Raw genomic sequence first — 72,089 nt, 5'->3', positions numbered from 1 at the left:
CAGCCTAAAACTTACTACGGTCCTATTTAAATGATGAATCAGGCAGCGCATAATAACTGGTGATCCTGGTCTTTAACCAAAAGGTTAAGTTGCTATATATACAGATCTTTGATCTTTATTAATGGCAACCTCTATTGGATTAAACTTAATTTTGCAGAATCTTAACCATAAGAAAACTCCTACATAAATGTTTTAAGCAAGTAATGCATCTCATGCTCACTAATAAAATAAGGCCCACATAACCGTTTAAGTAGGTAATAGCTTTTGACACTAATACTATTTATGCATGATTCTTTAGTTCCAGGAAAAGATGATACATACTTCAATCCTAATGCCAAATGCATGGTCTTCATAGTACCCTGGTTCATTGCTAACAACCATGCCTTTCAGCAACGGTGTCATGTTTCCAAAACGGAAGCTGATACTTTGAGGGCCTTCGTGAACATTCAGTGCAGCTCCTACACCATGACCAGTACCTAAAGTTTGATACAGCAGTTCACAAACTTAGCCTATCATCTCAAATCAAATCAAGAATTCCAGAAAACTCTGATAACAAGCACGCAGTAGGGAATCACTAATACCATGACGATAATCAAGACCAATCTTCCACAATGATGATCTTGCAAAGGCATCCAATACAAAACCAGGGTAGTTTTCAGGAAAGATGGCCTGATCAAGTGCTATATGACCCTGCCAAAAGCATATATCACTATTAGTATATTTCCTCATACGATGATTCCTTTTCTCTGAAATATAGTTAAGCACCAAGGATTGCTTAAATGAGAACAAACATAGAAGACCTTACAAACCAACATCTAACATTAAGCCAAACGTAAATGACAGCGTCAATACTAACAGCACTCAACAGAAACAACAGAATGCTATTTAAAAGATACAATGTCTATGTTTCCATGGGGCATGGCTATGATAACATGTCTAAGTTCCTTTTTGGCCCTTCTAAAACTATACCTATTTGAACAGATTCAAAATCTTAGTAGGTGTATACATCTATTAGATGCATTTCTCTTCATAATGTAACTCAAACAAAGATTATGAAGTTAAGTTCATTAGTAAGACCTGATATTTTACTAAGCCAGGATAAACAAACAATCACCAAAAGTGGGATTTTAAAGGGGCACGATGTTCCTACAGAAAGGCAAAAATTCATCACTGGTCATCACTAAGATAAAGCATCAACCATCTGTTTGATGCTTAACAACATGGGCTTCTTATATTCTTTTCATAATTTTGGATGCCTAAAGCAATAGACCTTGAAAACTGAAAGAACCAAAAAATTCTTAAAACATAAAGAAAGATATGAAGAGCAAAAGATCTAGGCATGAAATTATATTCCCCACAGTTGCTTAAGGTTTGAATTGCCCCACATAACTCGAGGAAAAGCAGAATTGCTCCAATATCCTGAATATGACTCTAGATAGTGATGAGTTGGGATAATAAACTGCAAGCACTCCTATACATTGTAGGATTTATGCATAAAATAGATAACCACTAACCAACTTGACATAACGGCTGAAAATGTGGAAAGAACCCAAGGTTCAGGAGGGTCTATCACAGAATTTCTTCGAAGAAATAGAACAGTTCAGTAAAATTTAAATAAAACAAGAGTCCAGACTTTAAATGAGCTTGCTGTTTCTAGATTCCTCATTACCTGCATCACTATTTTCCCAACAATTGTCTCCATAGCAGGGAATGTTAATTTCTGTCACTATCGTCTAAAGAATATTGCTAGTTCCATTTCAAATTTTAACCTCAAACATTAACTTTAATCTTGACTACAAGTGTTGGGCCCTGGGAGTAGTAGGAACTATTAGAAAATCTGGTTTAAGTTAATACAGATATAGATAAGCACTTAAAGCTACTTGTGCACTAAGTCAGAAGATTATAGCTGCGCGATAGATAATGGATGTATATTATTTTGGAGTTCAAGGATACTATTGCAGTTAACAACACTTCAACTCAACATTGATATTTAATTCCTTCATCTAATAAAATATATTGTTGGTAGAAGTTATGAAGAATTACTACAATAGAATGTTTTTCACATCTAATCATTAGTCTCTGAAATTAAGCTCGAATTGACAAATAAGTACCATTCCCAGATAACTCCAAACAGCAACTTGCTTCAATATTTCACAAATATGGCATACTAGGCTTTCAATATATAAATCCATCAGACTTCTCTAAATAAAATGATTCTTACTTCAGCTTTGTCAACAGAGAAATTTGCAAATTTTTTTTTAAAGAAAACACACTTATACCGTATCTGTGTACATGCGTAAAATCCACCAACAGTTTCTCATTCATCGACCCTCTATTCTCAAGTGCTCAAAACTTACTATCATTAAAGAGGCTACACATCTAATTTCTCTTAAAATGTCAAAAGTTAAATGGTATATTTCATGCATAACTGCACATAGTTAGGAAGAGAACCATGGATCAGCATCAATTAGGAAATTACTTCTTTTACAGAGATGGGAGATCGAGTTAAACAAATAACTAATGAACAACACCTGAAGAACTCGGGTAAAACATTCTTTTTCCCGTGAAGAAGGTTGACCAAAATGTACTGTCCGGGTAATGTCGGTCGTCCCATCAATATATTGTGCTCCACTGTCCAGTAGGAAGAGTTTTTCAGCATCTATAATGCTACAACTGTTAGGCTCTGGTTTGTAATGTATGATAGCACCATTAGCACCCGAACCTATGAAGAACATTTAGACATAGTGTCATTAAGTAAAATGATAAATTGGTACATTATTCAGCGCAATGATTAAACATGGGACATCGAGAGCTCCTTCTGATTGATTATTGAGTAGATAACTGCGGATAAAAGTCCAACTCTGGCCAATTCGAAAAACCCTTTTCGCATGTATATTTCAACTAATAACTGCAGACTTAAGTGAGGAAACTATTCATACAAAAATCTCTCTAAGACTACTAGTGGGTACATGCTTCACTTATATTCAGGAATCAAATTTCAGATGTACAAAGAATATTCATTGCTTTGTAACAGGAGGGACAATTTTGTTTGCTGCACCTTCACCATTGCACGCAAGGATGTGATTTAGAGCATTATCCTGATCTAGACAAACAAAAGAAAAAAGAAACAACCATATAAGGCCGAAAACTTCAAAAACTTGCCCCAATTTCAAAGATAATGGCGGTTAACGTCTCATTGTCCCTTAAACTACAAGAGAGGGAAACAGTCCCCTTTAGTGGCCATTAATCTAGGACCCTAGCAATCAGTTCAGCAGGTACACTCCAGCACCAATTTCTTGGTTCGGGTACTATATTACATATGTTTAGTCACAAGTTGTTTGATGGCAAAATGGAACCATTTCTTAACTCCATCCATATATTGAAGCATGTTCATCCCTCCTTGTTTCCCTTCTTTCCTGTTTCTTATCCTACCTTTTAATAGCTCCTGTGTCTAACAGCCCCAGAATGCCTTTTTAGGAGACTACTTTTAATATTTATAGGAGGGATTATCCCAAGAAAACATGTCCATCACTTCACACTTAACACCAGATTACACATGAAACTGAATGGTGAAGCATGAAACCACTGACCAGTTCTTGCCAAACTCATGTTTTCAATCCCAATTCATACTTTAATAATCAATTCTGAAGCATCCAATATCTTTGTGTCAAGTATCCCAATTTTGACCTCTGGAGATTCAACTACTTATTGTTCAAAGGATAGTACAGAATAGCAAACCATTAGATGATTAACCACCAAGATCTGGCTAAGCTCTGATTTGTTCCTCTAACCAACTCAGTGATAAATCTGGGTCTCTCGTGTAAAAAGTTGAACAAGTAGTATGAACTTGATGAATTGAGTGGTACTGACCAATCATGAAACTCATGAATAACTTGAACTGGGAAATAATTGTGAAGAATGATATAAGATGTCAATGACATAATCTTTACAGTATAGCATTTCCATGCATAACCTCTATCATAAAAGGGGCTCCAGAGGCATGCGAAGACAGGATGAAGTGAAAATAACAGTGGGTACACACAGATGCACGTCTTGACGAAGTGAAGATGTAAAACAATTGCAAAATCTATCTTGAACCCTTAAGCAAACTTTATTTGCTCTAAACCAACAACTTCTCAACTTGCAAGAAACACAAAGCTTCACATTTTTTTGGGGGGGAAAAAGTGGGTGCGACTCCGGAAGACATCTATATTTCAAACGACCACATTCACAAGACAATTCACTGCAAGAAAATTCTACCCTACTAAAACTGAAAACTGGGTAAAGAGTAGGCAAAAAACCTTAACCAATTTGGATAACAATCTAAGACACTCTGAAGGAGGGCATACACAATTCTTTTTGCTTCATGTTCAATGATGTTTAACTGAAACTAAATACAAAACTCAGAAATGAAGAACAAGTAGTTGCAACCTAGTGGTAGTGTTCCATCATTTCTACTAAAATAGAGCAGCATTCAGGCATTTTGTCTAAGATTTTTTAAATATCAACGACTAGTAAGTTCCTTGCAAAAGTATATACAAAGAAGAGAAGTTCCCACCAAAGTTTTAGGAACCAGATGTACAAACAAATATATAGGTAACTACAGATCACAGATCCAAATCCTATAGTGCACATTTCATTGAGTAACTTGCAGGGAGGATTCATCCTAGGAAATAGGCAAATAGTTTGGGTTGCCTTCATCATAAGTTCCTCAATGACTCTTCAGAATCAGAATCTCCCATATAAAGGTAGATTTAGAGAAGCTCAGCCCTATAGATGTTGAAACTTCTGAATGAGGTAAGTATCTGATTAAAGCAAAGTGCACCGAGAATGAAAAGACAATATGCTCAAAGGTTGATAGGATAAGGAGATTTACCACTTATAGTATCGAAACTTGTGCCAATGAAACCATCTTGCCTAGAGCGGAACTCAAGAAGTTTGTCAGAAACATCTACTTCTGTCAAAATGACACCATTGCTGATTTCCTCCTCCAGCCATGCCCAGAATTGTGCTAGAGCTGCTGCATCCCTGCAAAAGAATAGTCATACTTAAATTCAGCCAAAATATTGATCTATCGACTGTATTAATCAATACAAAAATTGCATGCAATGCTTGTGAAAATAAGTTGAAGAGAGACATAGTTCCAGTTGACAAAGCCACCTGGTTGCCAATACCTTCCATGGGAAGGTTAAAGTAGGTAACAAAAATTTATCAGACAAGGCGCATTTAATCTATGTGGAAAGCAAAGAGATACTAAGGAGTATTGTTGGAAGCTACATGGTAGACCAACTAGAGGTCATGGAAAAAAGTCAACAAGACCACAAGCAAACCAATCTGAGTCCATTGAAGGTTTTTCTCCATTTCCATTTAGGAGGTACAAGCCTTAAAGCGATTTTTGTCTCAACTAGAATCGCAATCAACCTCAATTGCTTCCTCTAACTTTGGCCAAGAAGGTAGTGCTTTTCTTGCCAATCTTATCTCTCATAATGATAAGATTCCAGAGAAAACAAAACAAAACTCCCTAGGCTTAGGAAAAGATAAAGTCCATACAGCTGATGGATCTTTAGCCTCCAATCTAGAGAAGGTTCTGTTAATGCACCCCTACCATTAATCTATCACCATCCTTTCATGTTCCTACTTTACCAATTAACATTGTATCTGTTACTGCAATCACCAAAGCCGTTAATCGCGAAGTTGAATTTTTGTCATTCTTATTATGTATTTCAAGATCTGGATGCCGGAAAAACAATAGACAACGGAAGACTACAAGATGGCTTGCATCTCCAAGACGAAGGCTTCAGCAGCCATTCCTATTATAACTTGAGCTATGTTAGGATAATTGGCAGCCAACAAATGATCCATTGGCATACATGACTAGAGACACCCATCCTTTTCAGTTTTACAGAGAGTAGATTATATCTCAATTCGTTTAGACAGCGTAATTTAGATTTATTAGTTTATTCTGCATGTGAATTTGCCAAGCACCAAGCATTCATCCTTCAGCTAATAACAAGAGCCCTATTCCTTTTATGACTATTCATTCCAATGTGCGGGGTCCTACTCAGACTATTTCATTGTTTGGTTATAGATGGTTCATAACCTTTATTGATTATGTACAAGGCTAACTCGGGTCTACTTGATGAAAACGCAAAAAATGAAGTTTTTTCTTCTTTTCAACTATTTCACATAATGATTTGTACACAACTTGATGTCAATGTTAAATATTTAAGAACCAATAATGGTATAAAGTACATAGATGGTGTTTTTGTGCATACTTAGATTCTAATGTAATATTGCACCAAACAAGTTCTGTCAACACAAGTTTAAATAGCTCGATCTACTATGAATGTTCCAAAGGTTTATCTGATATGCAATGCTTTCAAAGACATATCCTATCGATAGAATGCCACACAAACACTTAATTTTAAGAGTTCTTTAGAAGCTCCACAAGGTCATAATTAATGTACAATTCCCCTAAAATTTCTGGATGTGGGTGTTTTGTTCATAGGATGGGAGGAATGCAAACAAGCTAAAACCTAAGGCCTGAAATGTGTGATTGTTGGATACTCTGCAACTCAGAAAGGACATAAGTGATATCATCCATCGACTAAGAAGTACTTTGTTAGTATAGATGTTACATTCAGAAAATCTGACCCATACTTTCCTGCACCTCAGTCATCCCTTCAGGGGGAGAGTCAACGAAAATGTTAACACCTACCCTTATACAGAATTTTGGAAAAAGTCCTAGCAATGAAGAGCAACAACCTAAAATTTGGAGATTAGGTAAGCCAGATTTGTAAACCTCTATACATTGAGTCAAGACAAATCAGGCCATCAACCAGCTTCTACCTACTCAAGAGCCATTCTGACTCCAGTGCCTTAGATGATATCATGTGGTCTTCCCTTCATTTTCATCCCATTACTAATGATTTTAATGTTCCTATTGCTATTAGGAAAGGAATGAGGGTTTGTTTCCAATGGTTATCTTCTTCCTATAGAGCCTTTGTATCATCTATTTCCTACACAAGGTTGGCAAGAAGCATATAGGGATCCAAAATGGAAAGAGACAATGATCGATGAGACGAAGGATTGGTAAAAATGAGACATTGGAACTTGTTATTCTTCCATTGGGGAAAAAAAAAGTTGGATGCAAATGGGTTTTTGTAGTGAAACATAAAGCGCATCGTTCAATTGAAGATATAAAGCTTGATTTGATTGGAGGCCAAGGGCTTTACTCAAACCCTCCAGATCGGCTATTAAGATACTTTTGCTTCTATTACAAAAATGAGTACTATGAAAACGATATTGTCATATACAGCTAACCTTGAACAGGATCTACAACAATTTGATGTCAAAAGTGCCTTTGTGCATGGATACTTGCAAAAAGAAGTGTATGGAAATTTCTCAGGAGTTGATGATGAGAAAACGGAAGACAAGGTATGTAGATTAAAGAAAGCATTATATGGTGTTAAGCAATCACCCAGTGCATGGTCCACTGGATTCACAAAAGCCATGATTTCATTGGATATTATGAAAGCAATATTGATGCCTGTTCATAAACATACATAGGTAAGATCCATCACTCATTGTCTATGTTACTGATATAGTTGTGACGGGACGATAAGAGGAGATTACCCAACTCAAGAAACTTTCAACACAAGAGTTTGAGATCAAGGATTTGAGTAAGTTGCAATATTTTCTTGAAATAGAGGTTGCAAGATCAGATATGGGAATCTTTGTCTCAAAAAAGGAGTAAATTTTGGATCTCTCTGAAGATTCTGGTATGCTGGGATGCAAATTTACTGACTCACCTTGAAGCTAAAATCACGAACTTCAAGCAGGGGTTGGCAAGTTAGTAAGGTTGGTACATCAATATATATGCATGATCCCCGAGATTCCCCTCTAGAAGTTGCTCTTCGTATTCTTAGATACTTAAAATCTGCACTTAAAAAGGTATTACTCTTCTCGAAGCACGGTCACCTAAAAATAGAGGCTTATACATATGCAAATTAGGCTAGATCTATTGACGATAAGAGGTCAACATCAAGTTGCTGCACATTTCTTGGCAACAAATTAGTTACTTGGAGAAGTAAAAAACATATTGTGGTAGCAAGATAAAGTGCAGAGGCAGAACATAGAGCTATGGCACAAACCATTAGTGAATTAGTATGGCTGCAGAAATTAATGGCAGAATTAAGATTGTTGGAAGAGAAACATTTATCCTTGTTTGTTGATAACAAGGCTGCCATTAGACAATCCAGTTAAACATGATCAGACAAAGCATATAGTGATTGACAGGCATTTCATAAAAGAGAAAATATTACATATTCCTCATATACTTCAAAAAAACAACTAGTTGATGCGTTCACAAACATGATTAGACAAAGCATATGGTGATTGACAGGGCTGGAAGAGAAACATTTATCCTTGTTTGTTGATAATAACAAGGCTGCCATTAGACGATCGACTTAAACATGATCAGACAAAGCATATAGTGATTGACTGGCATTTCATGAAAGAGAAAATAATAGAGAGAATATTATATATTTCTCATATACTTCAAACAAACAACTAGTTGATGCGTTCACAAAGGGACTCAACAATAGAACATGTCATAATCTAGTTTGCAAGTTGGGCTTGTGTAATATCTATGAACCAACTTGAAGGGCCCACATTTAGTAGGAGATTATTTGGAGCAACTAATGATATTTTGTTAGACGATTTTTAGGAGTAATTGAAGATTGTGTATTTGGGGCTGATTATTAGGACCTAATTTCATTCCTTTCATATTTCCTTTATAGAGTTACGAATGTATATATAAACAGAGTGGTTATAAAGTACAATATACAAAAAAGAGAAAAAGAATGAATACTTTCTTGTTTGCTACGAACAATATTGTGATAATGAATTTGAGGTGATTCACAGGTAAGATTCCACCAATTAGAGGTGATCCACTTAGAATCATAACACTTAAACCCATTATAGGTGACTCCATCAATTAGAGGTGATCCCCTTAGAACCATCACAGGTGATGTCACTTAGAACCATCACAATTTGAGGTGATTCCATCAATTAGAGGTGATCCAATTAGAGTGGACTCCATCACAGATTATTTCATTTAGAAACTTTACAGTGGTTCAAAGTATGTCTGTTGTAGTTTAGTTTATAAATAAGCTCAAGATCTTACTACTATTCTAACACTTGAAACCATAACACAGCATGGTTAGGGTAAGTAGGATCTGGCAGCACCATTTTAAGAGAACACATTAAAAGAAGGACAAAATAAGTATTTCAAAGAAGTATTCCATGCTTTTGTTTAACTAATTGTTGAGAATCATGAATTGATTCTCCAAATAACTGTAAAATCACAAGAGAATCACAACAAAATCTTAGTGATTCTTGTGATATCTATATAATTTGATTTTGGAGATATTTCCTTATTTTTATGTTATACATATATGTAGTTCACCTATATAAATAGGTGGAGGTTATATCATCAAACTAATAGAGAATAGTATGATTTAGCCCTTTGGCATTTTTATCGTGGACGTAGGTCATATGACCAAACCACATAAATGTTGGTCTCTTGTTTCTGTCTTCACTTACCTAGAAATCTGACACTAATAAAGGAAATATGCATAAAGACAGTCCCATCCAAACGCATTGCAGGAAGCTCCAGTTCAGAAGACATTTGCAATGTCTGCAGTGCAACAGAATAAAAAAACATAATGCTACAATTTATACATAAATATTTGCATATTTGCCTCCAAAAGATAATAACAAGCACTAAAAGTAGAGAGCATGATCCACATTTTTTCCCCCTTACAACAGTCCAGTTTATGCACTAAAAACATGTCACAAGAGAACGTGTAAATTGCACAGAAAAACTGCTGATTAATAGTTACTCAAATAAGGCACATGTAAAAACTAAGGATATTTGCAGTTGCACTTACCTTAGATGACAATTACGCATTCCTTCTAATTCAGCTTCATTCTTCACAGCTTTAGCCAAAGAAACAGGCGAGCTCCTATACACCGCAGTGGGTCCACAAGATTGGCCATCTGGACTGTTTGGTACAGTCTTCTTGTTACTATTAACAACTCCAGCAGTGCTAATGTACTTATCACAGGCAGATTTAAAAGTATTTACAATAGCAGCACTAACAGATGATGTGTCCAACCAAAGGCACGCCCCTTTTAGAGCCAAACTGCAACAAAAAGTATGGTCAAGGACAACTTGTTACTGGGAGATCTAATGTACAAGTTTTAGAAAATCAATTCTGTACATTATATGTGACAAACTGTTCATTGAAACAGCCTTTCCTTGACGGTTTCTTATACGTTAAATGGGAATTATATTAGGATTGCTACAGCACCTGTAACGTAGTGGTACGGGCCAGCTAAAGACAATTTGAAACTTTCTGGTCTAAACTTGTTGAAACTCAGTGGAACAGAACAGCAAAAGGCCAACTAAACCCAAAAAAGTGATATAATGCTTTCTTGAGCAAGAATTCACTTTAGGCAGAAGACTCTCAGTCCAATCGTTTTTTGCTTTGATGCAAAATCATTGTGGTGATTCTATGCCGCACATTTTTCTTTTCCCATTTATAGTTTCAGTAAACCTTATAGAGCATTAGTGTAACAGTTTTCAGCTGACAAAAGTAAAAAGAGCAACCTAGTGAAGCAGAATTCATTGGAACACAAGCAAAAAGGCTGTGAACTCAAACTTACCTTTCAATTTCAGAAAGAATAGACTCATATGGTCTCAACTCTATTCCAGCATTCTTCAAGTAATGGTTCACTTCAGGATTGAGTTTGGCATCATCTATAAATAATTTTGCTCCATCAATCTCCACAACTAAATAGGCATACATGACAGGTGAATGTGGTACGTCGCTACCTCTCTATTACAAAAATTTGCGTGTTAGTAATGAACCATAACAAGATTTAAATTTAAATAAACTCTTGGACTTGTCTCTGGTTTCTTCACAAATAAAGAAACCCACAAGGCACGGTCAAGATATATCTAGCATCATATGAAAGAAAAATCCAGAAATAATCTTCATGATCTCTATACCAGTTTGAATTGAAGGACAACATTCTAGTTGATGTATCAACTTTTGAGGTGCTTTTTTCTCTGTTACTTGTTTTTCTAGGTGAGTAGCTAGTTAACCCATTTCATAATTCTGGTACAATTTATTAAAGCACAATCAAGAAAACAGCTCAGTGTATTACCAAGTTCAAGAGCCATGCAATCTCATCCAGCATTGAGATAACAATCGCAGATGAACCAGCACTAATTAGTTCAGACCTCAACGAGGACAGCTTGGATGACACATCTACGCCAGCATATTTCACGTCATGCAATCTGATATGTCTGTTTGGAGGCTTTGGTCTGGAATCTTTCCACATCTCATCCACAAGATTAACATCATACAAGTAGACCAACTCATGATTCTTCTGAGATATGGCCTCTTTCAGTTCTTCTGCAGCATCGGAAGAAAACAGGAACTGAACGCTTCACAAAAACCAAGAGAAGGTGGTTTCTGGGATCAGAAATATGAAATTGAAGAAAATTTAAAATGAAATCAGAAATTGCATATACCCACAAATAGATATGAAGATGACAAGAAAGGAAGCATTAAAATAACTTATAAGAAGAAAAGGACCATGACAAATTCAAGAAAAAAGTCAAAAAAAAAATACAAATTGCTACCAAATATAAAACTTGTATAACAATGTGACGAAGAACCTTGTTTAGCACCAAGTTAAATATTATTTGGAAAAAAACAGCAAATCTAATATAAACCAATAGACAAACTGAAAACATGTTCCTCCGTAACCAATATTATCCTAAGGGGAAATAGTACACTGTCCAGATAACAGCTAAATGTACCAGTTCCCAGTGCAGTGCAAGCAATTCAGCTGGACTGGAAAGTAAACTCAGAGGATGAAACGGTACCTAGGTTTATAAATCAGGTTTTACGCCACAGCCTCAGAGCGACTTAAGATCAAGTAAAATTGACATTAATGATCCAAAGTTCAACCTCTACATTTAGAAAATATTTTGTCTCCTCTAACTTGGCTCACATCTTCCACAAGCCACAGGTTACATTAGATTAACTTTATTTATTCATTACTGATGACCTGCAACGGTCTTTCAGACATATTAGGAACAAAACTTGTTCTGAGAAATGTGTATATTTTAAATGTACAATCCATACCAAAAACTAATAAGAATCATCTTCATGGAGAAAAATCAAGCCATAAAGGCTGGAAGAACTGCAAATGCATGTCAATAGGCAAATTCAAAGTTTCACTAGCCTCAGAATTCTGCGACCAAAATTAGAACACCAATGAGTATTGGTCTATAGGTGGGCAGCCACTACAAAATTGGTGAAGTTATTATTGAGCTTACATATGTGGATAATTTGGAGAAAAACAATAAGAATTTTCAGAAAGCAACTTTGGTACTCTCTATTTGGAATAAGCATGCTGCATTCCACGCTAGTTGCTAACTAGGTCAAACTCAGCTCACAAATTGCTCAGCTTTATTTGGATAATTAAATAGTCTAATTTGGATCAACTAAAATGTGGACCAAGCAAGCAGGACCACCTCCAACCTGACTCCATTGACAACAGAAGAAAGAGGATTTTCCTCCTCTTTCGTGTTATCTTTATTTCCTTCTTAGTAAAATTCACTTTTCATATTGAAGAAAAAAAATCCAAATGGTAATGTCATACCAAAATGCAGTTTCACTGATCATTAGTAAGTTTATGCAACAAAACAGCAAAACTAGATCAATTGATGGAGGTGGACGGAACCCAACCCCAATCATGGAGGGTTTGAGGGTAATGGGTTGATCTAAAATGTAGTAAAGGAAAGAAAAGTTACACAGAGACACACACGGCAGACATGCATTTTGCTTTAGAACATCATTCAATTTCTTACAGAACACCACTAGAACATAAACAATTTAATGGATTTTATGCTATTTAATTCTACTGCTATAGGTTAATCTCTTTTAAGATTAATTTAAAATACAGTTTCAGTTTTCTACAAGAAATAATATACATTCAACTCATTTTGCTCTCTTTCAATTCAAAAGAATGTTTTTAACCCATCCTGAAAGCTAAAATCCAAACCATGAGAAAGTCCAATCATATTTCTGACCACATTCTCCATAGGGCCCTCTTATCTCTTCCTTCTCCGAGCTCAGGTTATGGAAGAAGGAACCGAGAAGAAGGTATCAGCAACAACTGGTTTTATTACGGGACAGCTCATGATGTTCATATCGATCTATTATGCGCCTCTGCATCTAGCATTGGGTAGACCTCATACAATAACTGTCCTAGCTCTACCATATCTTTTGTTTCATTTCTTCTGGCAAACCACACAGCTCACACAACCTAACCCCAACTCACACGAACCACACTCTAAACACCATGAAGTTGCACTGGCCTAATAATGCTTCTTCGCCATCCAAGAAATTTAATATCAGACCAGTAAACCTTTGATTTTAATTCATAAATGGCTAGTTCTCATTGGCAACTGTCAGTATATGTAGATTTATCACATGATGACCTTCATCCAATTAGTTTATTCATTTCTAGGATGCCACTGTTTCATCTGAAAAGTTAGGACATGGAAGTTGAAATAATCATATGGTGAACATAGACTCGGAACTAGAATTTACTCACAGGATCTATGCCAATTCGGCAACCAGGTGACAAGATACCATTAAGCCACTCACTTGTCGTAGGTACTCCAAAATTACCAGCCCTCATGAGAATCCAGCTAGAGCTTAACTGCTGCTCAGCCTGTCAGCAACAATAGGAAGATATCACTAAAACCAACAGCAAATTTTAGCAACAGCTTATAGGAGTGAAAGCGAGAGAGATGTCAATCTTCAACAGTTCAGACCTGGAGGAAGTATCGTCCATCTGTCCAAAGAGCTGCTTTATCTTTCGTGACAACAGCAGTGCCTGCGCTACCAGTAAAGCCTGATATGTACGCTCGCCTTGCATAACACTCCGAAGTAAACTCGCTCTGAAAATAAGCACAATAATACTAAGAAATTGCAACTGACAGCTCAACTCTTCACCAAGAACGAAAAAATAATCTGTTTAGTAGCCACCTAAAAGTGCAATTGAATCCTTTACACAAAAGATCAAGATGCTATGACTAAATACTATATGTTTAGAACAGAAGAGTGCAATTTTTTACATTCAATTTAATTAACATCAGAACTAGAATCCTTCACTCTAAATATCAAGATGGTTCGAACAGAAGTGCGACTTTGCGATCCAATAAACCAGCAAATTCAACAGCAAAGGCATTAATTGAGCACACAATCTTCCAGTCATTTCTCAATTTCTTCAGGCAGCTGAAAACCACAGAAAATTAATCTTTCCACAAGAAACAAAATAAGCAAACCTGATGAGCATCCTGAGAGGGAATGATATAGGCATCTATATTGATGTTTGGCCGGGAGAATAGCTCGCGAAGAGCCACAAGCTTTTCGTCGGGCTCGGAGCTTTTGTGCTTCTTCCGTAGCTCCGAGGAAGGCTTGGCGGTTATGGAGGCGGATATTCGGATAACCGAACGGCGCTGCAATTTGGTGTGAGAGTTGGGGAGGTAAGTGATACTACGGCGAAACGGGGAGGAAAGGGAGAGGAGACTGAAGCGGCTGCGAGCATGAAGTTGAAAGGGGCGGTGCAAAAGCATTCTTCCGGCGGAGAACGACACTGCTGTTCCCCTGAAACTTGAATTATTGCAGATTGCAGAAAGATGGAGAAAGAGGATAAGGCGTCTTCCCTTCACCTCCCTTCACTGCTTTCTTCGTCCTTTTAAGCAATCGTAACGTAACCAAGAGAAAAACGCAACAGTGGTTTTGCTTTGCCAGAAAGCTTCTACTGCCTTTGTTTGGATTAATTTTCAATTTCATTTTTCAGTAAAAATAATCAATTTTTGGATTTGCGTTTTAAGTGTTTTGTTTTTTATTTTGAAGATAGCGAGAGCACAATAGAGATAAGTAATGTATCTTGAAAATAAATGATATATTTGTATTTGTGTTTTGGGGTAATATAAAATATTTTCAAATAAGTGGTTTAGATTTGATGTTAGGATTTAAAAGACAAAAATCGTCAAATCATATACTTTTTATATATAATTTTATATATAAAATTTTATGTCTAATATTGTATTTTTTTGAGATAAAAATCACTATTTATTGTCAAATCATATCAATTTTATATTATATATATAAATGTATATATATATTATATATAGAAAGTTGAAAAACAAAAAAATACAGAAATAAGAGATAAAAAGACAAAAACAAACATTGAGTGTGTTTTATAACACAAAAAGGGATTTTTTTCACTTGCTTAAGAACATCCAATTTTGGGCCAACTCTTATAGGTAGGGGTGGCAGATTAGTCGAGCCAGCTCGCGAGCCTCGATTTTGAGCTTGAGCTCAATTATCTCTGTTCATCAACTCGCAAATCGGCTCCTGATCTTTTTCTATTTTTTTATTTTTTTTATATTTTTTTATTTATAAATTTTTTACATATTTAATTTCATATTCAATATGTTATCAATTTTATACTCAAAATTGACCATATATTATAATTATTAATTAATATCATATTTTATTTTGAATGATAATAAATTATGGTACTTTTATTTATATATTTAATTTTTATACAAAAACAAATTTAATCAACAACTTAGTAAATGATAATATTTTTTATAATTAAAATTATTATTTAATCTAACACATAAACTTTATGTTATATTTTAATATATATTTGTATTGTGTTATACTTTTTAAAATTGACAAGTAATTCACTTATGATTCTTTTTATCTATTTCTGGATTTTATATTTATATCAAGATACATATTATGCATTATGCAATCAATTTTATTACTTATAAATTTATATCAAAATTTATTAATTCCTATGAATTAATTTAAAAATAATGATAATAATAATAAAGTGATGGTCGAACAATTTTAATTATTTTTATTATTATTTTATTATATATATAATGAGATCAAAAAAGTTAATCAACAATTAGGATATCTTAAAATTCGAGCACCCAATTCATACCAAATTTAAATATACATATATATATATATATATGATATGGTCGAGATTTTTTTCCTAAAGGATGAAATCGAAATTTTTACCACGACGCAATTGCACACCAGGTGAAATGCAATTTCCGAAAAAGGGGGTGCTGTTTTCAAGAGAATCAATGAATAGTCTTGCATAAAAAATTAATATTTTATTATTTATAGGGGTGTTGAAAATTATATGGTGTGGTGAGTTATATATGTTTAAGGTGTGCCTCATACATATCAAATTACTTTTTTACCCTTATAATTTAATATTTTTTTATTAATGTATATCATACAGCCCCCACTCTCGAATAGAATATGTCTACCCAGTGTAATATTTTGTCCAAGAGTAAACACTCTTCTGAATTGAGTTAACACATGGGAGTGGATGGCAGTGCGAATGCTTGGCCAACAGTGTTAGGTGCCCGGCTCGAGCTGGGGGTGCACCCCAAGCCCAATTCGAGGCAATTCGTGGGGTGCACTCAAGCTGGCGCACTCCAACTACCAACCGATGGGGTGCACCAAGTGGTGCACTTTAGCTCGAGGTAACCGGGGGGGTGCACCAGGTGGTGCACCCCGAGTCCAGCTCGCGCACAGCCGAGCTGGTGCGACGCACCAGGTGATGCAACTAGAGCCCTCCTCAAACTTGGTTTGAGTCTTCAAGTGTTGTGAGGAGGTGCTTAATTTTGCACCCTGGGTTTTGAACCCAGGTCAAAAGGGGGGTAAGTGGAAACTCCTACCACTACACCATCAAATATTTCTTAACAATATTTGCTCTCATTCTCTATTAGTAGAGGTTATTCAGAATTTATTCATCTTTCGCACCGAACTCTTTCATTTATTTTGAGAAATTCGACGTCATCTTCAAGAGATGAGATTTCTCGTAAATAATTCTTACATTTGTTAATGGAGCCCCCCAAGATTTCGGAGAGGGTGAAGTGGCGCAATTTTTTTTTTTTTTTAAGGACGTAGCCTCTAGGGTGATTTTTTCACCATCCATTAGGTTAAACTTTTGGTAGGTAACTCGATAGTACTCCATATTGCCTCTAAGGATGTTTTTGATCAAGCCCCATAGTTAGGTTTTTACCAACTTCGGAAGGGAGGGTAAAATTTTCCAATTCCAATATTTTTAAGAGGGGACGTTGCCTCAAGAATTCGATAAGGGGACGTTGCCTCAAAGGATACTTCATGTCCCGGAGTCGGTCTTTCACCAACTTCAAAGGGATGTAAAGTTTTCGAGGCGACATTATTAACGAGGATCTCAATGAAAGTTCCATTTAGGGGGTCCCGGGGCAATAGCGACTTTTGTCTATATGACAATGACGATTTTGCCTCTAGGGTGCTCGTGAAACTTCAAGGATCTCTATGTCTAAGTTTGTTTTGTTTGTTGGGACTACAACAAGAAAACCAACTTCATTACTTAAACTCCGGAATACAAAGTGTAAGGGAAAATCAAAAGGGGAGAAGGATATATCGAGCTACAACTCGAGTTTTCTCCTATTACAAGTGACCAGCCAAAAAATAATTTTTTCCGCTACGTGAACTTTGAGTTCCTCCCTCATGGTTTGTTGATCTTTTTGAGGTCACGGGATGACTCCTGTGGTGGGATAGTTATCGTCACGAAGAGTTTGCACATTCGACCCACGGTCAAATTTGCGTCCTTGTGCATAGTGGTTGACATATTCCTTTAAGTGTCCCCGCTGGATCAATTTTTCTATGTCATTCTTCAGTTGATGGCATTCCTCCATCGTGTGTCTCCTGTCTCGATGAAAACAACAATATTTGTCGGATTTGAGTCTCTTGGGGTTATCTTTCATCTTTGTCGGGCATTGACTAATTAGCCCTTGTTGTTCCGCCACCATTAATATCTCCCCCCTGGGAGCATTCAAGGGGGTATAGTGAGCAAACCCCGCCGGAGGTACATGCTTGCGTTCCTCTTTCTTTTTCGGCTCTTTTTCCTCTTCCCGAACCTTCCTTTTGCCGCTAAGGGAAGGATCCAAAATATTTGACTCCTCAATCCGGATGTATTTCTGGGAGCACACAAGCAAATCTTCCATAGTGCTAGGGGGCTTGCCGGCTATAGACTCTTTGAATCTTCCCGATTGTAGATTATGTTGGACAGTACTGGTGAACAACTCTTGATTAACATGAGGAACCTCATGCACTGCATCTACGAACATTTGCATGAAGTCTCTTAGAGTCTCGCCTTCCCTCTGACGGACAGTAAATAGATATGCCGCCGTTTTTGGGACCTTTTTGTTGATGGAGAAGTGGTGCAGAAAATGCTGCACCAACTGCTCGAGGCTGGAAATAGTTCAAGCGGGCAGTTGGGTAAACCAGGCTAACGCGCGTTTTGAAAGTGTAGTGTGGAAAACTTTACAGTATGCGGCGTCACTCAAATCATACCAATCAATCTTGGCATAGAACTTGTCTAGGTGTTCCTGTGGGTCTCCAGTCCCGTCATACTCCGATAGATTCGACACCTTGAGACCAGCTGGGAGCGCCTCGGCCAGAATGTTGGAGGCAAATGGGCTCCATCTTAGAGGTGCCACAGCCAACGGCAAGTAGGAATCCTCGGCTCCCCGAGTTGGTGGGGAGGCGAAAGATTCTCGATTATGGAGATTCCGATCTTGAGTTTGTGCAACTTCGGGTTTGGAGATCCGACTGTTTACTTCTTCTCGCCTCTGCTCCTCCTCCTCGGGAGCCGAGGATAGTTCCCGACTTCTGCGAGGGGAAGGAGGGGGTGGGTTCACTGGTTGTTGCACCACAAATTGGGCCACGACTTGAGTAGCAGCTCGAGTAGACGCGTCTCGTATCAAGGCTAGCAAGGCCTCCTCTGTCAGCTGAATCATCGGTTCTTGGGGTGGAGCATCCGGGGGGAGTACTCCGGTTGGGGGCACGGTCGGAGATTATTGATGTGACGAGGGGACTCCCCCATTGAGGGGTGTCTGCTCATGCGTTAGGGGGGTTACCTCCTGAGGAACTGACTGTTCGCCAGGCAGGTTCTGTTCCATTCCGTTTACTTGGGCTTCACGGATTACGTCCGGATCGTGTACGTCATGGGCTGGAGACCTGGTCTGCATGCTCAACGTCCAGGTAAATTTTCCCACAGACGGCGCCAATGATGTGCTCGAGGTTTTTTTGCTAAAGGATGAAATCAGAATTTTTACCACAACGCAATTGCACACCAGGTGAAATGCAATTTCTGAAAAGGGGTGCTGTTTTCAAGAGAATCAATGAATAGTCCTGCATAAAAAATTAATATTTTGGTATTTATAGAGGTGTTGAAAATTATGTGGTGTGGTGAGTTATATATGTTTAAGGTGTGCCTCATACATATCAAATTACTTTTTTACCCTTACAATTTAATATTTTTTTTATTAATGTACATCAATATATAATACTGTGTCCATTAGATCATATCAGAAGGTGATATTTAAAATGACATGACCTGATTCAACGATACAACATCTTGAATGATTGTTCTTATGTTCCGAGTACAACATCTTGACACCCGTATATTCAATAAGTCTAAAACTTTACCAAATGTATTTTTCTTAAGCTTGATCATATCTAACGGTTTTAATCCGAATTTTGATGGCCCAATTAACTCATATTGTTCAACAATGTAAGATAATAGTTGCATCAATATAATACTAACATTTATAATTATATAAATTTATTGCACATTGTGAATATATATTAATCTCAACTATAAAATATTTTTATGTATTTCAATTGCATTATTCCAGATAGTGGATACTTTTATACAATTTTAAATTATTCAGTATGATTTTGTTGATATATTTTACTAATTATATTACTACTAAACTAATTAGTAGTTTATATTTATAATAATAAATTAAAATTTCATACTATATTTTGGTATATTTATAACATAGTATACATTATGAAATTTATTTGATTACTTATAAATTTATGTAAAAATTTTGGTAATTCTCATGATTTAATCTAATAATAATAAAAAATAAAAAAATCAGCTCGAGCCATACAACTCAAAATCAAGCTCGAGCTCAAGCTCGCCAAAAAAGGCCGAGCTCAACTAGTTTACGCTCCTACTTGCAAGTGATGACGACAAACATATTTAAACTCAGTTCGATTTTTTATTGAATAACCAAAATTTATAAAAAAGGAGAAGAATTGATAATGATATATGATTAATTAGATTTTGATTTTTGTCATTTGTTAATTGATTATTGTTAAATTAGTTATAATAATTATATATAATATTATTGTTAATTAATATTTACTTATAATAATTTTTATTACTATACTTATATATATATTATGTATATAATATTTTGGTACAGTTCCATATACCGACACAAGAAATTGAAACCATACCAAATACTGAATTTACCAAAAAAATTATTATTGAATACAGAATCAAATATTCGATTTGATATTTGGTATAAATCGAAAATTGATCAAGAGTTTCCTTGAGAAAAAGTTTGCTCTTGATCAAGAGTTTCCTACTTCATCTAGTATGCATTGATATTACCAAGCTTAAACAAGAACAATTTTCGTTCTTGCTATATTCTACACCGATAACAGGATAATACTCTATTAGTTTCGTGCCCTCATAAGCCACCCTCAACAGGAACACTCTCATTGGCTCCATGCCCTCATAAGTCGCCCCTTAACACGAAAACTCTAATTTGGCTTCAAGCCTTAATAAGCAGCCCTAAGCAAGGCAATTCTACTGGCTTTGAGGACTTATAAGCCACCTTAGCTGACGTATCTTTACTCATTCACCGGCTTCGAGCCTTGATAAATTGCCCTCAATAGGCACACTCTTACTGGCTATGAGCCCAACAAGCTACCTTTATTTGGCACACTTTACTTAGCTCCAAAGATTGTAAATAGATAGCATATGTGTGCTAAATCACCCGATGGACTATCATTATACTTGCTCACTCCGTGCCTCCTTAAGTTCTATTTTGTTACCTTGTTGGAGAGATTACTTGGATGCATTGCACACCACTCTATAGAGAAAGTCCTGAAGTAGGTCACACTTTACAAAGCGACCTAACCAAGAAGCAGCCCACCCTGCTTGCGATAGAAGAACACTAGTTACCCTTCTCTATCAGCAGCAATTGCCAACTAAAGGCAGCATAACGCATCTTGCTTCAGGATATGAAACCCTGACTGGCTGGCAAAGCATGTAACTCTGCTTCTGCTTTAATATCTTTACTTAGCTAAACTCAACTAGAATTGTATACCATATCTAGACTAATTATATAGTATGTGTACCTAAATATTTCTAATCAATGGCTTGTTGGAAATATTCATTCATTTCTTACTTAGAATCATATGCAGCAAATTTCAAAGGAAAGAAATACCCCGACAAGCTAGTAAGGCGCACTTGATCTGTTGTTACAATCAGACATAGAGTTGTGGGAAGCGGATTAGCTTGGGAAGCGCGAAAAATTAAAAATTAATGAAATCAAAGCATAACACTACAAGAAAACAGACTTTCAGAGACGGATTTTTCTGTCTTTGAAGCCTATATTTTCGTCGCTAATAGTATTAACGACGGATAAATTCCATCAGAAAATCTATTGCTGAAAGCCTAATGGCTAATTTCGTCGCTGAATCTGTCACTGTATTTTTTACAGAATATTATCCGTCTTAAAATCTGTTTCATTTAACAAACAAACTTAGACAAATCGTCTTTAAATCCATAGTTGATCTGTCTCAAAATCCATCGCAAAAGATTATCTTATGTTGTTGTCATTGAATCTGTCACTGAATCCGTCATTCTTCTGTGGCTGATTCTGTCACTAAATCCATCTTTAATTTTGTAGCTGAAGACAAAACTCCCATTTAATTCAATCCCTAATTTTTTTAAGCAAAGCTGAAATAGAATGAGACTAAATACCTGGACAAAATAAAGTATCACAATTATAACAAATGAAACAAGTATCAACCAAAACCATACAAAAACTAAGAAACCAATTGATATACTTAAAGTGGAAGTATGAGAAATACTATCATTGTTTACCCAGAAGACTTGCAATTCTTCATGTTCACAATTATACACCAAATACAATCATAAAAATGTTTGAAACATCGTATCATTCAAGAGCTTGCACTTTTTACTTAAATACAAGGATAATCACTATTTAAACTCCAATACTCTTTAATTTGCACCAAAATCAGAAATTGCCTAACGCTTTGCACCAAAATCTTGTTGCACATTGGGTCCAGATCCACCTGCAAACCGGCAATTGGTATATCCCACCTCTTAAATTAATTTGCGTACCATTTCTTCAAGCTCCACCGCCCTTCTTTGTGCATTTTCTTCCCTCCTCCTCGCATCTTCTTCTCTCCTTCTTGCATCTTCTTCCCTCTTCCGCGACTCCTCAAGAGCCTGCTCGAGCATCTTTTTACTCTCTGCTTCTCGTCTTAAAAGTTCTTCTTGCATTTTCATAGTTAACTCATTATATTTTTCATCCATTACTTCCGTTAACTCATTATATCTTTCTTCAGATTCCCTAGGTGTTGAAGTAACAGAAATTCTACTAAATCTGTTAGAAGATTGACTATGCCCAAATCCATATATCCGGCCTTTAGATGGCCCTCCGGTTACTTCACACCATGACTGCATGTTAAATAATTATGTAATTATTGGTATACTAAGATGTGCATATTTCTAGACATTGATTAAGTATAGAAGCTCATTTTGGACAAGAAAGGTTATATAAATTTGTCAAAATAGTGGGAACAAAACAAGTGTGTCAAAACTTACTGTAAATCCAGTGAAGAATTTATGGGAAACACATCATTATTCAAACAAAACCCAGGTTGCAGCTTTAAAAAAAAAAAAAACCAAACCACATTGGAAATAGAGGCATTAAAACACCAAATAATATGTTGGAATATAAAGGGTAGGGTCTTGGGGCAGAGTACCAAGTAAGGAGTTGATCCATGTGATCTTGGCGAAAGTCGTAGAGGCCAATGGAAGGATAACAGAGTGAGCGCATAGGTACTTCAGTTTTGGAAAAAAACCATTGAGTTTTATGAATAAATATTCTTCAAATTTCATGATATTTCTTTCATTTGTTGGTAGATGTGTGCTCTGTCTCTCATACCCCATTCATTAATATCTAAGTTCAGTTCATTTTGTAACCATAGAAGCAAATTTAATTCCACGAATAAAAATTAATGAACTTATAATTCCAATAACAGAAACTTCTCTCCACAACAAAAGAAAATGTACAAAAAGAAGATTGAATTGGTTTAAGCATTTAATAATAGAAAAGCAACTCCATCGTTAATAAATCATGAGCCAAAAAGATTAAAGCAGGCAAGTTTTCAATACTTGAAGAAAACATACATCAATCTCTTTCAAGCAATTTATCAAACAAGTAGCAAGCACTTAAATGTTTTCTCTAATTTCAAGTTGCCACTCAATCATCAACTTATATGATTACATACAGAAATCTTTAATATTAAGCTAATCAAGAAGGTAAAAAATAGGGGAAAATAAAACATAAAGAGGAGATTGAAAGCGATAACTAAGCAAAAGAAAAATTAACCTTTTTGTTCGAATGGCTCTTTCCTCCACCGGCCACCCACGAATAGCTGCGCAATACACCGGTGTGTTGTTGACGGCGGCACAGGGAGAAAAGAAGAAGAGCTTCAGCTTCGTACCTGACTGCAATTTGGGGAAACTTGCAATTGGGGATTTTGAGGTTTAATTTTATTTTTACCAACAATAATAATTTTTAAAAAATAATATTTATAAAAAAACCAAAATTTATTTTTAATTTTTATTTATAAAAATATGAAAAAAAGATGGAAGTAATGACGGAATCAAAGACGGAAACAAAAAAAATATATTTTTTTGAATCCATCTTTAATTCCGTCTTAGATTTTGAGAATCTAAGACAGAAATATTCCGTCTTATATTTTTTGTTTTATTATCAAATCAAAGACGGAATATTTTTTATATTTTTAATATTTTCCCAAAAATTCCTATTCGTCAAAAATTCAGTCAATATAAAGATTTATTTTATAATTTTAAGACGAAAACGTTTCCGTCGTTAAATCCGTCTTTGAAAGGTTAAATTTTTTGATGGATATATTTTCATCTTTGATTTCCGTCTCTGATAGCCTGCTCTCTTGTAGTGTAAAACCGCGATCAAAGGTGTACCCTTGACCTTTTTCGGCGTTTGGTGTAGAATAACATAATATATAGGCCAAGAATATAACCAAGAAAGTCGAGAGGATGCAAGAAATGTAAATTGAAATCTTACCCTCGTTGTTTTCTTTAATTGGCTTCTGGCGTTGGTTCCATTTCAACCGGATCTTCCTCCAAGAGGTTTCAACCTTTGAAATCATCTAAATTGTCCCTGCCAAGCACTAGGGATCTTCCTTTTCTCATGCTAGCAAGACAAAAGAAGGGAAGGAGAAAATCAAAGCACGTTATGGCCTAACCGTTTTTATTTTCTTTCATGTTAATTCTTTGACTCAAAAGAACCAAGAAGAACAAGATGGAGAGAGTATGGGAGAGAGAAAACACGAAATTTATTGAATTTGACGAGCCAAAAAACGTGTGTGTGAGATAAGAGAGTGTAAAAGTGTTTTGACCTAGTCACAACACTCTAGATAAGACCTAGCTGATTCCAACTCTCCATCCTCTCAACAACCTCAACCCTAGCCAAGATTTTCAGTCTTTTTGAAGCCAAAATTTCGTCGCCCTTTCAAAATTAGCCAACATCTCATATTGGCCTAGACAAGACCAAATTGGGTCATGGACTTGGTCTAAAAGGGACCAGGCTCTCATAGATCAAGCCTGTGTTCAATAAACCTAAATTAAATTTAATTTTAAGTCCATCACTTTAAGTTTTTTGATCCAATTACAGACCCAAGTCCACTCGCTTATTTAATTTATGAATCCAATTCATAAATTAAATCAAATCAACTAAATTAATACAATTAACTTAAAAGGACTAAAACCCAAAATTGAATAATTCAATTAATTAATCTTTGAAAAAAACCAAACCATGGATTTTTATATAAACAGTCCAATCATTTATAGCTCTCTCCAAAAAAATTAATTTAATATAATCAAATTAATCTCTATATTTTGGAATTAATTTTAAATTAATTCCATCAAGACCGGTGATTAGAGTGTGACTCTTTAGGTTCACCCTCAACTAGATTGGGGCGTGTGTGACCAACACAATAAATTTAATTAATTATTTTTTATTATCCCATAACCCGAAATAGCCAGTTACGATGGGTGACCGTCTAGCAACAATCCATGGCACTAGAGACTAGGTGAATTATGCGTGAACATTTAGGCTCTGAGTTTCATACGGGTGCAATCCTATTGTCAACCGTCTCCTAACCTTAGTTTAGAACATGAAATTGGGGGTCAGTTCCCATCCTTGACTAGACATCTATGCTTCATACTCGAGATGTGTTTACTCTACTAATCATTGTAGGAAATCCCTTCCCACTTAATCAATCGCTATAGCCATAGACTTAAAAAGTCTAAACATCTCAGAGCGCATAGGAGATCTCGCTATCACAATACTGGTAGGGGACAGATTTTTTCTTGGAATCAACCATCTTCACTACATTCTCAGACTGCACTAAGCAAAGCTTATGATGACTATATCTCACGATATAGTTACTGCTCGCCATATTCAAGATACATTTTTTCGTATGTATGCGACTGCCATGATTTCTCAAGTCCAAAGACTAATCCCCTACTACTGAAACTCGTAATACCAATCACACCGACCAAGTGCTTAATGCTTTCATATGATGATTCACGCTATTTAGTTTAGTGAGTTGACTACTTTGTCAACCAACCCACTAAAATAGCATAAACGACCTATGTCTCCTGCCGATGAAATACGGTTGTAATACTTAGTACGAGTCTCTATAGGACTCTTGATACCACGTCTCGAGGTCCTCAACTTGGAACATTTCAAACCGACCCTTAAAATTTGGTCCCAAAGTTGTCAAACCTATATGCAGTCCGACTCCACCGGTTTAACCCTTTGGTATGTGGGCATTTTGTTGTGACATAAAACACCTTTTAATCTAAGTTGTAAGCATAACAAAACATAATGTTAGTTTGATGAAGTCTTACTATATTCATCAATTCAATATAATTTGATAAAGATTGTCGAATAGAAGATAGCTAATTAAATTGGCTTTTTGGTCACCTATTATAGCAATCTCCTACTTGACCATTAAGCCAATTACCCATATCGCTCAGATATTTCTGAGTATGAGTAATCTACAATACCGGCTTGGTCTCGTGGGTCTCTCTATTTTTTTCCAGAGCTACACGGTCCAACCGTATGCTTCCTTCACCATCCCCACCTGCAGATAGTGGTTATCTAAGAATTTTCCGTGGATCTTCTGATGAAATTTTGTGCCTAAACCAAAGCTATAACACGAATTAAATTGATAAATGTTCAAAAGATCAAGTATATTTGTATATACAGAATTGTTAGTCTTACATAAATGTAAATAGCATCTTATACTATTGAATTAGATCGCGTAATCAAACCGTTAAAATTTTAATCAGACCATTGGATATTATTAAATTGACAAAATACTACATTCGATGATGATTCAGACATTTTTGTTAACAGATGCTAAGATATTGTAGTAAATACATAATCAATATGTTAAAAACGATGCAACTATCCGTCAAACCATTTGATTTTAGATCAGACCGTTAGATATGTTGACATATGGAGAGTATTATTATACGTTTCAATTTGGAATTGATTAGGATCTCAAATGTAGAGATATCGTAATCGGAATAGAACGAGCAATCTGTGGACATATTTAGGGATGGTTGCTAGAACGGGTTTAGGAACGGGTAGACTTAATCATTTTAAGAACAAATATTTTATACATTTAGGAGCATTCTTTTTTAATTTCATCTTTTGGAATGGTGAAAAATAAAAAATTGTTCCTAAATTGATTTTTCTTTCAATTTTTCTTTTGGTGCGAAATTAAATTTGTTCTAACGGTCTTAGGAACGGTCAAGATTAATTGACTGTTCTTAAGTTTTGATTTTTCCTCCTTTTTAATTTCGGATATTGTAATATATATAAGAGCGATTTTAATGTTTTCAATATCTGTACACTTAGGAATGGGTCTGTAATTATTGACCGTTCCTAAATAAATAATATTGTGTTTTGTTTTTTTAAAAAATAAGTTTGAAAAATATACTTCTATATTAGCTGGTCAACTATTTTTAAAAATACGTACACAAACACTTGATACAGAAACGCTAAATGTCAATCATAATTACTGTCTTCTTTAGTCTCGTATTCCTCGTCAAAGCTATCTTTCGTCAGAATCCTCATCAAATTCACAGTCCACCGATCGGGATGTACCTGCTCCTTGTTGATTAGCAACAGAAAGATCAACGACTAATTGAATACCATTTGGGTCATGCAAGTTATAATTATGGTTGCCGATCGCAGCTTTTGGAGTAGGTATTGCCTCATCCTCTTGAAACGCAACTTCTTCCATCGAGATTCATTTATGACTCTTGTTTTGCAGACAGTAATCCAGTCCACTTTGTCTCTCTTCATGCTAGGGTACTCCATGTAGTAGACTTGTACTGCTTGCTATGTCAGGATGAATGGTTTGTTCTTTTGGTATACTTTTTTGAAGTTTACATCAACAACGTGATAATGAGGATGTACCTTCATACCTCTCACGGAATTGACGTAGAGGGCACTTAAATAAAACGATCTGTATGTTTGGAATAAGTGGGTAATCCAACTGAATGATCTCTTCGCGAATCCCATAGAAGTTGCAGTCTGTGTCTATACATGATGAGCTTTTGACACACACCCCACAGTTCATAGTTGACTTGCCTACGCTGTGCACATCCTTGTGGAAATTGTAGCCATTTACAAAGTAGCACGAGAATGTTGTGACCTCAGCTGTAGGACCCCAATAGTGCAACCTCAAAAGCTCGTTGTCCGTGTAATTCAATTCAGATTTAACTTGTGTTGAGAATATTAGAGAAACATGCAACTTCAAATTACAATTGACATAATTAAAAAACACACAACTTACACGACTTTTGAATCAATCCTTGAATTGAGTAGCTACTAGCTCATCAATAATAGGGTCGTCTGCATGATAGTGCGCGTAAAGTTCATCTACAAAGGACCTATTCACATACATATCAATACATAGGTTAAAAGTAAAAAATAATAATGTGAGTACACTATATTAGTATCTTTACACTTACTCGTAGTATGGCGTGACTACTTCAGAGTTGGTCAATATGTACGTCTCAATTATGTGGCATTTTAATCTACTAAGCCATCTCTTCTTTGATGCACGACTACCTCGACGAGGGTAGTTGAAAATAGACCGTTGGATACGAGTTTCGTTCATATAGAGATCGTCATTTCTATGTGGCCTATTTCGTTTGCAAGAAATCTGGGACTCAAAATAGTGAGAAGTGAAGAGACTAATTTCTTCTACAAGGTAAACATCTACAATTGACGCCTCGATGTGTGCTTTGTTTTTCACCTTCATTTTCAAGTCTCAAAGAAATCTAATAACCGAACATTTATTAGAAACATAATCTACTAGAAATATTTCAAAAAACTAGAATAACTCGTGTAATAATTAACTCTCAAATGGATACATCCACCTGTACTGCACAGGCTCTCCCATGCGCACTTCATATGACAGATGAACAATTAATTGCTCCATTGAGTCGAAGAAAGCTGGCAGAAATATTTTCTCAAGGTTGCACAAGATGGTTGGGACACTAGCTTCCAATTCTTGTACCTTGTTCACATTGAGCGTCGTTAAACACAAAATCTAGAATAGAAGGCTGACCTTAGTCAATGCACTCCACATCGGCTTAAGAAGCATTTTACAGAAGGAAATCATGATCAACTTCTGTATGAATACATGACAATCATGACTCTTCATGCCTTGAAGCCTCAGCTCCTTCATGTCGACACAACGGGCCAAATTAGATACGTAGCCATCAAGAAACTTCAGATGACTAATCTATTCATATATCCTCCTCTTATGCTCTTTAGTAAGGGTATATAAGGCTTTGGGCATCACGTTTGGCCTTCTTTCGTCCACCTCAAGCTTGGGTCAATTACATATGATCTTGAGGTCCTTCCATGCATTCAGAGTATCCTTCGTGCTTCCCTTTATATCCATCACGGTATTAAATATATTGTCAAACATATTCTTCTCAATGTGCATGACATCAAGATTGTGTTGTATCAAATGCGTCGACCAGTACTCGAGCTCCCAAAAGATGCTTTTTTTTGTCCACTTATGCTCGCTATCGTACCCGTCCAGGAGAGCCAACGACACCTCAACTGCAGGACTAAACTCTTCAACCCATTCGCGGATCTTTTCTCCAGTCAATCTTAGCCGTGCAACCTTCTTTTCTACATAGTTCTTAGTGAATGCTTTCTTGTTCCTAAGGTACGGATGGTCCAAGGGGAGGAACTGTCTGTGGTAGTTAAAGTAGCACGCCTTCTCACTATTCTGCAGGTAGATGCATGTGTGTCTTCCATACATACTGGACACCCCATAACACCAAACGCCATCCCATAAGTGGGTAGGTCGTTCACAGTCCATATCAACGTGGCGTGCATTGGGAATGTCTCGTTCTTCTCAGTGTCATGCGTCAGTACACCCACATGCCACAAATTCTACAACTCCTCGACAACGACTCCAGGTAAACATCGATGAGATGTTTCAGATTGGAAGAATCGGGGTTCACCATCATCAGGAACATGTACTTAGAACTCATACACATTCTGGGTGGAGATTATATGGATTAAGTATAAGGGCCAAACGAGTACTACGATCATATTGTCCGTGGGATGCGAACCCATCTGTGCACAAACCCAGTCTAACATTATAGGATTCTACTGGAAAATTGGAATATGCTTAGTCAAAATGCCTCCACGACTCTGCATCAAATGAATAGCACATGGATCCCTGCTCCGTTTGATAGTAGGCATGCCACGTTATTTGCTCGACAGTCGTTTCCAAAGCATACAAACTTTGCAGGCGAGGGGTAATCGATAGGTACCTAACAATGGCATACGATGTCTTCTTGCGAGGAGGATTTCGCTCCCTAATCGGCTTTTACCTAGCTTCTCCATAAAACTTGTAGTAATCCAAATCAACTGGTTCCAACCAAATTTGTACCAAAATTGACATTTTTTCAGTTTTACGGGATCAAAATGGAACTCTAGTAACTTAGGGGACTAAAACAAGAATGACTTGAAGTTAGGGGACGAAAATTGTCTTTAATCCTTATTATAACATTAATTTAATTGACAAAATTACAACAAATATAATCAATTGACAAATAAAGGGTTAGTGGGATAGTGAGAGATTAAAAAAATTCAAGAGAGATTGAGAAAATTGAGAGAAAATAAGAAGAAAAGAAGAAAATACTGAGATTAAATAGAAACAGAGGAACACATTTATATAGAAAAATTTGGAACGATCTTTGGAATGGGTATAAGAACACATATCTACCCGTTAAAAACAGCTGTTAATTTAGACTTTGAGATGGCAATTGAGACAATCTTTGAAATGGTTAATCCGACCGTTGAAATATAGATGTTGACTTTCATTTGGAATGGACCCGGTAACACCTAAGAAATATTAAAGCAATCGCCAATTTGTACCGGGTTTTTGGAACAGTTTTAGAAGCACATTGCTTCTTAAATAAAACTCATAATTTGGAATAGTTTTTCACATATTTGATTAAGGGTGTACTGAAACTATTCCAAATTGTAGCCCATTTTGGGATACATTTTTGAACTGTCATTTTTGGGACATCTATTGCAACACATATAGGAACAATTAGGTTATGACCGTTCCTAATTCTAATATAGTATTCTAAACAGAGTTCCAACCATTTATCGTTACTATTTTGGAATGGTAGTTCGGACGAAGTTAGTAACTATTTATTTGGAACTCAACTTGGAACGGTTTGTCCGTTCCAGATTCATAACCCAAAAAAATGTTGAACATGACGTCATATTTCAATATTCGTTCCTGATGTGTTCCAAAATCCGTTACAAGGTGGAATGGATTTTGGAACGGTTAGCCACACCGTGCCAAATTCTGCCTTTTTTTGTAGTGTAACTATGTTTACCTCAATCTCACAATAAAAAATAGAGGGGATAATAGCAGTTGCCTTTAACCCACTTAAATTGATGAGTGGCAGCCACCCCTCCATTTCCAATTGGTCAAAGAAATAAAAAAAAAAAAAATAAGAAAAGAAAAATGGTCCAAGCCTTATAAGCTTAGACCGGTTTCTCTATCTCTCAACACACACAAATACACACATTCGCACACACAAAGAAATATAAAGTACTTTCTCTTTACACTCAATAAAGCCCAACTCGCTCAAAGTAATTCTTTTGAATTCCTTATCAAGTTCCCTTAGGGTGTATTTGGATTGATGGGTTTAGCTTTGAAGGAAGAATTTGGAGAAAAAATTTTCAATGACTCTATTTGAAAAGAATTTGAAATCCATCCATATTTATCAAAACTTAAGTTCAAAATTAAAACGGGAAGATTTAAAATCCTTAAATTTAGAATTATCCACACATACTCAAGGGGTTTGGTAGTTCTTCACAGTCTACTTGCGCCCCTTGATTTACCTAGCCTTCTGGTTTCCTAAACGTCACATTAAACGGACTTTGCAAGAAAGTGATACAAGATCTTTATAACTAAAATTTGTTTATATTTCTTACTAATGCTAGTGCACCCTGCCCCTCGCCTCACTAAACTTTATTTATATTTTTTCTATTGTTCCTCCTCCAGACCAGGTGGACACAAAAAATGATGGTTAACTGCTTTCCGCCGTCAATAGGATCCAACTAATTTTAAATCAAGTTATGCGTGCATCTTTAGGGCATGGCTCCTAAAGTATTGTAAAAACACTTGTGGTGTCCATCCTGTAACTATATGTCTTTTGTACCTGCCATTGTTGTGTAATTATTTATGAAACCTTTCTAAAAACTTCTGCGTTGAGTTTTGATTTTCCTTTGCTTGTGGATAGGTCATTGGTGCTCTAGGATGAACCTCACTAGACCATACACGTTCGTGACACCCCCCGAGGTAGGAAAGTTCTGTGTAGGCCTTGAGGTGAGACACATAATTGAGCTTCTAAAATTGAAAAAATAGCTTCAACAAGTTATTAAATTGATGCAAAATCAACTATCATATGTTATAGCGGTAAGAAAGTGTGAGAGGTGAGATTTAAAAAAAAAAAAATCGAACTACACTTTTTTTTTTAGAAAAAGACTAAAAGATATTATAATCTCCACTTAGATTCTCTAGTTGTTTGTGATTTTGTTTATTGAAAAAAAAAAAAAAAACCAGTTCTTCTTCGATTGTTTACAATTAAGATATAGCTGAGAAGTGAGATTTGATTAAAAAAGACTCAAACTATGATTTTTTTGGAGATCTTTGGAAGAGGAAATTTTGGAAAAAATGGATTAAAGCTTTAAAGGAGTTTGTTGGCTTAAAAAACGAAGCATGTATCTCTCACATGCAAGCATTCTCTCAAAACGTCCATTTAATAGCCACATGAGTATCATTTGACCTTTTTTGTCAAACATTTAGTGACAAAAATGTGAAAAAAAAATAAAAATTATTATCTTTAAAGTGATATTCTCGTGATTATCGGGACAAAATGTGAACGCCTAAATTATGGACCAAAAATCTCACTATGTTTTGTTTTATTTTTGGACAATTCCTGAGATAAGATAAAACATGTCCCAGTGTTTGCCTACTATTTTTTATACCTTATCTGTGTCTATTTGTGTGTGTAGTTTTTTTTTGAATTTTTTATGTATAATATAATATATATACACACACTTATCTATATAAATATAATATAAAAGAGACATGATTTGATAATAAACAGTGATTTTAGACTCTAAAAAATAAAATATTAAACATACAATATTTATATATTAAAATATATATAAAAGAGATATGATTTGACAATGAACAATAATTTTTGTTTTCCAAATCCCAACATCAAACTTACACTACTTATTTTAAAATATATTAGATTACCTATTAAAACAAATCTAAACGTACACTCTATCTCCACAACATACTTATTAATCTCTATTTTTTCTTCTCTATTTTCAAAATACAAAATAAAATAATCAGAAAATAGAAGAACAAAATGCATAAAACCTCCCTGTGTTTAGAAAGTATGCAAAAAACACCCTCATGTTTTCAGAATAAGCTAAAACCCCCCCTCCTATTTTGTTTTAGTTAGCAAAAAACCCCCTATTCTGTTAGCAACTGACGGAAAGTGGAGGAAATGCGCGTCAACTGCATTTCGTAGTCATTTTCTGCGGTTTAGATTCATATTTAATGATACTTTGGACTAAAATACCCCTCTATGGGTCTATATAACATACAAAGACCTTTTTTAGCTTGTTTTGTATCTTCCTTTTGTCATTTCTCACCTTAAAAAATAAATTAAAATTTGCCATATTAAATTTAAATTGAAATATTAAATTAAATTATATTTAAATTCAAATTTTTATAATTGTTAATTATTAAATCTAACTATTATTTTTAATTAATTAAAATATATATTTAATTACAATAATTATTATTAATTAGTCAAAATATTTAATTATTATAATATATTTTAATTAATATAATTAAAATTAATTAAAAAATTAAAAAAATGGGGATTTTCGCCCCTTTTTCACCAAAAACTTAAAAATAAATTTTTGGAGCAGTCCGGACAAATTTTCAACGGCCAATGGTACCATTCGAGTCCTCTCTTCGAGACGAACATTTCCATACCTTCAATTTGAGTTTTCGTCAATCATAGAGAGTGGGCTCAAGTCACGACCTTCGAATATATTTTCAATCGATTTGTCTTCGTCCGATCGAATCTCGATCTCAAACCACCACCATCAGACTCGTTTCTTCAAGACGATTCTAATGAGATTGGCCTCACTCAATTTGATAAAGAATTTATGGAGATACGATGATTTTAATAAATATTAGCCGCCGACGATGAGAATTAGGGAAAGTCGGGGGTGTGGGGGGGCTATGGGGTAGGATGGGTAGTTAGTTTTTTTTTTTTAAAAAAATATATAATAATAATATATTTTTAAAATTTTAGATTATTTATATATAATATAAGTTAAATAATTTATTGAATTTAGATCTTTTATTTTTTTAAAATCTAACGATTGAGATTAATTGATTAGATCTAACGATCAGTATTTGATAAAAAAAGATCCAACGGTCATTAATATAAGAAATAATATATAATAAGTAAGGGCATAACGATTATTTTTTAAAAAATTAACACCTTCAGTTGGATTTAACGGAGAGGGGGCGACTGAGCTGAGTTTTAGAAAACATAGGGGGCTTTTAGCGTATTCTCATAACAAGAGAATTCTTTTTACAAATTTTTTCAAATATAAGAGATTTTATGCATTTTGTCCGAAATAAAATCAAACATAAAGGAGATCTCCTACTTTTATTAACTTAAAAAATTACAATAATTTTTTAATCTTTAAATTAGTCGCACACTGATTTGAGCAAGGCTTGGCTGCACCCTACTTGAAAACTACATTCGAGGCGCATATTTACACACACCTCATCCTCAAGAAGGAGACAATGGGCTGCTGCGGCGAGGTCGACGACGATGCACCACCATCGCCTCTGGCGGCGCCGCCTTCAGATCTCCTCGAACCGCTCAATTCCCTTCGGCGCCAAGCCTCACTCTCCTCCGGCGCCGACATCACAATTTCCCCAATAAATTCCAACTTCTCGGCTCTACTCTGCAAGGATACTCTCCATACCATTTTAGAGAAGCTGGCGCTTGCAGACCTTGCCCGCGCGGCATGCGTTTGCCGCCTCTGGCGATCGCTGGCCTCCGACAGGGAGATGCAGATTCGGGCCTTCATGTCTCCGTGGAAGCTTCGAGATGTTATCGGAAACCCTAGCTCCGGCAGCTTCTGGAGAGATAATTCCCTCTCGAAATTCGCGGTTTCCCACCGCGTTTCCCGCGGCGACTCCATCGCTAGCCTCGCCGTCAAGTACTCCGTTCAGGTGAAGTCACATGCCAATCCAATTTCGTGTTTACTTCCATGTATTGATTATGTGTATAGTCGTAGACCTTTTTCTGGTGAATTTATCGAGCGTATGTTAATCTAACTCAATGCAGATTGTTTTTTAAATGCTTATTCTGCCATTTCCAAAACGTACTCTGTGTTTGGTTCCGCAGAACTGTTGTCCTAAAACTAGACTTAGTGGAAGATCTACTGAGGTTCACTAGAATTATTTCCTAATACAATTTTATAGCCCTGAGTCCACACAGTATGATTTTTTGTATAATTATTACTCAGCTTTTAGAGGCAGATGAACAAAAGATGTATCATAACTTTCTTAACTATGTTTATTTTCTTATAGCTATACACTAGTTTAACCATATTTTACATGTATTTGAACACAAAAAATAGTTTCTTTGCTAGCATGTGGGCTCTGAATCAGATCATTTCTGTTGCATTTTCTCTATATCTGAGAATGGTGATTTTTTTTTCTACTTTTGACTCCTACTGAGGATTTGAGTTTACTTAAGCAGATCATTAGCTTATGTAAATTTGAGATACTTCTTTGAGATGTTTCATTGTCAAAATTGAGTTTAAGATTTGTCTAAATAATTGAAATAGTTGTAGTACTACCTTCTTATGGGAATTCTTTCTGAACTTATTAAAATTTTCATTCTTTCATATGATGTTAATTTGAAATGAATGTCATTGAAATTTGAATTCTCAGTGTTCTTTGCAGATGTAGAGACCAGGACTAGCTGTACTTTTTGCGCTATGTCAGGAGGAATTTAGACAAAATTGTGTATAATATGAACTAATTTTGAATTATTGAAATTAAAAGATAAATTCTCTATAAGAAAGGTTGCATATATTTCCTTAATACCATTACTGCTGCTCTTGTTCTTTTGGTGTGTTTTTAATCTTAGAGCTCGGTTTGTTTGATGGATTGGATTCTAGATTGATTGATAAATTATTCTAGTGATTAAAAGTTTATGTAGTACAACGTTTTGGTTGGAAGGCTTACGTGTGATATAATAAGATGTAAGGTGTAATTTTTGAGTCATTTGTGGGATGTAATGGATATGGGGTGTATCTCCTCAAGTATTCGTCTTGTTTTTTGGTCTACTTGCCTCCTTTGTTCCCCATCCCTCTCTTCTACCATCTTCTTCTTTACCCTGGCTTCTACACCACTCACTGCTTGCTCTACTTTCTTGGCTCTTGCCTCCTTCTTCTTTCCATTTGTGTTTCTCTCCCTTTTTCCACTGCAGCACCTACCATTATACACAACATTGCTTCCACCCGCTGCACCCACCATCAAGGTAGATCTGTTGCCTTTGATGAATTTTTTTATCATTTTTTTGAATTTTGTGATTATTTCTTTATTAATCAGCTGGCTTCGCCCAGTTTTTTTCAAGCCCCAGCCAAAAAGGGCTGGGGCTTCATAGCTGTGCCATGGATTATGGTGCGCCATGGCGTCGCTATAAGCAACTAAGCACCATTTTACAGAAATGGCACTGAGCCAGGGCAATGAACGCCATTAATAACTATGGTCTTTCCATCATTTTTTATATCACTACGAGCAATATGCATTGATGATTTTCAATTGCTGACAGGTTATGGACATAAAACGCTTAAATAATATGATGAGCGACCATGGGATATACTCCAGGGAGCGGTTGCCTTTGATGAATTTTTTTATCATTTTTTTGAATTTTGTGATTATTTTTTTTATTAATCAGCTGGCTTCGCCCAGTTTTTTTCAAGCCCCAGCCAAAAAGGGCTGGGGCTTCATAGCTGTGCCATAGATTATGGTGCGCCATGGCGTCGCCATAAGCAACTAAGCACCATTTTACAGAAATGGCACTGAGCCAGGGCAATGAACGCCATTAATAACTATGGTCTTTCCATCATTTTTTATATAACTACGAGCAATATGCATTGATGATTTTCAATTGCTGACAGGTTATGGACATAAAACGCTTAAATAATATGATGAGCGACCATGGGATATACTCCAGGGAGCGGTTGCTGATCCCCGTGAGCAAACCAGAAGTTCTGATAAACTCCATGTGCTACATAGAAGTAGATACCCATGCAAAAAGAGAGGTTGTCGTACTCTATCTTGATGGTGGTCCTGGTCTTGACAGAAATCTCAACAGCCTTTTGAATAGGCTGTCCGCCGAACGCGCCAAAAGAAGGGTGATAGACTCATTGAAGAGGAGCATGCATGTGGACGATGGCACTGCTCAATATTACTTGTCTGCATCTAATGGCGATCCTCGAGCTGCACTTACACAATTCTCTGAAGATCTAAGCTGGGAAAGGCAGGTTGGGATGGCATAGTCTGTGACGCAGAGACAATGCATTATTGATTGATCTGTTTGAAATTCACAAGAACTGTTGAAAATGGATGCACTTTATAATATTAAGTTCATCGGTGTCTTTATTCCTGTAAAGTCCATATATCAGCCATCAGGACCTGTGGGAATCTTTTCCCTCATCTGGCTGTCACTGTGTATGTGGTTATTCTGTGATCTGTGAGTTGTACATAAATAAGATTATGGTATGAGAAAGCATTTTGTATAGTATTGTATCATATTTCAACCTTTCTCTATTCCTATGGGCAACTATTTTATTTGTATGCTTTTCAATGTTCCAAAGTGTTCACATTACCTGATAGAGTAATATAGATTTCATAATAGTAGTAAGACAGATAAACAACTCAAACTACAGAAAAATGCCTCTTGTTCTTGTTCTTTATCCCCTTCTGCCTCTTCTGCAGCTTTTCTAGTTTACCACCCACTCTTCCATGGATCCTTCTCCCTCATCTGCCTTTGGTTTTTTAGCTCTTTTAGCTTACCGGTAAAAATTCTTATTTGGATCTTGTGGTTCCTAGTGTTGGGGTGTTGCCCAACTCTAAGAGTTGATTTGAAGCTGAGACTCAAGGCAACGATGGTAACTCTGCTGAAAATGCAAGCTTGAGAAAGCAATTTGTTGATCTTTCTACTAGGGCTGTGCATGTTACCTCCTGCCATGGAGCGGATGGAAGTTCTCGTGGACATGCCGTTACTCTTCTCGTTAGTGGTTGAATCCTCAGAACCATTCTTGGCATGTTAAATCTAGAAGCCGGAGCTCTCATTCAAGATTTGATCAAAATCAGAGGACTTCAAAAGTTTCCTTGAAGATGATAGTGCTCAAATCCTTTGATTCAGCCTAATTCTAAAGCTGGTGCCAACTCCCCCCATCCTAAGAAATGGGTCAAGCTTTCCCAAGCTGATTCTTGTCCCAAACCTTCCTTTAGTTTGAAATTCATTGAACCTGAAAATAGAGATGGAAATTGTTTGTCTGACCGCTCCTACAGGTGTCATATAAAATGTGAAGCCCAATTGGTCCCATTGTCTTGTTGGATATTTCATTGAGAATTCCTTTACTTTTCCATAGACAAGATCACTATTAGCATCTGGGCTTCTACTGGTTTCATTGAAGTTCTGGCTGACGATTAGGGGTTTATTTTTCTTCCAATTTCACAATGATCAAGCTTGCAAATCTATTCTTAAAGCAAGCCCTTGACTCTTTGCAAGTAGATCCTAATCCTTCAGCAATGGCATCCCAGGATTTCTTTCTCCAAAGATTCACACTGCAACATACCTTTATGGACTAAGGTTTCTAATGTGTCGGTTTCTCTCTTGATAAAGAAGGTTTGAATATTACTAGTGGTGTTGGAAAGCCCTTTCACGTCGATTCTTCCACTGAAAATCAGCAAGGAATTAGCTATGCTGGAGTTTATGTTGAAGTCACAGCTAATAAGCCCCTTCCCAAAAGCTTTAATCTTGAGATTCAAAGGGATCAGTTTATTGAAATTGATGTCGACTCTCAATGAAAACTGAAATTGTGCCTTTTCTTTGATGTCTTTGGCCATAATGAAGTGAATTATTCTTTCAGATTTTCTGAGGAGAGTAAACTGTCAATGCATCCTTCTCCCCCACGAGTTGAAATTTCTCTACTTGTTGTTCTCCTACTGCCATGAATCATGAGGATTGTGTTGCAGATAGACCAAAGAATTGCTGAAATTTTGGATGTCCACCCTGGTGTTTGTGACCCTTGTATAAGTTTTTTGCATCGCCCTGATTATGGTAGTTCTAGTCTTCTTAATCACGGTAGTCACTCTAGTGATCTCGTTACTTCTGCTCTGTCAGACCAAAATGTGCATCGAAAGTGTGGTCACTAATCCTACCAACATCCTAAAGTTATAGTTCTAGTTTCTAGCCCGGTGGAAGTGGTGATTCCCTCAAATTCTAAGTCAGCTGATGATAGTTCCACAACTTCTTTCACATTTTCTTCCAAGATGGTGGTGATTTTAATGCAGTCCCGTTTAGGCATGAAAGAGTTGAGGTTTCTGAGAATTGGACATCCACCTCGACCATTGCTTGAACAATGCTTGCTTGGATGATCCCATCCCAATTCCCAAATCAGTTAGCTTGGAATACAATCTATACTATATATAATTGAAAAGTACTCCATTGGTGTTCTAAATTTATTAGTGATTGAGACAAGAAAATCAATTAAAAGGAAGATCAAATCCTTTCCATAAAAAAAACAAGAGATCAAGATGGTACGGTTTGCATTATATTGTATTTATTAGATTAACCCTTACAAATAAATTGTACCACAAATTAATGGTAGTCGATAACATATGTCGTCATCGCCCACCCAGATTTGGGCACGAGACGTCCTGGGCGACAATACCCGTCCAGCCCAGGTTGTTGATGCCCAGACGTGACGGCCGATGGAGGTAGAGCGGCGACCCTCCATCAACTTCTATATATAAATATTATGTATGTATAATTAAATAGTTGTTTGGTTTATGAAAAAAAATGCAAGCAATCCCCTGTGATATTATAAATGAGCAAATTATCCCTCTACAAAAAAAAAAAAAAAAAATAGCAACTTACGTCCCTATATTTTTCAAAATATAGCAATTTGTCTTCTTGTGCTTTTTAAAATAAAGCAATTTACCTCCTTAGACATGGAGGTAAATTGCTTCATTTTAAAAAATATAAGGAGATAAATTGCTATTTTTTAATCATTTATGAGGCAATTTACTTATTCGTAATATCACAAAAAGGTAAATTGCACTAAGCCTTTACTTTATACATAATTGTATATAAATGTGAAATATATTTTTAAAATACATAAAATTTGGAGCATTCGGTTTTAATTATTGAAGATCAATAGTTATTAAAAGTTGATTAGATCCTACGGTTCTGATGCGATCATAAAAGATCCAACAGTCATTATAATAACAATAATTTATAATATATAAGGGTACAATAGGAACTTACAAAAAAAAATTAATATTGTTAAGTACAACAAATGGCAAGAGGAACAAGTGCAAGAAATATAGGGAGTTTTTTTACCTATTTTTTAACACAAATAATTTTTGACTGAATTTATATAACACAGGGGTGTTATGCAATTTTCCAAAAATTGAGCTTAGGTTATGGAATGCAATCACCCCACTTCTCATTGACAAGAACTTCCTCAACCTTTTAGTACTCTATTCGATTAAAAGTTGTTCTAATAATCTCTAGTGAGTTTGAGACCTCTAGCAAAAAAACTTGAATAGTCCCTTTCATAGAGGTGGTAAATTTGGTAATCACTTTAGTACCTCGGTAATGACTGCTACGTGATAAACAGTACACTTGCTTTTAGATCTCATCACATAATTAAAAGAAGCCTTGAGATACAATAACAAAATACAAAGACAAAATCATGTTTGAAGTTTCAAATAGAATATATGGTGTATACAAAATGCAGCATTAACTTTAGTTACATATATAGTTGAACCCCTTTTCCTACTTGATTTGGACCCAAATGCCTTGACTAGGAACTTCTCGATAAACCACAAACAAAAGATAGTATCCGGGTGGAGCAAGAATATTTGAACCCGGTGTCATGACCCGAACTTGATAATTTGATCCCCCAAGAGATATCACACTAGCGCTAATCCCAGTGCTATTAGTAAGAACCAATAGTCTTTGGTTCATTGAAAATGAGTGTGTAGTAAATGGTGGTGCAACCATTGTCACGGTGATAAAACCTCTATTTATTCTGCCTTGAGCTTTGAAATTAATAACAAGTTGCTGTCCATATCCGATTTGAGAATGTGAAGCAGGTGAGACAATCATAGGACGCACACGTATCAAATGTGGATCCAAATAGTCAGGTGAAAATGCTTCCATCGTCAAATCAGTTGGAAAAACAACCCCCGTGAAATTATAGTATGCATGGGGATTGCTTCCACTAACAAGAATACGGCCATCACGTAATAAGATCGCAGTTGAGTGGTACATTCGAGGAATTGTACTCGAATTTTGGGCTTCAAATCTCAATCCAACAGGATTATTGGGTCGGTAAATAACTGGTGTCAATACTGGATTACGACCTAAATCCCACCCAGCAGTACCTGAGGATGCCCCGTTGATGATGAGTATATTGCCATTTGGTAGCAACACCATGTCACCCATGACTCGAGCCAAGGGCATGGTCTCCATGACCCACTGTGGATTTGGGTCACTTATTCGAATCCTCCAGCAGGTGTTAAGGGCCCCAACAAAGTTTCCATTATTTGCACTAGTAAAAGATCCTTTTGGTGCACCACCACAGACCAAAACTTCAGCGGTAACATTTGCTCCACCTTGCAAGTCCCTAAGTGGAAGCAAAACTGCAGATCCTGAACTAGGATAACTTCTCGGATCCCCACCTGGGATTGTTGGGTAGTTTCTCACCACCAGCCCATTAACATAATCAAACAAGATAGCTCGATTGTTGGCGAAAATGAATAAATTCCCATCCGTGTTCAAGAAAACAAATGGGTACAAATTGTTCTCAATTCTTGGGTCATTAGTCTGGGAAAGGAATGGCAGATTATATGATTGATCTGCTCCAGTTTTCTTAGGGTAAAATTCATAACCGAATTGCCCACGACCACCAACAATAATTTGCCTACCATCTGGCAGAATATGATTGGTGGCATACCACCTTCTCTGTCTAAGAGCAACATCAAATTCTTGCCAATCACAAGAATCATCGCTACATGGTTTGTAAACTCTAACGTTGCGGTCGCCGTCATTGAACCCACCAGTTTGCATTAAAGAGCCATCTGGCATGGCGGAGCCGGAGGAGCACCAAACATCAGTGAGCACGTTGAGAGGTCGAATGGAGTTGGAAGCTACGTCATACTCAACGGAATGAGCAGTGCAATCAACTTTAAGGGTTAGGTCATTGGGGTCATTGCGGCATTGGTTATTGGGGAGAGAAATATTGGAGGGTCCAAAATCTGTACGGTCGAAAATGACAACACGATCTGTATTGAGGAGCTGCATGTGCATGGCGGAGACGCCTATGTTGGAGAGGACGAGGTTCCACTTGCCACCGCCAGGTGCAGCCAGTGTGAGAATGTGTTGCTGGTATGGCAGCAAGAGTAGTTGTATGAGGAGGTAATGGAGAAGAGGAACAAGAATGAGAGTCGGGGTTGTCGCCATGGGTGGTTTTTTTTGTTTTTCCTTGCTCTCGATGGTGTTTGTAATTGAGACTTTAGATGTTTGTGAGTTGTGGTCATGTATGGAGTTTGGTTGGGCTACATATAGTAGTGCATTTGCTTGGATAGGAGTTTGGTTTTGGGTTTGTGAAAGCTCTTTCCTGGAATCAATAATTGCTTCTTCACATCCTTCAATTCAAACACACTAATGTTTCCTAACCCAAGTGAGATTTTCAGACAGTGATCCAATTATTGGATGCTATCAAACGTTTGACTTTTCACTTCAAAATGTATGTCCATCTACCATTCATGTATCATTTATATGAATATGTTTAATTGTCGATTCCTACGTACTAGACATGAGTGTTAACTATCCAGCATGACAGATCAGTGAGTGATGCTTTTTCATACAAGAGAAGCTTCAATTAACATTGTTTTATTTCTCCTGTTGAAAGCTTTCATCCCTATATATTCTGTTATCCTCACTCAACTTATACTTTTTTGTTTTAATTAGGTAGATTAGCTCCATGTTGTTTGACATAGTGCCAATCATTGATCAGACCGTTTTAATACGTGTTAGATGCATTTAATATTGATTAATTCATTCTCGTCGTGGAATATCTGCTAATCATTGTTCAACGATTTTGGAGGGCTGTTACCTAAAATTCTCAATTATTAAATGCTGTAAGTAATGGAACTTTTATGGATCATATATAGTGCTATATTTTATTTAGAAGGAATTTGGGTAAATTCACTCAAAAGTTTTTATAAATTTATACATTTTTTTATAATTTAAAGTATAAGATCTTATCAATGCAATGAAGAAGTCTGAACGTGAATGTGAATCCTATTACACAAAGAATTTAGTAACCTACTTCACATAAAATTAATTAATATAATTAAAAAAATATAATTTTAGTCCTGTAATTTACGAGGTTTGCATTTTGGATCTTGCGCGAATAGATTTTTGCAATTTTAATCTTGTAACTTTAAAAATTTGACGATTTTCATTGTTTTGGTTGGAAAATTGTATGCCACTTGCACATGACCTTATTAAATTATAATTGTATAGTTTTGTAACTTGGGGGTGTTGCCATTTTAGTCCTATAACTTAGGGGAGTTAATATTTTTTTTTTCGGTAAAGGTAAATTGCTTTAAGAAAAATCGTAATGTACAGTTATATGGCTGATGTTGTGTGCTATGAAATTTGTCATAATCTATACAATGCTATCGTACTAATTTTATTCGGCAATTCTGCACTAAGTATACATAATCGAATTTCGTCTAGAATAATCTTAGCCATTGCCAATGGGTCTCGATCTAATTGCTGAAATTTTCTCCTATTGCGCTCCTGCCAAATGTGATATACTAGAGATGCTAATAGATTGCGATAGACGGCGTTAACCACGTGCTTTCCCCGCCACTTTAATTAATTTGTAGTTAATAGTTAATATTTTTATCCTACATTAATTAATTTGTAGGACTCAAATTGCAAGTAAAATGCAGTTCCAGCTAAATTGGTTAGAAAAGAACTAAAATTTCCAAAAGAATCATAATTTTACAGGATTAATTGCGAAAAATCAATTTATACAGAACTAAAGACGCTGCTCCTTTAAGTTACAGTACTAAAATTACTATTTTTCAATCACAAAAAGAATTATAACTTACTTCTCATAAAATTATTTAAGCAGCCTAAACATAGAAGATATTATTATCCTAAACTATAGAATTCTAAAACTCCAAACTTGTTTCGCATGAGGCTTAGCTCACTTGGCGAAGTTGAGGCTCCAAGTCATGGGTTTGAACCCCTCATGTGCGTGCGATGTTGTTTCTATTACATGTAGGTGTTGGTTAGATTTAGTTTATTTGATATTATCGATCAGGGTAAGATTGTCGTAATGATCTTTATTAGATATTTGACAAGAATAATGTAATTTATTTATTTCGATTAATAACAATTTATTACTCTTAATAAAAAAAAATCTGAAACACATAATACAATTTCAGGAAAGAAAAGACACATAATGCAAACGACTAAAGTAGAAGAATACAAAATTATTACATAATTGTCATTAAAAATGTTTGAAATAAACAAAGGAGAAGAAAACTCAACTTATCGATATTCTTTATAAGGAGGCAGTGAGATTTTCAGACAGTGATCTAATGATTGGATGTTATCAAACGTTTGACTTTTTTCTTCAAAACGTACGTCCATCTACCATCCATGTATATATGTATATGTTTAATTGTGGATTCCTACGTACTAGACAAGTTCCAATCAATATTGCTTTATTTCTCTTGTTCAAAGCTTTCACTTTCGTCGTGGAATGTCTGTTTGTTCGTTTCAATGTATTAGACGTGGGATTTGATTTCAGCATTGTCCATCAATCGAAAAAGGATAATGTTTTTATTAAAAAATTCTGATACAAATTGAGTTTAGTTAAATTTAAATTTATTATATATTAAATATAATATATTTATTATATCAATGTGCAGATGAAAATAATCAGGTTTGAATATAGTTTTGATCGTTAAATTTTGGCAATTCGACATTTTTATTATTTATTTTTTTAGGAATATAAAAAAGTCCAGCAATTTTTTGATATTTCGGAATTTTGGTCATTTCGATGCTCGATTTTATCAAAATCATCGGAATAAATTATGTACGCCTCACGTGGTTTATTTAAATTGAAACTTTTGCTCTAATTGGTTCATTTTCCCAATATGGAAGAAAAAATAAAAAAAATAACGTGGTACATGATTTATTCCTAAAATATTTGCAAAATCTGGCACCCAAAGAACCAAAATTGCGAAATATCAAAAAGTTGCAGGACCTTTTTCCAATCCCTAGAAAGATAAAACATAAAAGTGCAAAAAAATCTCAGAGGAACGTGATTTATTATGACAACTTTTACAAAATTCGGTACCGAAAGAACAAAAATTACAAACTATCAAAAATATTACAGGACTATTTTGCAACTCTAAAAAAATAAAGAATAAAAATATCAAAGTGGCAAACTTATAAGACCAAAAATATATGTACGTCGAAATAATCACATTAACACTTGGCCAAAAACATTTCTTACAATTAAAAACTATGCTAAATATTTTGATCATAGATAAAATTATGCGAATGTTGAGTAACCATCATTAAGTTTTTGTATCGATTTTGTTTGATCATGATATATAATATTGATTTATCATATCTTTTAAGTTGTCATTTAGTGGAGGTTTTATTTTAGAAAATTGACTTATTACATCCTTATAATTTTGAAATATTTAATGTTGATTAGATGCAATTTATTATATTGCTTCGCTATGTCAACATACGATAATGTAATGCGACAAGTGAATGCTTACAAAGAATAACTCATATCCATATTATTTATTAAGCTTTTGGGAGTTAGAGTAACCAACTCTAGTAGAAAAATTAAATGTACGTATATAAAATCAAATTTATTTATTTTTATACAAAATGGCCATTTTTAAAATGTAATAAAAAAAAATCTGCTGCCAAACTTATTCCAATTATAAGAGCTCGGATTTATTGATTCGATCCGAGCTATTCTATTCATAAATATTTAAAATTAATAAAAATTATTTTAAAAAGTATCTGTTATAACCAGTTATTTATTTTATTTTTTTGTTTTTTTTTGTATCATTAAATAAAAATACAAAAATATAAATTATGCACATGCATCGAATTTGCTCTGAGATTAACTTTTGTTTAATGTACAACAAGTAGTTAAAGTAATTTCATATATATATATATATATATTTAATTTAGACACGATTAAAAACCAGTAGAAAAAATGTGATGTTTTCGCTGTGGTTAATTACTATGGCCAAAAGAAGAAAATAGTGGCAAATACGAATCAATCAATGCTTCGCAATGGCTATTGGCTGTTGTTTCTGTAAGTGTAACCAAAATATTAGTTACGGCAAATGTTTTGGGTATGGCTAAAAATCATGGGAAATATTGACCAGTCAAAAACTAACTTTTTACTTTAGTTTTATTTAACCATGGTTAATAGTATTGATTTATCATGATTTTTAAGCCATGGTCATTTATAATATAGCGAAAATTCAATTTTTTTTTATAGTGAACCTTTTATTAATGACAAAATTTTAAACTCTGAACATCATTAATTGAATGTTTCGTTGAACTCTGATACAAAAATATTTAAGAAATAATTTTATCATATTGAATAAAACTCAAAATTTCATCATTAATATTATTTTGATATTGAATTGATGTTTTTCATTTATTTTTCTATTATCTATTCATATAATCACCTAATTCATTCATATATATGATATTTTATATGTATACAAATATTATAATTGCTCTCCGTCAATAATAGTTTAATTTGTTGGTGAGCATGGATTTTTTTTTATGAGTGGTCAACATGGATTTATAATCAAGGCATTCTATCCTGTTTGACTTTGATTGATATTAGGTTCTTTCAGTAGGATGTATATATATAGACATTCTGTTCTTCAACTTAAAACATTTAATGATTACAATCGTACTCTGATCAATAATATCAGATAAATGAGATTTAAACAACACCTACTATGCAATAGAATAATATCTCATGCATATAGTAAAGTTTGAACCAATGACTTTTAAAATTATGGGGCCTCAACTTTGTCGGGAGGAGGTAGTTTAATAAAGCTGGATTAAAGATAATACCATAAAGACCTGAGGGCATTATCTTTAAGACAACAGCAACTGCTACTACTTCCTAAGATTTTCTCACTCTAAAGGCTCATTCAAAAACCATTGAAGGCAAAGTATCACAAGGGGTTCCGAAAGGGGCCTTATTTGGCACAAAATTAGATACTTCTATTTCTGTAAGTGATCATAGAAACTAATAGCAGCTGACGAATGAGGAAAGCAGGGCTAGCCTCACTTGCATATGCGTGGACCATAAAGAGCTAGCATCGATACTAGACGAGACGGCTATAATTGGTATTTTTGGAGCTATGATAGTAAGGAGTGAGGGGCAGCATACTGCTCATTCCCCATTGGGGACCGAGGAGGTAGTTATAGTTTGGTAGGGTGAATGCGACCGCAAACATAATTTAAGGATGAAAAATATATTTAACCCTTTAATTAATACAACCCATTTTGAATCCAAATTAAAATATCTTAAACCCATCCCAATCCAACCCAAAGCTCGGAATAGATTGGGGTTCCAACCCATATGGCCAGCACTAATTAGAAATATAATTTATTTATTGTCATTTACTTATATCATATACATTAGTAGAAAGTTTATATTTATATACATGTGAGGATCGATAATCGTCAAATATATCATGAATTTATTTTATTGTTATCTAATTCGAAATCCAATAGTTGATACAATCATATTGACACTAATGTTACTGCATTAAAGTTGGACATACATTTGAATAATGGATCTATCGTTATCACAATAAAAAAACAAAATATGCTTGCGCCAGAAATTCGAGACAAATTGCAACAAAAGCATGAAAATCCGTCACAAATTCATCCCAAATTCAAACGCAAATTGGTGGGATTTCAAAATTTTTCTGGGCGGAGGAAATTCAATTATGCGCATTTTCCAAATTTCTTGAACTGTTTTTGAGACTGATTTTGCATTAGAAATATACTTCTTTTAATGTTTCCATAGTTCTTGCAAAAGAACTGCATCACGCATAAGAATTCATCGCAAATTATGTCAATTTTGCCCTAAAACTAATGTTGTTGCCAGTCTGTCTCAAATTGCGACAAAATTTACAACAAATTTGCAATAACGCCCACTCTTCCAGTTAATCTGTCCCCAATTCATCTCAAATTAGCCACAGTGCAGCCATTTGTTGAAACTTTGTTGCAAATCCATAACAAAATGGCTTTAGCAACTAATTTTTCCATGGATCGGGACGAAAATTTATACATCCAAGTTTGTGCTAGTTTTGCGACGAATTTTGTGACAAACATTTTTCGTAAAAATTTACCAAACTTCTTCAATGGATTTAACAACAAATCAACATCCGTTGCATGATCCATCGAAAATTGCAATGAGCTATATCCGTCCCTGAAATCTATTTTATTGTAGTGTAAGAAAAATGTATATGCACATTATACGTATATTTAATGTAAATTAGAAGATTAATACGGTTTAAAATAGAAAATTCAATACGAAATAGGGATCTGTACTGTTTGTTAGTGACCATAAATTTGCATGCAAGAAAAGAATTTTATGCAGTTTGACCTGCTGGTAACGATTAGATTATGTTCTTTTATGCTATGAGTTATAGTGTAAATATATTAATTAATGATATTTCATTCCCATTACAAGAATCATTGGTCCGTGGCCACGACGTTGTTCAAGGTTTCAATACGAAATAGGGAACTATTTCAACAACACTTATATTATATTTTGTGACATGGTGTTCTTGTACGTATATAATTAATAATATTTTATATTTAAAGTATATTATAAATAAGAATAAACTATATAAAATAATGTATTATATTATCAAAACGAAAAGAATGAAAGAAAGAACAGAAAATTAATTTATCAATTAGTATAAAATTTGAAAAATTCAATAAGTAAGTTACTAGTTAATTGAAGGGCATTTTTTGCTTCACACAAAAGTGGTGCGGTTGTGTCATTAACTGTTATTTATGAGTGTGGAGGATAATGTATAGATTATACTCGATTTATTTATTGTTGGTGAGGGGAAGCAAATACATTACAAGTCTTATTTTATTAGGAATCCTTCGTAAAATCTCACAATCAAATGTAACAAAAAAATTGATAGAACGAAAACAAAAATAAGATTGAAATTCTTAATAATAAAATGTTTAGATTTATCTGGATAATTAAAATTAATTTATTCTCATTTTAAACTATATTTTTGAAATACCAAAAATTTACATTGGCTAGTACGATCATATATCGTATATTCTTTTACGGGAAAAATGCAAGCAATCTCCTGTAATATTACAAACAGAGTAAATTAGCCCCATATGATAAAAATAACAATTTACCCCCTGCGTTTTTTAAAATACAACAATGTAACCTCTCTATGTTTTTTAAAATTAATGAAGCAATTTACCTCCTTAGATAGGGAGATAAGTTGCTTCATTTTAAAAAATATAGTGGATAACTTGCTATTAGTTTTAATATAAGGGTAATTTGTTCGTTACGAAAAGAACAAAGCTCGTACGAACTTGTCTGGAGATAGAAAATGTACTTAAATTAGTTGATTTCATATTGTATATTTAACGTATATTTTGTTTAAACTAATGTTGATAATTTTGTTCTCGGTCTTAATTTAAAATATATGCAAACATTTTTTTTATAATACTTTAGAAATTCTTAACTCCAATTGGGTGACCAGAGTACAATTTACAACTTAAGAAAAAATAATTAATTATACAATAAATATTATAGTATTTTTAATATGTTATAATTATCAATAGTATGGGAATAAGGCAAGTAAAAAGTGAGAGGTACTTTGCAATACTGAAATAGAAGTTAAACGAAACAACATCTTTTACACCAGAATTCTAAAACAAAACATTTTTACAGTTCCAAATTGAATATATAATATCTATCACTTAGATCACCCATTATACATTTCCCATTTTCCTGGGAAGAAAGGAGGAAAACAAAACACAGTGACACCAAATGAAGCACTGGAAGAGAATAAATGATATCTGAGTTATTAACTACTTGATTTGGATCCAAATGCCTTGACTAGGAATTTCTCGATAAACCACGAACAGAAGATAGTATCCGGGAGGAGCAAGAATTTTTGAACCTAGTATCGTAACCCGAACTTGATAATTCGATCTCCCAAGTGGTGTCACACTAGCACTGATTCCCGTCCTGTTCGTAAGAACCAATAGTCTTTGATTCATTGAGAAAGAGTGCGTAGTAAATGGAGGTGCAACCATTGTTACTGTGATAAAATCTCTATTTATTCTGCCTTGAGCTGTGAAATTAATAACAAGTTGCTGTCCATATTCGATTTCAAAATGTGAAGCCGGCGAAACAATTCTAGGGCATACACGAACCAAATGTGGATCCAAATAGTCTGGTGAAAAATATTTCCATTGTCAAATCTGTAGGAAAAAGTACCCCTTTGAAATTGTAATAAGCATGAGGATTGCTACCGCTAACAAGAATACGACCATCACGAAGCAAGATCGCAGTTGAGTGATACATTCGAGGTATTGAAGTTGAGTTTTGGGCTTCAAATCTCAACCCCACTGGGTTATTGGGTCGATAAACGAGGGGTGTTAATACTGGATCACGACCCAAATCCCACCCAGCCGTACTCGTGGATGCCCCATTAATGATCAATACATTGCCATTTGGTAGCAACACCATGTCACCTATGACTCGATCCAAAGGCATGGTCTACATGATCCACTGTGGATTTGGGTCGGTTATTCGGATCCTTCCGCAGGAATTAAGTGCCCCAACAAATTTTCCATTGTTGGCACTAGTGAAAGATCCTTTTGGTGCACCACCGCACACTAAAACTTCAGCAGTAACATTCGAACCAGCTTGCAAGTCCCTCAATGGAAGCAAGACTGCAGACCCTGAACTAGGATAACCCCTCGGATCCCCACCTGGAATTGTGGGGTAGTGATAACTCTGCAATTGTCATGATTTTATAGCGTTTTAATCTTTCTTTTTAAAGCGAAAACATCCCTAATTATGTAATTTTATTGCATATTCTGCAAAAAAGGGAGATATGAGGCAAAGATGGCAAAAATCAAGCTAAAATCGAAATTGAAGGCATCAAAAAGGAAAAAAAAAGAGATTACAAGAAAATTTCTGCAGAATTGACTAAGCGTGCCCACGCTTAGTGGAGTGGTCAGCTCGGGATAAGGAGGAATACGAGTAATTTTCGTAATAGATAAAGGAATGAAGTGTTTAGATTTATAAAGGATTCTTTAAGACTTATCTCTTGTGATTTATTTACCTTTTTAGAGTTAATCACGTATTTATCTCCCCCGTACGTCTAGATTCGTAGGAGACTTTTATTATAAATGGGGGGGTCTTTTCATTTGAAGGGACTCAGTTATTGATTAGAACTCTATAGAATTCTTTGTTCATCCTTTCTCTTTTATTTTTATTTTATAACCGGAATTAAGGAATTCCACTTTTTAGTATATTCTTCCATTCACATGTCCGACTAAATTCCTTATTTTCTGGTTAAGGTATGGTGATTGCTTGATTCGTAATCGTTGTGAGATCTAATTTGTCCTTTACACTTGTTAAATGAATATTCATGCTATTCTCTGTGCTTTAATTACAAACGTCTGATTTATGAATGATTCGGCTGGTTGTTCATTATCAAGAAGGTTTGCTTAGCTAATTGGACTTTATAAATTAGTGTAATTGTTTATTTAGTTCAATGCTTAGTAGCAACGTAGCATGATTAATTATGTCATAGTAATTAGTTATGTTATGGGGAATGCATGATCTAGTTTAAACAAATTATCCTCGTAGGAGTTTGTTGATTAGAATCAGGCCTTTCTAATTCTTAATGGTGTTAATAGATTAAATCTTGTGGACGTTCCCAGGGTTGTCTGTTAATTAGGGATCTAGCCAACCATCATACCTTGGCTGACAAAAACAGGTAAGGAAAGGTGAGGTTGTTAGGTCGTACCAACAACCATAACTGGTTTATTTGTCTATACATGTGTTATTCTTGCATCAATGATCAACTCACAAGAATCAAGCATGATCCTAGCCTTAACCGGAAAATCTTCCTTTCGTATCTTCACTAGGTATTTTTAATTATTTATTTAGTTTTCAGTTACTTCTTTTGATCATCAATCTCCCCCCATTATTTTCTTTTGCTTAAAGAAATCAATTTAAAACCAATCTCTGTGGATCGACCCTACTCCCACTTTCACAAGTGTAGTAGGAATTATTTTTGGTAATTTCGACACCCACCAAATTTTGGCGCCGTTGCCGGGGATTGGCGTTTTTAAGTATATTTCTTTATTTTTAGTTACTTGATTTTTATCACCATTGATGCCAAGGTCTTCTCGTACAGGTAAATTGGTATACGACCCCGAAATCGAAAAGACCGCACGAAGACTTCGTCGGGAGACTAAGCAACAATTGGAAGGAACATCCGCTCCCTACGCAGACGAAAAAGACATAACTTTGGAGTTTGAGGAATCCCTAAGCGAATCCGAAGAAGAGATAATGGCTTTGATTCCTGAAAGATCGATCAATGACATGACGTCGCCAGATCTGAACCAACAGCCACTGTGCATTGAGTACCCAAATTTGGAGGTAAACTTTGAACTAAAATTTGGATTAATTCATTTACTTCCCACTTTCAGTGGCCTCGCAGGTGAAGATCCACACAAGCATCTGAAAGAATTCCATGTGGTATGCTCTGGGATGCGACCACAAGGCATAAGCGAGGAACAAGTCAAACTGAGAGCGTTCCCATTCTCTCTTGCCGATCAAGCAAAAGATTGGTTATATTTTCTACCTTCAGGATCCATTACAAGATGGAATGATTTCAAAAGGCAGTTTCTTGAGAAATATTTCCCTGCCTCAAGAGCCACAACAATCCGGAAGGAGATTAGTAGAATTCGTCAATTCGCAGGAGAGAGTCTTTTTGAATATTGGGGAAGATTCAACCAACTAGTGGGAACTTGCCCCCATCATCAAATCGCTAACCACCTGTTGATCCAGTTTTTCTACGAAGGTCTATCAAGTACGGATAGAAAACTGATAGACGCGGCAAGTGGAGGAGCACTGTTCAATAAAACCCCCACTGAAGCGCGTAATCTAATCTCGATTATGGCGTCCAACACGCAACAGTTTGGGGTTAGATATGATGATCCACCAAGGAAAAGCAATGAGGTAAGTAATCTTGAAGATCGTTTCAATAAACTCACATCTATTGTTGAAAAAGTTGTTGCAAAGAATCATCAACAAGTCAAAGCGTGTGGTATTTGCACTTTAACGGGGCACGCTACCGACATGTGTCCAACTCTTCAAGAGTCAACTACCGAGCATGCCGACGCCATAGGAGGATTCGCAGGACAACAGAGAAGATATGATCCTTTCTCCAACACATACAACCCCGGATGGAGGGATCATCCGAATCTGAGTTACGGTAACCAACACCAAAACTTTCAAAAACCCCAATACCGACCACCTCCGCAGCCTAATCCCACGCCTAGCCCATCTCTCGAAGACATGATGAAAGTACTAGTGACCAACACACATCAGTTCCAGCAACAGACCCATACGAGCATTCAACAATTCCAGCAACAGACCCAGACGAGCATTCAACAGTTCCAGCAACAGACCCAAACGAGCATTCAAAACCTAGAATCTCAAATCAGTCAACTGGCGTCGTCTGTTGGTAAGCTAGAGTCTCAAGGTAAGCTACCTTCTTAATCTGTCATTAACCCTAGACAAAATGCTAGTGCTATTGTGCTTCGTAGTGGAAAAGAATTGCAGGAAAATATGAATGAAGATGGCACTAAACGTGGGCACGGTGTGAAAAGAAAGCCAAAAAAGGAAATTGAGGTCCAACAAGAACAAGCCAAACCCGAAGCGGACCATCCGAAGCCTTTGGTAACCAGACCACCCTTCCCAGAAAGATTCACCAAAGCAAAGAAGGAAGAGGAAGAAAAAGAGATTTTTGAGACGTTCCGCAAAGTAGAGGTAAACATTCCTTTACTCGATGCCATCAAGCAAATACCCCGATACGCAAAATTTCTCAAAGAACTGTGCACTAGCAAGGGTAAACTCAAGAGAAATGAACGGGTAAGTATGGGGGAGAACGTCTATGCAATTCTCGAACAAAAATTACCCCCAATATGTAAGGACCCAGGTACGTTCTCTATACCATGTAAAATTGATATGATCGGAATAAAGAGGGCTATGTGCGACCTTGGAGCGTCTATAAATGTTACGCCCCTAACCATTTTTGAGTCCTTAAATGTTGGTCCTTTAAAGGAAACAGGGGTAGTCATCCAACTTGCAGACCACTCTGTAGTCTACCCGGAAGGAGTCTTGGAAGATGTTCTTGTACAGGTAAATGAATTGGTGTTTCTCGCCGATTTCTACGTGTTGGATATGAGGGAAGACAACTCCCCCAATTCCACATCAATCCTGCTAGGAAGACCGTTCCTCAAGACAACAAGAACAAAAATTGATGTGCATAGTGGAAGTCTCACTATGGAATTCGACGGTGAAATCATAAGATTCAACATCTATGAATCCATGAGGTATCCAACTGATTTACCTACCGCTCTTCTTGTAGATATCTTTGAACCTTTCGTGCAGGAATCCATAGCAATTGGCAGCGATGACCATGTGAAGTATGCATTGGAAGAAAGCCTCACGTTAGAGAAAGCAAAAATTTTGGAGGAAAATATGATCATAGACCCAAACATCGGTGACACCATTTTTGAACTCGAAGCCCTTCGAATTTTACCTACTAACACTGCTTTCATCAAATTACCGCATTCTCACACTAAAATTGTTCCCTCTATATTGCAGGCACCCGCATTGGAATTAAAGCAGTTACCAAAACACCTTAAGTACGCATTCTTGGGAGAGAACAAAACATTACCGGTGATCATTTCAAGCAAGCTCACTGATCTTGAGGAGGAAAAACTGATCCGAGTGCTTCGCGAGTTTCGAGAAGCTATTGGATGGACTATTGCCGACATTAAAGGTTTAAGTCCTTCAACTTGCATGCACAGAATACTCCTAGAGGAATGCACAAAACCTTCAAGGGAAGCACAACGCGGGTTGAATCCTTTGATGATGGAAGTAGTAAAGAAAGAGATTTTGAAACTCCTCGATGCAGGTATGATCTTTCCAATTTCTGATAGCGAGTGGGTAAGTCCGACTCAAGTAGTACCTAAGAAAACAGGTATTACTGTAGTCGAAAATTCTGTTGGAAATTTAGTACCCACACGTGTTCAAAATGGGTGGCGAGTTTGTATTGACTATAGAAAGCTTAATGCCGCCACTAGGAAAGATCATTTTCCACTTCCATTTATAGATCAAATGTTAGAAAGGTTAGCCGATCGATCTCATTATTGTTGTCTTGATGGATATTCAGGTTTCCATCAAATTCCAGTGGCCCCGGAAGATCAAGAGAAAACAACATTCACATGCCCATTTAGAACCTTCGCCTATAGAAGAATGCCCTTTGGTCTATGCAACGCACCCGCTACCTTCCAAAGATGTATGGTTAGTATTTGTTCCGACTTTGTTGAACACTTTATTGAAGTTTTCATGGACGATTTTACTGTCTACGGAAACTCATTTGAAGATTGTTTGGAAAAATTAACTAAAGTACTTGAAAGGTGCATAGAAAAAACCTCGTTCTAAACTATGAAAAATGTCATTTCATGGTGGATCAAGGTTTAATTCTAGGACATATCGTGTCTTCTAGGGGGATAGAAGTAGATAGGTCTAAAATAGACGTCATAAAATCCTTGCCTTACCCCGCTAGTGTGCGGGAGATTCGTTCTTTTCTTGAACATGCAGGATTCTATCGAGGATTTATACAGGACTTCTCGAAAATCGCCCAACCACTGTGTGCGCTGCTGCGGAAAGACGTAACTTTTGCATTTGATGAAGATTACATGAAAGCCTTTAACAAGTTAAAAGATTCGCTAACATCAGCACCGGTGATTCGTCCCCCTGACTGAAATCATCCTTTTGAGATAATGTGTGACGCTAGTAATCACTCCATCGGAGCTGTCCTAGGCCAAAAGATTGGAAAAGATCCCCACATGATATATTATGCCTCACGGATGTTAGACAACACTCAAAGCAATTACACAACAACGAAAAAAGAACTTTTGGCTATTGTTTTTGCTTTAGAAAAATTTCGCCATTATTTACTTGGAACTAAAGTTGTTGTGTATTCTGATCATGCAACGTTGAGATACCTGTTCTCAAAGAAAGAGGCAAAACCACGATTGATAAGATGGATACTGCTGCTGCAAGAATTTAATCTAACGATTAAAGACAAGAAAGGTGCGGAGAACCTCGTAGCTGACCATCATAGCCGATTGGTCACCGACGAAAACCCACCACCTCTAAATGACAAGTTCTCGGACGAACATCTTCACACCATTCAAGGAGTCACCCCATGGTACACTGATATAGTTAATTTCTTAGTCACTGGTGTTCTACCACGAGATTTGACTAGAGCAAGAAAAGATAAGATCAAAAGTGATGCCAAACACTACGTATGGGATGAGCCTTACTTATGGAATTTTGTTCGGATCAAATCATTCGAAGGTGCGTTCCTGAAACTGAAATCCCCTCTATTCTTGAGTTTTGCCATTCATATGCATGTGGAGGTCACTTTGGACCAAAAAAGACAGTACGAAAAGTGCTAGAATGCGGCTTGTTTTGGCCAAGTATGTTTAAAGATGCATATCTATTTTGTAAATCTTGTGAAAATTGCCAAAAAGTAGGGAATCTTGGCCTTCGTATTCAAATGCCCCTTTCCCCAATACTTGTATGCGAAGTATTTGATGTGTGGGGAATCGACTTCATGGGCCCCTTCCCATCTTCTTTTGGAAAAACTTACATCATTTTAGGAGTAGATTATGTGTCTAAATAGGTAGAGGCAAAGGCCACTCGTGTTGATGATGCTAAAACTGTTGTGGAATTTGTCAAGGCTAACATTTTCTCTAGGTTTGGTATGCCAAGAGCAATTATAAGCGACTGAGGGACACATTTTTGCAACAAGGTGGTCGAGGCATTGTTCAAGAAATACAACATCACGCATCGAATCTCAACCGCCTACCACCCCCAAATGAATGTCCAAGCGGAAGTCTCCAATTGAGAGATCAAATCCATACTCGAGAAAACGGTGAATCCTAACCGAAAAGATTGGAGTACACGCTTGGATGACTCACTTTGGGCTTATCGTACGGCGTACAAAACACCCATAGGTATGTCCCCATATTGTTTGGTTTATGGTAAATCTTGTCACCTCCCTGTCGAACTTGAGCATAGGGCATATTGGGCGATCAAACAATTCAACTCGTCAATGGATGAAGCGGGAGGACAAAGGAAGTTGCAAATACAAGAGCTCGAAGAGTTACGAAATGATGCTTATGAGAATTCAAAAATCTACAAGGAAAAAGCAAAAGCATTCCATGATCGCACCATATCTCGGAAAGAGTTCGTTGTCGGGCAAAAAGTTCTCCTTTTTCATTCTAAGCTCAATTTGTTCTCAGGTAAGTTGCATTCTCGTTGGATTGGACCTTTTATTATTACTAATGTTTTCCCCCATGGTGTAGTCGAAATCAAGAGTCCCACAACTCAAAAGGTGTTCAAGGTGAATGGACATCGGCTCAAACCTTTCTACGAGGACTTTCAAACACCAACAATTGAGAAAATTCAACTTGTGGATCTCGCATTCACCTAAACGAATTTCTCTCAATCTAGCCACAGACGTTAAAGAAAGGCGCTGCATGGGAGACAACCCATAAAATCTCTATCCTTTCCTTTCCTCCTTCGTTTGATTTTAGTTTTTGCAAATTTTATTCAAGTTTTGCGATGCAAGTCACGCTTAATGAAGCATCCAAATCTATTTAGATGGCTAAATTGGACAGATTTGAAGTTTCCACTAAGCGTGCCCACGCTTAGTCGAATTTTCAAAACTGTTTTAACTCACTTCACCAAAACAGACTTGGAGCTTCCACTAAGCGAGCCCACGCTTAGCCGCACTTCATAGGTTGTTGATTATTCACTTCATTTACCTTCATTTATTTATTTAAGAAAAATCAAAAATTCAAAAAATCAAAAGACATAAGGAAATCAGTCAAATCTTTCTATCGCACTTCAAAATCTTTGACTGATATTTTCTTTTTATCTCTCTCAGCTCACCCAACTTCAAATCTGCCAAGAACTCTCTATCAACAAAGCCATCTCGCCGGAAAAAGCTCTTCGCCGTCGTTTTCCATCGTCGTTCACGAAGATCTGCTACTGTTTCGCCGTCCGACGTTGCCATTCGCGAAACCGATCGCTGTCGCGTCGTCTCCAATCTCCCTCTGTCTCATCTTCTCTCTCGCTCTCGAAAACAGAGACCCAAGTTTGCAGCCTCATCCCGCCGCCGTCTGTCGTCGCCATTCGTGAAACCACTTGCCGTTTTCTCTCCAGCTCAGCACCACAGTATGTTGTTTCTCACCTCCCACGCGACACACAACTACCAATTTTACCCCCTTCGTCTCTCATTCTGCCGTCCTCTTTACATCGCAGATCCACCGTCGCATCTTTCCCCCCGTCGTCGCCGTCGCTGAACAGCTGCTGTCGCCACGTCTCTGAAATCATCAGAGCACGATTTATCTGACTCCTTTCTCTCATTCTCCTATTTAATTTTATCTTATTTGTTTTCTCTTCAGTTGATTAACGATGAGTAGGCAAAAAAGAAGCCGTGAAGAAGGAACCCCCTCCAGATCGGGAACCCGTGCCCGTAGCACGCACTGTGCAAACACACTTCTGCCATCATTTGAAGCTCTTAGCAACATCCTCAGATTCACAACTAGTACGGAGAAGGATCGGTACGCACTACTTAGCAATCGTACTATTCTACCATGTAAAATATTGAACACTGACACTCTACGTACTTTACATGCTGTTGATAGTAGTACCTTACTGATTGATAATATTGGTTGGAAATGTTTCTTTGATTGTAACGAACATGCATATGTTGAACTCACGAGAGAATTTTACACCACCTATGAATTCACTACTCCATCATCACTCACATTAGACACGCCAGGAGTAGTCAAATTTCGTTTGATGGGGCGTCACTTTTCCATGACTTTGACTGAGTTCAATATTGCATTGGGTTTCACTACCACTGAAAATGCACGCACTCACGAATACGTTAATTCTTTATGTGATTATCGTGATAATTTTAATCCTTTCAACGAATGACGTAAACTGTCTACTGATCCCCTTGCCTATCACCCTAGTAGATCGAAAAGCCATTACTTGAAAAGCCCCGTGCTCAAGCTTGTTCATCATTTCCTAGCTTTCAATTTTTTCGGTCGTAGAGATACGTCTGGAATTTGTTCTAAAGCTGAATTATTTTTCTTGTGGTGTATGTTACATGGAACCAAAGTAAATCTTGGATTTTGGTTGGCTACACAATTTCAATCCTCTATTAACCGAAATCGTGCTTTAATTCTTGGTTCATACATTACTTTGATTGCGATTAATCTTGGTCTTTTTTGCCCTTCGTTCCATAACCTTCGCATCGCTTGTGAATCGTAACCATTGGACATGGCCACCTTAACACGAATGGCCTTGTCACTAGAAATGGTAGTCTTTTTGAGTTTGTGGATGTAGGACGGTTGCCCATCGGAGATATGCCTTCCACTTCAAGATCACTTACAACAATGCAACAAACGAGGATGTAAACACCGAGAATGAAGAGAGCGATGATGGAGACGATGAGGATGAGGATGAGGATGAACAAAATGATGAGGAAGGCGAAGCCAACAAAGAAGCAACGGAGCAAGGAGAGGACACCAACACAGCTAGACCACAACCGCCACCACCGAATCCACAACAAACAACCTTGGACGACATAGCTCGAAAAATCGCTCGCATAGAAGCCAATTTGATGGGCTTATTTGAACACTTCGGGTTGACACCAAGGCAACCATCCACACCATGACCTTTTCGCGACATGCACTCAGGGACGCTTCCTTAAACTCTCACCTTTTAATTTTTCCTTGAAATGCATGTCATAGTCCACATTGAGGGCAATGTGGATTTTAAGTGTGGGGGTATTATTGTTGAGCATGCTTCTTGAATTGGGTGTTGTTGGTTGCCTGTTGAAAATGGTTGTTGCTCTTGTTGATTGTTGAAACTGCTTGAAAAGATATTTTTGTGCTTGATTTTCTTGATTTTTGATAAAATTAGCTTGATCAAAACTTTTGAAGATTGAGTCTTGTGGAAATTTCTTAGCCTTATGAAAATTTTTTTGCTTGGTTCTGAAAAACTTTGGCATGATAAAACCCTTTCAATTTTGGACTAATCTTGGCTTGATGATGATATGTGTAAAAAGAATACATGTTTTATGTTTGAGGATAATTCACTAGTTGAAAGCTTGTTTTTACCAAAATGACTTGAGTTAAAATCTTCTGATGTAGGATTAGTGGACTAAAACATACCTCGTGAGATTTTGAGCTTGATATGTCCATAAAAAAATCTTCATTCTTTCTTGAGAGAATAACACTTGTATGACTTTGTCTTCTTAGAACTTGCCTTGAACCACATTGAGGCCACACAAATTTGCATTTATTTGGATATGATAAAGGCATTAGAAATCACTTTCGGCCTTCTTCAACCACCCAACACATTTTAACATTAGAGAACTCCTTTGAGCCTTTTGACCTATTTTGTTGAATAACCCGTCATATACGAACCTATCCCGTTGTTTGTTTAAAACCTTGATTTTGATCCCTCCAAGAACTATTAGAGCATCAAGGGAAATGGGTTTATTTTCAAAAGAACAAGTTCTCAAGATGGGGGATTAACCTTTGTGATTTATGTGTTTAAAAGATGTATCTCAAAATGAGTGTGGGGGTTCCAAAATTATGTTCTTCTTTACTTTGTGGGAACCGACATAAATTTTCTTGGTCTATGCCTATCACAAAAAAATGGAGAGGAGAAAAAGAAAACAAAAAAAAAAGAGAAAAAAAGAAAAGAAAAAAAAAGAGAAGAAAAAAAAAAGAGAAGAAAAAAAATGTATGAACTCTCCAAAAGGAATAAGAAAGGCATAGTTCAAAGAATTGCCGAAAGATCTTGAAGGGAGATGAGTAAACTTTGAGAGCTTCAAATTATTGTTCACTCAAATTTTTTGGTGCTCTAATTAGTTTTTTGGCATTTAACCTCATTATCCTTTTATCCTATCCCAAACCAAAGCCCCATTACAACCAAAATTAAAGATCTTTTGATCCATATATGTGCATATTTCAAAAGTGGTGGAGATATAGTGTATAGGCAAGCCTATAGTGAAACATTGTCGTAGTAAGTGTTGAGAGATACACTTGAGCCATATATACACCTGAGAGAATGAAAAACGGAGAGAAAATAGTCCACTAGTTTTGTGCGATTGGTTTTGATAATGGCCATCACGTGAAAACTTGTTTGATACATGTTGAATTATCTTCTTCATAAAGTATGTCATTTACTTTGCACATGATTAGAAATTTCCTTGAGTAGTTCAAGATTTGGAGGAAATTTTTGAATGCATCTTGATTTTGCTTGAGGACAAGCAAATAGCTAAGTGTGGGGGTATTTGATAACTCTGCAATTGTCACGATTTTATAGCGATTTAATCTTTCTTTTTAAAGCCAAAACATCCCTAATTATGTGATTTTATTGCATATTCAGCAAAAAAGGGAGATATGAGGCAAAGATGGCAAAAATCAAGCTAAAATCGAAATTGAAGGCATCAAAAAGGAAAAAAAAGGAGATTACACGGAAATTTCTGCAGAATTGACTAAGCGTGCCCACGCTTAGTGGAGTGGTCAACTCGAGATAAGGAGGAATACGAGTAATTTCCGCAATAGATAAAGGAATGAAGTGTTTAGATTTAGAAAGGATTTTTTAAGACTTATCTCTTGTGATTTATTTACCTTTTTAGAGTTAATCACGTATTTATCTCTCCCCTACGTCTAGATTCGTAGGAGACTTTTATTATAAATAGGGGGAGTCTCTTCATTTGAAGGGACTCAGTTATTGATTAGAACTCTATAGAATTCTTTGTTCATCCTTTCTCTTTTATTTTTATTTTATAACCGGAATTAATGGAATTTTACTTTTTAGTGTGTTCTTCCATTAACATGTCCGGCTAAATTCCTTATTTTCTGGTTAAGATATGGTGATTGCTTGATTCGTAATCGTTCTGAGATCTAATTTGTCCTTTACACTTGTTAAATGAATATTCATGCTATTCTCTGTGCTTTAATTACAAACGTCTGATTTATGAATGATTCGGCTGGTTGTTCATTATCAAGAAGGTTTGCTTAGCTAATTAGACTTTATAAATCCGTGTAATTGTTTATTTAGTTCAATACTTAGTAGCAACGTAGCATGATTAATTATGTCATAGTAATTAGTTATGTTATGGGGAATGTATGATCTAGTTTAAACAAATTATCCTCGTAGGAGTTTGTTTATTAGAATCAGGCCTTTCTAATTCTTAATGCTGTTAATAGATTAAATCTTGTGGATGTTCCCAGGGTTGTCTGTTAATTAGGGATTTAGCCAACCGTCGTACCTTGGCTGACAAAAAGGTAAGGAAAGGTGAGGTTGTTAGGTCGTACCAACAACCATAACTGGTTTATTTGTCTATACATGTGTTATTCTTGCATCAATGATCAACTCACAAGAATCAAGTATGATCCTAGCCTTAACCGAAAAATTTTTCTCTCCTATCTTCACCATGTATTTTTAATTATTTATTTAGTTTTCAATTAATTCTTTTTATCATCAATCTCCCCCCATTATTTTTCTTATTCTTAAAGAAATCAACTTAAAATCAATTTATGTGGATCGACCCTACTCCCACTTTCACAAGTGTAGTAGGAATTATTTTTGGTGATTTTGACACCCACCAGGTAGTTCCTCACCACCACCCCATTTGTATAATCGAACAAGATAGCTCGGTTGTTGGCGAAAATAAATAAATTTCCATCCACGTTAAGAAAAACAAACGGGTACAAATTGTTCTCAATTCTCGGGTCATTAGTTTGTGAAAGGAATGGCAAATTGTATGATTGATCAGCTCCAGCTTTCTTAGGGTAAAATTCATAACTGAACTGCCCACGACCACCAACAATAATCTGTCTACCATCAGGCAAAATATGATTGGTGGCATACCATCTTGTCTGCCTAAGTACTGCGTCAAATTCTTGCCAGTCACAAGAATTATCCCCGCATGGTTTGTAAACTCTAACATTGCGGTCTCCGTCATTGAATCCACCAGTCTGCATTAAAGAGCCATCAGGCATGACTGAGCCGGAGGAGCACCAGACATTGGTGAGCACGTTGAGAGGCCGGATGGAGTTGGAAGCTACATCGTATTCTACCGAATGGGCAGTACAATCGACTTTAAGCATTAGATCATTGGGGTCATTGCGGCAATGGTTATTGGGGAGAGAGATGTTGGAGGGTCCAAAATCTGTACGGTCAAAAATGACAACACGATCTGTAGTAAGGAGCTGCATGTGCATGGCAGAGACGGCTATGTCGGAGAGGAGGAGGTTCCACTTGCCGCCACCAGGTGCCGCGAGTGTGAGAATGTTTTGCTGACATGGCAGCAAGAGTAGTTGTATGAGAAGGTAATGAAGAAGGGAGGCAAGAATGAGAGATGGAGTCATGGTTGGATTCTCTTGTTGTCAATGTTGTTCTTGATTGAGACTTTGGATGTTTGTGTGTGTGCCTTGAAGGAAATTTGGCTGGGCTTTAAATAGTTTTCCGACAGATGGAGAAGAAAACGAAATTGGGTGTTTTGTTAGTTTGGTCGAGTGGGGGTTAGGGGTAGCCGGATAGGGTTAGGTATATAATGAGACAAATAGTTATATGGGACAAAAAGGTCTCCTTTTGTTTTTCAGTTCATCAATTCAAATAAAAAACACAATAATTTATTTTTATATCGTCTTTAAAACACAATAATTTAGGGAGGTAAAAAAAAGGTAAACTATTTCGTTTTAAAAAATATAATAAGATAAATTATTATTTTTTTTATATAAAAATAATTTGCTGATTTGCAATATTACATGGGGATAAATTGCATTAAATCCATGTGTTCCCATTAAACATTGATAATTATATCAGCCTAATTGATTTGCTTGAACTTGTAATTAAAGTCAATATCAATTAAGAATGAACTCGTGCAAGAGATGTATCCTACCAAGAAGTATCGATTTCAGACAATATCTTTGAATATATGTATCTGTGGATTTTATAAAACGTATTGATTTTTATGTAGTACCTAACATCTATGTACCATGTATCATGTATGCCACCATGTCTTGTTTGAATTGGTTGCATGTCTTAGACGTGGGTGTTATATAAATTCAGTCAAAAACTATTTGTGTTAAAAAATAGGTAAAAAACTCCCTATATTTCTTGCACTTGTTCCTCTTGCCATTTGTTGTACTTACGATATTAATTTTTTTTTGTAAGTTCCTATTGTACCCTTATATATTATAAATTATTGTTATGATAATGACTGTTGGATCTTTTATGATCGCATCAGAACCGTAGGATCTAATCAACTTTTAATAACCATTGATCTTCAATAATTAAAAACGAATGCTCCAAATTTTATGTATTTTAAAAATATATTTCACATTTATATACAATTATGTATAAAGTAAAGGGCTTAGTGCAATTTACCTTTTTGTGATATTACAAATAAGTAAATTGCCTCATAAATGATTAAAAAATAGCAATTTATCTCCCTATACTTTTTAAAATAAATCAATTTACCTCCATGTCTAAGGAGGTAAATTGCTTTATTTTAAAAAGCACAAGAAGACAAATTGCTATATTTTAAAAAATATAGGGACGTAAGTTGCTATTTTTTTTTTTTTTTGTAGAGGGATAATTTGCTCATTTATAATATCACAGGGGGATTGCTTGCATTTTTTTTTCATAAACCAAACAACTATTTAATTATACATACATAATATTTATATATAGAAGTTGATGAAGGGTCGCCGCTCTACCTCCATCGGCCGTCACTCGTCTGGGCATCAACAACCTGGGCTGGACGGGTATTGTCGCCCAGGACGTCTCGTGCCCAAATCTGGGTGGGCGATGATGGCACGATGTTATCGCCTAGCCCAACCCAAACATCATGGAGAAGTGGGGAAGGGGATGTGGCCTGGAGAGGTGGTGTAGAGAGGTAGGAGTCAGGAAGGCAGCGAGGAGAGACAGGGGGATGGGGTGGCGGCATGAGGACTAGGCGGTAGGGAGGTGGAGACGGAGGTCGGGAAGCGGAGGCGGAGGGTGGTTGGCAACTTGGAGAAGATGACATCTCTTTTTCTTTATTTATTTATTTTTATTTATTGTATCCTTTTTTATATATTTTAATATAATGAAGTAATTTAATTATATGTTTTTTATGTTTAATAAAATTAAATTAAAAAATTAAAATTTATTTACTATCAAATAATACAGTATCCAACACAAAATTAAATTAAATAATAAACTATGATGTAATAATATTTTTTACATATAAATATTGATGACTATTAATTATTTAGTACTTATTATATTTTTTTTAACAAAATTGCAAAACTTTAAAAATAAAAAAATAATTAAAAATAATAAAGAGAGGGATAATTGCATAAGAATTTGTCCAGTCAAAGAGATCAAAAGTTGAAACTAAGTGAAAATGTTATTCCACTCACATTTCTAGCGCACGTAGGCAATAACGGAGAGAGTGTTTTTTTTATTGGCATGTTTTATAAATACAAAGAATTTTCTTTTTTTATTTAATTAACACAGATAAATTTTCAGTAATTTTTTTCTATAATATAAGGGGATATTATGCAATTTTTTCCTTTAAATTTCTGTCTTTTAGTGTGTCTCATCGTTACTGATGTATTCAAAAAGCGCATGGGTCCAATAGATATGGATTATACTCAAAACTTGGGTCGGAGCGAATGCAAATCCTGAATGGGGGACGTGCAAAGAAGGCGTTAGCACTCAGACGCCTAAGTTAGTTTCGGCTTTAGGAATAAATAATTATAAAAATAAATTATAACAAGAAATCGAGATATGATTAAGGAATTCATAGATGGAATTATGATCAGGGTGCAATTATATAGCTAAAGTAAGAATAGAGAGCAACTTTTTAGATTCTAGAGGGTGTCCTCGTTGAGGGACTGAATCTGTATATTTAGAGGGGGCGTCCCTATATTGAGACTCTGCACACCTCCTTTATCCTCGAAAGAAAGGGTCAAAACACATGTGGATAAGGCTTGACTTTGTCTTATCTTCAACTAATCAGCTCACAATAACACGTCTTTGCCTAGAGGAGGATTCCTTTCGTGTGAGGATTCTTATTATGCTAGGAGTCCTTCTAGGCTTAGGAATCTTGAGTCTTGGGGGAGCTTTCCTTCTACTGGGCTATCTTAGTTGCCAGGTGGGGTCCTCCTAAGACTGATGTGTTCCATGTGGATGCTGAGCTTGGGATTGATGAAATGCCACGCTCGAGAGCAGGATGCCGCATGTGTGGGCCTTTTGGGTCAGATATTTGTTGGGCTTTGATCATGGTCTGAGTAAAGGGATGTCTTCAGCCTCCTTTCTTTGACAATCTATTTTATAGGGGGCACCTGTCAGTCTATTTTCTGGAGGGCACCTGCCAAGACCGTCTGCTAATCTATTTTTTGGGGGGCCCTGCCAAGCCCCTGCCAGGTCCTCTTGGGCCTCGTAAGATGTTACGAGCCTCTCGTTTTTTTCTTTTTTTTGAATCACTTGGGCCTCTTTGGGCTAACTTATTTTTATGCGCATCAATTACCGTATAATTGTTCAATTTGAGCGACAAGTCCGAATTTGAAAAGATCCTCCAAACTCTTTGATCTTTTAATTGTGCGCCGCAGCTTGTTTCGATTTGTTTTTGATATATTTAGTCTTCTCAGATCACCAGCTGTGAACATGTTCAAGATATATGCTAAATATCAAACCCATTGTTCCAAACACAATTTTATTAAATATTAAAATTTATATAAACTTTTACAATTCTTAAATTTATGAAATATACCAAAAAAGAAAGAAAAAAAAAGAACTGTTGTGTCCAAACATACTGGATAAGTGGTGTGAATTCCGGTTTCAGGTGGATTTTGTTGACCCTGTGAAGACCTCACCCTTTGGTCCATGGCTCCACGCAGTGGGGCATGCTGAAACTAGAACTCGCTTTCCGCATAACAAGGACTTCCAAATACAACCGTTGATGTCTTGTCCCCGTTTCAACTGTAGACATCATGGGACGCCAACTCCAATCTTTGAGACTAAAATGGGTAGTGCCATTTTTGGAGATTTCCCTAACCGAACTACTAAAACAACCAAGTCCTTAGTATTAAACTATGGCAAACCCCCCTCTGTTCCCACTCATCCAGCGGAAACTTCACCTCTTGCCTAGGTCACCTCCTCTATCCTACCTTCTCATAGTCCATCACTCTCTACCCCTTCTCAGCCTGCTCCATTTCTGCTTCCCACTCCTCTATCTCTTATCTTTGCCCCAGGTTTGAGCTCTTCACTATCTGCGGTCCCAATTCTGTATACCCCCCCTCCTTCTGTGTCAGCCCCACCTCTCTCTAGTTAACCCCAAGATCTCATTATGCCCCCAAAAATAAAATATACTAAGAAAACTCCCCCCCCCCCAACTGAGCCAGCTCCAAACCCCACCCCTAGCCTCCTTGTCAGATAGAAATTAGTAGATGAAAACATCCAAGTTGCAGATTTTCCTATCCCCAAAAAATTGAATAGAGTTGCTAGACCTCTTATAGAGATTTCCAACTTTTTGGTGGAGGCTGCCCCGTAGCCCCACCTGACGCCATGAGTCTCTTCATGTGAAACTGTCAAAGACTGGGGAACCCTTGGACAGTTAAAGGGCTTCATGATCTCCTTAGAGCAAATAACCCCCACTTGGGTTTTTTTGGCAGAGACCAATCGTTCATCTAGCCAAATTGAATGCTTAAAAAGACAGTTGAATTTATTTGATTGTTGGGTTGAACCGAAGGGAAGAAGCTGGGGATTAGCATTCCTGTGGCAGAAATCCGTGGAAGTGCAGCTTCAATTGTTCTCTAGCTATCACATTGGTGCCTCAGTTGGACTAGATGAGGCAGGCTCCTTTATCGGTTGCATCATTAGTTGGTAAGCCCTAGCTTTGTGCAAGGGATTTCAGTAAAATCCTTGAACACTTCGAAAAAGAAGGGTGTCCCATGCGAGCAAAGTGATGGATACGAAACTTTCGAAATTGTTTAGCTGATTGTGGTTTATATGATTTGGGCTTTCATGGTGCCTTTTTCAAATGGTGTAAGAATCAACAGGCGCCACATACTATTCGAGAGACGCTTGATTGCGCCTGTTCCAATGCATCGTGGTCCTTAGCATACCCTGAGGCGCGAGGTCGTCATGTTGAGTCCCCTTATTCCCATCACGCCCCGTTGGTGATTGAGTTTCGACCAAAGGTGCAGTGGGATCTCTTGGGAAGTAGGAAATACTTTCATTTTGAAGCGGTTTGGCTCCAAGAACCAGTGTTCGAAGCCATTTTTACCAAAGCTTGGTCGGTCCCAGGGTTGTCTCGAGCAGAACTCAGGTTAAGAGTGAAGCTTGCTATTGTTAGTGCATGGCTTTTTTGTTGGGGACATCTTTATGATCGAGAAACCCATGAGAGGATTAATGAGCTTGAACGATTGTTAGTGGTGAGGAATCATACCGTGATGACAAATGATAATAGAACCAATGCGATGAGGGAAAAGGCTGAACTTACTAAGCTCATTCTTCAGGAGAAATTTTTTTGGAAACAACGCAGTAAGGATCTGTTGGTCAAAGAATGGGACCAAAACTCTAATTTTTTTCTGTGCCAAAGCAAGTCAACGACACCAGACCAATTCCATTCATAGGCTGTGCACTCATGATGGTTCTTGGACTGAGTCAATGAAAGGGGTTCAACAGTGTATCCTGGAGTATTTTTAGGGAGTTTTCACATTTAGTAGGCCTCTTCCAGATGATATCCAAAGCGACAGTGAGCACCTCCCAACCGTGGTGAACATGGAGATGACAGAAGACCTACTATGGGCCTACATGGAGACTAAGGTAACTAAGGCTCTTTTTAATTTTAATATCCCCCAGACCAGACAATGTGCCTCCTCTTTTCTACCGAACGTTCTGGCATATTGTCAAATCTGATGTCATTACTTGCGCTCTTAATTTCCTTAACTTTTGAATCCTTCCTATAGGATTTTATGATACAAATATTGTGTTTGTTCTGAAATGTAAACAACGTAGTCCCTTACCTAGTATCGCCCTATAATCTTATGTAATGTGGTGTACAAGATAGCCTCTAAATCTTTCGCTAATCGATTAAAATCCTGGCTAGATATGATTATCTCTCTGCTCAATCTACTTTTGTGCCTGGGCGTCTCATTACTAATAATGCTTTGCTTGCTTCTGAGACTAACCATTTTTTGAACATTCATTTCCAGGAGCGAAAGCACTTCATGAATCTTAAGTTTGACATCAGCAAGATTTATGATAGGATGGAATAGCCGTTTCTTTGAAGGGTGCTAGGTAAGCTAGGTTTCCCTTGTGCTTTTGTTGATCTCATTATGCTTTGTGTCTCATCCGTTTCTTATTCTTTTGTATTGAGTGGGTCTTAGTTTGGTTCTATCACCTCTAAGAGGGGACTCTGTTAGGGGGACCCTCTATCCCCTTATTTGTTTCTTCTTTGTACAAAGTTGCTTAGTTCGTTGTTCTGGAAGACCGTAGATAGGGGAACAGTCCCAAGGGTGGCGGTTTGCAGAGGGGTTCCTTGCATCTCCCATTTACTTTTTGCAGAAGACACCATGGTGTTCTGCCCAGCAAAGCACACCAGTGCAAGCTGTTCGGACTGTTCTTGATACTTATAAGCTCGCCTCCGGCTAGGAGATTAACCTACGCAAATCCTTTGCTGCTTTTAGCTGTAACACTCCTCCTGATATTCAAGGATGTTTGGTTATGTGTTGGGTATTCGCCTTGAAAACGAACATGAGGTATATCTTGGTTTATGTGTGGTGGCCTTCCATTCCAGAAAGGCCTTTTTTGTTGCATTAAAAGATACTATTTGGAAAAGGATTCAGGGATGGCACGAGAAGTTGTTATCTCAGGCGGGTAAGGTGGTCCTTATCCAAGTGGTTGTGCAAGCTATATCTTTTTATTCTATGTCTTGCTTTAGGCTACCAAAAACACTACTTTAGGAATTCCAAGCTTTGGCAGCTAGGGATCAGATGTGTAGAAGCAAACTCGATGGAGGGCTGGGTTTTCAAAATCTTGAGGCTTTTAATTTGGCTTTGCTCGCCAAACAGTTGTGGCATTTTTTGTCTCATGCAGAGGCTTGGTCTGTCGATTTTGAAAGCAAAATACTTTCCTCAATTCCATCTGTTTAATGCCCAGCTCGCTGCTCGTCCGTCCTATACGTGAAGGAGTTATGGCTGCAACGGAACTCTTACACTTAGGTTGTAGGTGGCGTATTAGGATGGGGCATTTGGTGAATATTTGGAAGGACCCATGGTTTTCCCGCACAACATCATTCCGGGTCATCACACTTAAACCCCCAAACGTCCTGGTTTGATAGGTTACTGAACTTATCATTGAGGACTCGAGGGAATGGAATGAAGGGATAATTAGTGCCCTGTTTTGGTCGGAGGATCGAGATCTTATTCTTCAACTTCCTCTTCGTCTAGTCGGTTTAGCGGATTTGCTTGTCTGGCACTACTCGAGTAATGGCATCTTTTCAGCCCTTAGTTCTTATCACCTTACATTATCCCTGTCCTTCCAGGAAAATACTAGTGGGCTGTGTCGGGCTAGGTAGATGTGCGCAAGGTATAGCAAGCTGATATGCCAAATAAGGTGAAGGTCTTCATACGGCTAGCTATCCAGAATATTCTCTCGACGGGGAGCAATTTACAAAAGCGGTTGCTTTACGAAGCGTTCTATTGTCCTTTATGCGGCTCAGCATCGGAAATCCCTCTTCACATTCTTTTTCACTGCCCTTTCGCACGACAGTTGGGCACTATCTAACATTCATGGCAAATTATTGACTTTCTAGACCGTTTCATGGAGGATTGGATTAATGCCCTCTTGCTTAAAATGTCTCCCGCCAACTTCACCCTTGTCGTAATGATTTGTCGGAGTATTTGGTGGACGAGGAATCTGAAGCTTGCACATAAGGATTTCCTTCTCCTTGTGCAGGTTGTCGAGTTTGCTCAGAATTACCTTGAGCCTTCACATCACAGAGATCCAAGGATGCGACGGTCACGGTGTAGCACCAGTCCTTATGGCTTCGTCCTCCCACTGACAGCATTAAAATCAACTTCGATGGAGGACAAGCTTTGGGTCTTGGAGTTATCGCTCGCGACGTTGGGGGAGAGTGTGTGGCTTGGTTATCCCTTCGCTTGGATAGGGATGGGTCAGTAGAAATGGCTGAGGCTTTGACAGCGAGCGAAGCTATTCGTCTTGCTCTTTGACACTAGTGGGC

General features: G+C 36.5%; 2 protein-coding genes, 1 long non-coding RNA gene and 2 pseudogenes across 4 annotated transcripts in view; 1 reads left to right on the top strand and 4 right to left on the bottom strand.

The window, feature by feature from the left end:
• LOC105172348 (Metallopeptidase M24 family protein) overlaps positions 1–14,908 on the bottom strand; it is an 18,405-nt gene extending 3,497 nt beyond the window's left edge. The window contains exons 1-10 of the mRNA XM_011093733.3: positions 14,438–14,908; positions 13,925–14,050; positions 13,702–13,821; positions 11,236–11,511; positions 10,732–10,904; positions 9,954–10,208; positions 4,877–5,028; positions 2,532–2,722; positions 582–690; positions 322–476 (exon numbers count right to left, since the gene is read on the bottom strand). Of these exons, the coding sequence (XP_011092035.1) occupies positions 322–476; positions 582–690; positions 2,532–2,722; positions 4,877–5,028; positions 9,954–10,208; positions 10,732–10,904; positions 11,236–11,511; positions 13,702–13,821; positions 13,925–14,050; positions 14,438–14,728 (1,848 nt within the window). The 5' untranslated portion in view covers positions 14,729–14,908. The remainder of the gene's footprint in view (positions 1–321; positions 477–581; positions 691–2,531; positions 2,723–4,876; positions 5,029–9,953; positions 10,209–10,731; positions 10,905–11,235; positions 11,512–13,701; positions 13,822–13,924; positions 14,051–14,437) is intronic.
• Positions 14,909–22,127: 7,219 nt separating this feature from the next.
• LOC148785208 (uncharacterized) lies at positions 22,128–23,849 on the bottom strand. The gene is made up of 2 exons (XR_016067926.1): positions 23,690–23,849; positions 22,128–22,752 (listed from the first exon to the last, which is right to left on the bottom strand). It is a non-coding gene; the product is annotated as an uncharacterized LOC148785208 (long non-coding RNA).
• Positions 23,850–34,757: 10,908 nt separating this feature from the next.
• Positions 34,758–37,874, top strand: LOC105172349 (peptidoglycan-binding LysM domain-containing protein). 2 transcript variants are annotated; one of them, XM_011093734.3, is made up of 2 exons: positions 34,758–35,261; positions 37,223–37,874. In XM_011093734.3, exons 1-2 carry the CDS (start codon positions 34,827–34,829, stop codon positions 37,601–37,603), a joined length of 816 nt encoding a protein of 271 aa, XP_011092036.1. In that variant the 5' UTR covers positions 34,758–34,826; the 3' UTR covers positions 37,604–37,874. The 2 variants fall into 2 exon arrangements, 1 of the variants encoding a protein (XP_011092036.1); XR_016068030.1 differs by lacking the exon at positions 37,223–37,874 and adding an exon at positions 36,874–37,216 and having other exon boundaries at positions 35,123–35,261.
• A 3,128-nt stretch (positions 37,875–41,002) lies between these two features.
• Positions 41,003–43,010, bottom strand: LOC105172777 (aldehyde oxidase GLOX pseudogene; annotated as a pseudogene).
• A 7,501-nt stretch (positions 43,011–50,511) lies between these two features.
• Positions 50,512–64,259, bottom strand: LOC105172778 (aldehyde oxidase GLOX-like; annotated as a pseudogene).
• Between the last annotated feature and the right edge of the window lie 7,830 nt (positions 64,260–72,089).

The sequence above is a fragment of the Sesamum indicum genome, linkage group LG10 (genome assembly GCF_026168435.1).
Source record: "Sesamum indicum cultivar Baizhima isolate 11 linkage group LG10, ASM2616843v1, whole genome shotgun sequence".
NCBI classification, from domain to species: Eukaryota; Viridiplantae; Streptophyta; class Magnoliopsida; order Lamiales; family Pedaliaceae; genus Sesamum; species Sesamum indicum.
The sequence above is the reverse complement of the archived record's forward strand: the minus strand, read 5'-3'. Positions and strand labels throughout refer to the sequence as shown.

Coding starts and splice junctions, on each gene's coding strand:
- LOC105172349 (XM_011093734.3), top strand. CDS start 34,827: ATGGGCTGCTGCGGCGAGGTCGACGACGATGCACCACCATCGCCTCTG. Junction 35,262..37,222: donor CCGTCAAGTACTCCGTTCAG/GTGAAGTCACAT, acceptor AATTGCTGACAG/GTTATGGACATAAAACGCTT.